Source organism: Solanum verrucosum, unplaced genomic scaffold (genome assembly GCF_900185275.1).
Source record: "Solanum verrucosum unplaced genomic scaffold, falcon-dt-bn FXZP01000163.1, whole genome shotgun sequence".
Classification (NCBI taxonomy): domain Eukaryota; kingdom Viridiplantae; phylum Streptophyta; class Magnoliopsida; order Solanales; family Solanaceae; genus Solanum; species Solanum verrucosum.
In genome coordinates, this window is record NW_026020379.1 from 3,291,462 (window position 1) to 3,363,550 (window position 72,089).

The 72,089-nt window shown below is 36.4% G+C and overlaps 4 protein-coding genes, 1 non-coding gene and 1 pseudogene across 8 annotated transcripts; 4 read left to right on the forward strand and 2 right to left on the reverse strand.

The window, feature by feature from the left end:
* Positions 1-5,379: 5,379 nt before the first annotated feature.
* LOC125839107 (small nucleolar RNA R71) lies at positions 5,380-5,484 on the forward strand. Its single transcript, XR_007443654.1, has one exon. It is a non-coding gene; the product is annotated as a small nucleolar RNA R71 (small nucleolar RNA).
* A 12,361-nt stretch (positions 5,485-17,845) lies between these two features.
* On the reverse strand, positions 17,846-27,482 carry LOC125838985 (cold-regulated protein 28-like). Its single transcript, XM_049517987.1, has 5 exons — positions 27,285-27,482; positions 20,326-20,502; positions 19,983-20,220; positions 18,326-18,423; positions 17,846-18,233 (listed from the first exon to the last, which is right to left on the reverse strand). The coding sequence occupies exons 1-5, from the start codon at positions 27,426-27,428 to the stop codon at positions 18,168-18,170; spliced, it is 723 nt and encodes a 240-aa protein (XP_049373944.1). The 5' UTR covers positions 27,429-27,482; the 3' UTR covers positions 17,846-18,167.
* Positions 27,483-35,428: 7,946 nt separating this feature from the next.
* LOC125838972 (ABSCISIC ACID-INSENSITIVE 5-like protein 4) lies at positions 35,429-37,679 on the forward strand. Its single transcript, XM_049517977.1, has 4 exons — positions 35,429-36,562; positions 37,038-37,109; positions 37,193-37,222; positions 37,569-37,679. The coding sequence occupies exons 1-4, from the start codon at positions 35,522-35,524 to the stop codon at positions 37,641-37,643; spliced, it is 1,218 nt and encodes a 405-aa protein (XP_049373934.1). The 5' UTR covers positions 35,429-35,521; the 3' UTR covers positions 37,644-37,679.
* Positions 37,680-38,300: 621 nt separating this feature from the next.
* LOC125839086 (protein DMP2-like) lies at positions 38,301-38,936 on the reverse strand. The gene has a single exon (XM_049518069.1). The coding sequence runs from the start codon at positions 38,934-38,936 to the stop codon at positions 38,301-38,303; it is 636 nt and encodes a 211-aa protein (XP_049374026.1).
* Positions 38,937-43,033: 4,097 nt separating this feature from the next.
* Positions 43,034-54,778, forward strand: LOC125838967 (uncharacterized). 4 transcript variants are annotated; one of them, XM_049517972.1, is made up of 4 exons: positions 45,763-45,926; positions 47,086-48,825; positions 53,855-53,940; positions 54,700-54,778. In XM_049517972.1, the coding sequence occupies exon 2, from the start codon at positions 47,119-47,121 to the stop codon at positions 48,682-48,684; it is 1,566 nt and encodes a 521-aa protein (XP_049373929.1). In that variant the 5' UTR covers positions 45,763-45,926; positions 47,086-47,118; the 3' UTR covers positions 48,685-48,825; positions 53,855-53,940; positions 54,700-54,778. The 4 variants fall into 4 exon arrangements, with proteins under 4 accessions (XP_049373927.1, XP_049373929.1, XP_049373928.1 ...); XM_049517970.1 differs by lacking the exons at positions 45,763-45,926; positions 53,855-53,940; positions 54,700-54,778 and adding exons at positions 43,034-43,173; positions 48,913-49,036; XM_049517971.1 differs by lacking the exons at positions 53,855-53,940; positions 54,700-54,778 and adding an exon at positions 48,913-49,036 and having other exon boundaries at positions 45,763-45,931.
* An 11,733-nt stretch (positions 54,779-66,511) lies between these two features.
* Positions 66,512-70,317, forward strand: LOC125839087 (uncharacterized; annotated as a pseudogene).
* Positions 70,318-72,089: the final 1,772 nt, after the last annotated feature.

A 72,089-nucleotide genomic window follows, 5' to 3' on the forward strand; every position in this document is an offset into this window, starting at 1 on the left:
ACAACGAGATTCAAAGAGTTCACATATTGTCTATGCGACTTCAATTGGTCTCGTCATAGTCGCGCATTCATTTTTGTTCAAGCAGAGCACTGTTTAAGTCATTAGTATTGATCAAACTGATACTCAAATTTGCACAAGAACAACCATATTCCACACAAACAAGGGGTGTTGTCAAAACGAGGAGGAGGTTCGCTAAGGACACTAAGCAATCTCCACACCCCCACTAAAAATAGTCAACATTGTCCCCAGTGTGGTTAGAGAGCAGGTATTTATCGCAAGTAAACTAAATATGAACAATAAATAAAAATTGACAAGAACTGAAAACAATCTAGTGAGTAAACAAGTAGAGCAGGGTCACGCGGAATCTTCACTAAATGCCCAGTTGGCGAGGGAGTGAACTGATCGCTGAGTGCTTCGACACTGCGCCTAACGTTCTTCAGATCGCCCTTAGTTCCAATAGCTTGCACTCCCAGAGAAGGTAAATCGGCGAAGATGTAATGGATCGCCAAATAACTCGGCGATCCGCATAATGAACTTAAAGAATTGCTGATAGATTCTTGAGGAGCGTTGTCCGCTTTGATTAGAAAGGGCGAGGAAAATTGGGTCGCCTAAACACATTGGCGATACGCCGACTGGTGAAGGTATCCCGTAGAATGTTCCAGAGTCTCAGTCTCAATTATTTAGGTTCATAAAGTGAACCAAGTCGTGCTCGTTGAAATAGTTTTGTGACTCACCCAGAAGACTTTTGTCTCACTCATGATCCCTACTACTGCAAAATCAACACACATTATTCAAACCACTAACACTTGGGTTGACTCCCAAGAAGCGCCTTATTTAACGTCGTGGCACAACGTGGAAATGCTCTCAAGCATCTTCCACGTACACCACCTTAATTAAAGAAATCTCCTGGCATTCTCCAAAGTAGAATTTTAACCGTTGCCCATTCACCTTAAATGTAGGTCCCTCTCTCTCAATTTCTATGGCACCATTGGTGAATACTCTTGTCACTAAATGGTCCTGACCATTTGGACTTGAGCTTTCCTGGAAAGAGTCTAAGTCGGGAATTGTATAGTAACACCCAGTCTCCTACTCTAAACTTCCTCCTACGAATTTTAGCATCATGTCATTTCTTGTTCTTTTCCTTGTAAAGGGCTGAACTTTCATAAGCTTTGAATCTGAATTCAGCCAATTCGTTAAACTGTTCCACTCTCCCCCTTGAGGTCTTTGTCCAGTCTAGATTTAAAGCTTCAATGCCCACAACGCTTTGTGTTCCAACTCAACGGGCAGATGGCAAGATTTACCAAAAACTAGTTGATACGGAGACATCCCAATAGGTGTTTTGTAACGGGTCCAATATGTCCATAGTGCATCGTCGAGCTTTCGAGACCAATCGATTTTGTTGGCATTCACTGTCTTGGCAAAGATGCTTTTGATCTCCCGGTTTGACAATTCAACCTAGCCACTTGTTTGGGGATAATATGGGGTCGCTACTTTGTGTTTCACCTCATACTTGCTTAATGCAGCGGAGAACCACTTGTTGCAAAAGTGGAATCCCCTATCACTAATAATCTCCCTAGGAGTGCCAAATCTCGCAAATATGTAGTGTTTCAGAAATTGGACGCCGTTTTTTCCTTAATTGTTTGGAAGTGCAACAGCCTCCACCCATTTGATAACATAATGTACAGCCACCAAGATATACTTATTTCCAAACGAGCTCACAAAGGGGCCCATGAAATTGATTCCCCAAACATCAAATAGTTCCACTTCTAAAATAAGAGTAAGGGGTAACTCGTGCCTTTTAGACACTCCACCTTGCTTCAGACACTGAGCGCATTTCTTTACAAATTCATGTGCATCATTGTAGAGGGATGGCCAGTAATATCCACTTTGGAGAACTTTAGCGGCTCTGTGCACACCGCTATGGTGGCCTCTAACTGGAGACGCATGACAAGCATGGAGAATTGCTACCGCCTCTTCTTCTGGAACACACTCTCGAAACAAGTATGGTTTATCCCATAAGTACTTTTTAACGTCGAACATGAACCTTTTTAGTTGGTAGACGTTAAGCTCATCCTGCATTAGTCCGCACACAATGTAATTTGTGAAATCTGCATACCATGGTTTTATTCAAGGGATATTGCAAACACTTGTCATCAAGGAAGGAATCGTCTATGTCAACCTCAACCTCATCATTCTCCTTGCCCTCCAACCTCGATAGGTGGTCAGCCACCTGATTTTCGCAACCTCTTCTATTTTGACCTCAAAGTCAAATTCTTATAATAGTAGCACCCACCTTATCAACCTTGGCTTTGCATCCTTCTTTGCCATCAAATAACGGACTGCAGCATGATTAGTGTGAACAATCACTTTAGTGCCTAACAAGTACGCCCAGAATTTCTCAAATGCATAAACTACCACAAGCAACTCTTGTTCAGTGACGGTATAGTTACGTTGAGCACTATTTAGAGTCTTGCTTGCATAATAAATTGGGTGAAAAAGCTTGTTACGTTTTTGCCCCAATACCACACCCAATGTCGTGCCACTAGCATCACACATCACTTCAAAAGTTTCGAATCAATCAGGGTTGATAATGACCGGGGTGGATACTAATTTTTCTTTCAAGCATCAAAACGCTGCCATACAATTGTCATCAAAATAAAACTTCATTTCATTCTCCAAGAGTTTGCACAGGGGGTGTGCAATCTTTGAGAAGTCCTTGATGAACCTCCAGTAGAAACTGGCATGTCCCAAGAAGTTGCGAACACCCTTTACTGAAATCGGTAAAGGTAGTTTCTCAATCACCTCAATTTTTGCCTTATCGACTTCCAGTCCTTTTTGTGACACCTTGTGCCTAAGAACTATGCCTTCCTTCATCATGAAGTGGCATTTCTCCCAATTCAGAACCAGGTTTGTTTCCACGCATCTTTGGAGTACTTGCCCCAAGTGTGCCAAGCATTCTTCAAATGTATCCCCTACGACTAAAAAGTCGTCCATGAATACCTCCATAGAGTCTTCTACCATGTCCGCAAAAATGGATAACATGCAGCGCTGAAATGTTGCCAGGGCATTACCTAGCCCACATGGCATTCTTTTAAACGCAAACGTTCCATAAGGGCAGGTGAAGGTGGTTTTATCTTGGTCTTCCGACACAATATATATTTGGTTGTAATCGGAGTACCCATCTAGAAAGCAGTACCAGCCCCTCTCTGATAGCCGGCCAAGCATTTGGTCCATAAAAGGCATTGGAAAGTAATCATTTTCAGTCCACGAATTTAGCTTTCGATAATCTATGCATACTCTCCACCTGGTCACCGGTCTAGTCAGAACAAGCTCCCCATTTGCGTGTGGGACTATGGTGATACCTCCCTTTTTCGGTACACATTGCACATGACTTACCCATTTGCTATCCGCAATAGGGTAGATCACACCTGCGTCCCACCACTTGATGATCTCCTTTTTTATCACTTTTTGCATTGGTGGGTTCAATATCTGCTGATGCTCAACACTAGGCTTACACTCATTATAAAGCTGAATTTTGTGAGTGAAAATACCGGGAAAAATGCCTACTATATCAGCGATGGTTCATCCTATAGCTTTTATATGTTTTCGCAACACTTCAAGGAGAAAATTCACCTGCCATTCAAGCAAGTCAACTGCAATGATCACTGGTAAAGTGTTATTTGCCCCCAAGAAAGCGTATTGGAGATGAGATGGAAGAGCTTTCAATTCCAGATTAGGTGGTTCTTCGGTTGATGGCTTTGTGAGAGGACTCTCTATTTTTAGGCCAATATCCAACTTGATTGGAGTCTTTGAATACCCTCCTAATCCGGACAATGCAGCTACAACTTCCTCATAGCCCTGAACTTTGGATTCATCATGATTAGCGAGTACAGCTTCAAGGGGTTCATTTATGCACATCAAATAGCTTACACTATCTACCGCCTCAGACACCACATGAATATCACTTGGGTGTTTCATGGATTTACAAATATTAAAGGTTACTTCATCTTCGTTCACCCGAAACTTCAATTTTCTACTTTCAACATCTACCAATGCTCTCCCGGTTGCCAAGAATGGCCTTCCCAAGATAATGGGAATTTCGTCATCTATCTCAATCTAAAACCACAAAATCAGCCGGAAAGATGAACAGATCGACCTTTACCAAGATGTCATGAAGTATCCCAACAGGATATTTGATTGAATGGTCTGCCATCAGAAGTCACATTGTGGTTGCTTTCGGTTCACCCAACCCAAGTTGTTTGTATATCGCATAGGAAATTAAGTTGATGATTGCTCCCAAATCGCATAAAGCTTTAGCAAATTAGAGCATGCCTATGGTGCAAGGAATAGTGAATGCCCCAGGATCTTCTCTCTTTTTGATCATCTCCTTAGTCATGATTGCACTATAACTATGGGAAACTTCAATTGTCTCAAAATTCAAACTTTTCTTTGTGACCAACTCTTTCATGAACTTGGTGTATCCCGGCATTTCTAATAAAGCTTCCACAAGAGGGAGGTTGATTGATAGTGTCTTGAACACTGACAAGAACTTTTTGAACTTCTCATCTTCATTTTTATTCTTTAATCGTTGGGGAAATGGTGGAGGTATTTTGGGTAAGGGTTGTATGACTTTGGAATTTGAATGTATTGGTCCACTTTCTTTTGTTATTCTTTGGCAATGTTTTGATGAATAAGAAACTCTTGTGGCCTTCACTTTCTTCATGCTTTTGAGCATCTTCATTTCCCATCACATTACCTATTGCCACTTTTCCTCTACGAGTAACTATAGCCAGCCCTCTATCATCATATTCCTTGTTATATTTGGTTTAAACTGAGCTGATAATAAACTCAGTTGTCCTTTGAGTGTCTTGATAGCGTCGGCATAAGAGTTCACTTTTTTGCTCAACCCAATCTTGATAGTATCTCTTTTGTTCTTCTCCGTTATGATAGTTCCAACCTTGATTTCCTCCTTGCTATAGATAGCGTGGGTGGAAACCCTCCTCGTACCTCTTGGAGTTCCAGCCTTGATTCTCCCCCGGCCTTGAGTAACCGGAAGAAGAACCGTCCTCAACTCTAAACACTCAACATGTCCCCTTTATGTGCTCTTATAGAACTTCCATTTGAGTTAACATCTTCTTGATGTTCTCATCCCTCTCTCTCTCTTTATCAAGTTGTTCTTGCGTTAATCGAAAATGAAATGGACAGACCTAATCCTCTTGGGTGTACCATGCTTAGTTTATCCTAGTCATTTCAACCAAAAGAAACGAAGCTACCTCAAATGGTTGTAACATTATTCCTCCTCGTACCAATTAATCAACTTTTCCTTTATTAACCGAATCTAGACTCTGGTAGAAATATTGAAGCAACAAATCATTTGGTAACCTATGAGTTGGGCTTAAGTATGAGCTTCTTGAATCTCACCCACGTTTCATGGATGGGTTCCCCCTCCTGTCGCTTGAAACTTTGAATTTCGTCTCTAAGTTTCATCATCCTTAAAACACATTTTTGAATGAAAAAGGGCTGCAACCTCAATAAAATTTCTCACATGCTCATACGGGTCTTCGTGATCTAGCCCTCCATATATTCCCTTCATTTGGAGAAGATGAAGAGTTGTGCTAGTGACTTCAAACATCGCACTCTCATCAATTTGTGGGATGCCAATTGCACCTATCCCACCCAATTGAGCTAGGTTGTAGACACTATTAATGTCGTCTATACCTTATCGATGACATGCTCGGTTGTCATTCATCTCTTCTTCACTCATGTTCACTTCTACGTAGCCCAACCACTACCTACACAAAGCAGCCGAAACTACTTCAACTATAGTCAATGAATTTTAGAGTATCGAATCTTCAATCAAAGAATTATAAGTAATGTTACTCCCCAGTAGCGGCACCATTTTGATTAACGTATCAAGTGGCATTTCATCTAATACTAAATGCCAACGATCGTTCTTTAGTATAATAACCCAACTACGTAAGTTGGGGTCGATCCCATAGGGAGTAGTGCTTCCTTCGAATTCAAAAATTAAAAGTACAATGACAATCTCTTCAATCAAACAATTCTTGCACAATTAATATTCAAATCTCAAATTCCAGGTTATAACTACTAATCTAAACTTACACTTCAACACAAGCAATCAAATATAAGAGTATAACTTGGGGAATTGATCAGCCAATTATTGAATTTCAACGAAATGGGTAAATGTTACTTTGTTGTGGGTAGGTCGAACTATATATAAAATAACTTTCTCTCGAACAATTACTTTTTCTGTGCTGAATTCTCTCGAACTTCAACACTGATCGAACGAAACCCAGCTCTTTACCCTCATCAAATCCACTATCTCGAGCTAGATACAAAGGAAGGGTTACTTGTTTCACTCTCTCGAGCTGAAACTAAGGAAACCCACTACTAAGGACGCTAAGATTGCCACTTTGGTTCCACACCTCTCTCTCGAGCAAGTGCACAACACTGAAATTGGCATACGAAGTAACGCAATTCAATCTCAAAACACAGTAACAACTTAGACCCACTTCAAATTTGCACCATACTTCGCAATTAACAAACACCCACTAACTAAATTCAACAATTGGCTTCATGATCAAAACCCCAAGTAAAGGGTTTTAGCCACTCATCTCAAAAATAAAAGGATCAAAATTAATTATCACTCCCATAATTGGGTACAAAATGAGAATTATAGATGAAATTCAATTGATAATCTTCTCTCTTACAAAATCTCTCTCAAAATCTTGCGAAAATCGCTCACTAAACCTTTTGGTAGTGTTTTTTCTCTAAATAATTCTTTCCTCACTTTCTGAATGAATCTCTCTCTCTAGCCAAAACTAATTTAAACAAGTCTGAAATGTCACTGCTCAAGACTACTCGGTGAAGTAAGTCGGATATCGCTGACGGATCGGCGATTCACCGATTGCTCTTCATATCGCCTTCATTTTTCAGTTTTTCTTGGTCTGGCTACTGTGACTTTAGGCGATCTAGGTCGGGATCACCGAATGACTCTATGATTCGCCCATTATACTTCCATCTCGCCCATAAGCACTTGCTTGTATCTTCTTTCGTACTTTTGGCGACCTGGTTGTCCTTCGCCGACTAGATCGGTGATACACCAAATATGGTTATTGCTCGCCAAATTTACCCCCATTTTAGCTCCAGCATTTTGTAACCTTAAGCGGTATCTTGGCGATTTGGCAATTCGCTGAATGATATTGGCGATTCGTCGAACGACATCGTCGATCATCAGGTCTTCTTTTCTTCATTCCTTAAGCTTTCTTTGTTCCTTTCTGCCTAATAGTGTCCATGCTTTGTCTCTAAATCCAAATACCTGAAACTCAAGGGTTTTCATCAGCTATTGAGACAAAATATGCATTTGAGGACACTAAATTTATCAAAATGAAACCCTAAATGAGTCCAAATTGTGGACTCATCAATACCTAATGTCATCACCCGAGCCTACACCTTGGACATGGACGACACTTGAGAACCATTGTTCGTCCCCAAGCGAACCCTCATCCTGACTGACTACGAGCGGAAGACTAATTCAAGCATACAAAAGCTTAAAACTGAATTAAATTTCAATGAACTCAAATACTCAACCTTTTAAAAATTTTGTACAACACTAAAAATAAAAGTACATACAGAAACTCCTCAACTTTGTCTATCTATGAAGCCTCTACTATTATAGAAGAATATCGGGGCAAGACCCACGACATCTCAAAACTACCAACTGAAAGATAAAGGTGAAATCCTCCAGAATATAAGAAGGCTCACCAAAGCTGACTGGAATATCACATGACCTCAATGAAACGTCTGTTGATTATCTTGAATATATATATCTGCATCATGAAATGATGCATGCCAAATGGTGTCAGTACATTGAATGTACGAGCATGTAAGGGGGAATTCTAAAGCATAAACATAAGCTTGAACTGACAAAAGGAAACATACTTACCTCGTCTCAACTCACTCAACTCAACTCAGGAATAAGATACTCAACTCAAATGATTAGATACTCAACTCAAATGAGACTTTTCTCAACTCAACTCAACTCAAGATACTCAAGGATAAAGCAACAATAAAAGATGCAATATATGGAAAACTTTTAAAACAATAGATATCAACTCAATTTTAAGTAAAAAAAATACAATAATAACTCATTTGTATGTAAAAAATACAGTAATAACTCTTATTTGAGAGATTCTCTAACCGACAACCATCACTATGAGTTATGTGATGATACAGTGTCTCGTCCACACTGCCAGAACTGTCATATACCCTGCCAGGGTATATAACTCCTCAACTAAGTGGATCCACTAAGCTATGCTTAAAAATCAATAAGAAATCATCTAAAAAGTATGACCATTTCTACCCACGTTGGCTACATGATTTATTAGGGTTGTGAGTTGTTAGAACTCTCCCCCATATCGGCGCTCAATACTACTCCCAATAATATAACTCATGCTCATATGTTTTAAAAAAACATTTCCTCATCCTCAAACTTTGAGATTACTACTAAAAAAATTCTTTTAAAAGAGATAATGCTCAAAACTCCTCATGAACTCATTTGGAAATCAAAGTTTCCTCTCATTTTAAATGTAAAAACATTTACTCTTGGGAATACTTAGTTCCCATATATTCATTTTGAAAAATGAAACTCAACTTTCCTCATCCGCATCTACATCCTCATTTACTCAAGTCTTAAAACAAATTAAAAATAATTGTAAAAGACTTCTCAAAATAGGGTTCATGCCGAATTATGGACGTGAACGACTCAATTCAAGGTTTTCAATAACCATATATAGAACTCAATACTCAAAACTCAACAACTCAGAACTCAAGGACTCAGTGATACTACTGATCTCAAGAATCCTCAACTCATAGGGTTCATGCGGAATTAAGGGTATGAACATCTCAACTTAAGTGCCTCCATGTATAACATATGGTAATCCGTAATTATGAAATATAGTTTCAAAAAGGGTTAGGAACTCAGTACTCAAGAACATAGAACTCAAAGAAACTACTCCTCTCAAAGATACTCAATTTTTGGAGTTCATGCGGAATTAGGGAAATGAACAACTCGACTCAAGGGTCTCAATGAAAAGATAGAACTCATGGTTACAACTCTTCGCAATCTCATACTTACTTCCTCAAAACTTATCTCAAATCGATAGTTGATCTCAAGAGATTCACAATTTAACTCAAAGAATTTCTTGAACTCTACTCTTAACTCTTTCTTGAATTTGAATTATGAATTCAAGAGTTATGATTCATGATATATAGGATCTCTTGATGATTATATGTGATTTAGAATAGTAAAATCATGAAGGGAGTGAAGGTACACTTTAAAGAACTCAGGCAGGACGAACAACGGAAAAAGGGACGGGGCAGGCGACCCTGGATGCGCTGAATGGTACGGGGCACCGACCCCTAAACTACAGAGCAAACTTTCTGACGCACTATTGGCACAATGCGCCAACCCCCTGCCCAGAAAACCCGACGAATTTCCCTTCTCGATTTTTTACCCTAATTCACCTAGAATCGAATGGTTTCTTCCAAACTTTCTTAGGTACGTTTACCCAACTTAAATACATAGAAATCTACTCGAAAACTCTCAAGAACAATCCTCATTAACAAGATCCTCACCTCAAGAACTCAACCAAACATTGTGATTCAAGGATGAAGAACAACACCTCAAGAATTTCATCAAAAACCTCAATATACTCAATCTCATAGATGAATTTAAAAGTGAAACTCGTGATTGGCATGTGGGTGAACGAACCCAAAACTATGAAAACTTACATACCTCTTAAGGATCAAATCCTTGGCGAAATCCCTCGAAGAATCGCACGAATCTTGAACACTTGAAGCTTTTCTCCATTTTTGTCATCTCAAAATCCTCTTAAAACCCTAAACGCGTTTAGGAATAACTAAAACCGATTCCAATCATTTTAGACCACTAAAAGGTAAACAAAAATGAGCTAGGCTAGTGGGGTAAGTAAAAGACCAAAATACCCCTCATTAATTCGGGTAACTTTCCTTAATAGGACAAGCTGAACTCAAACGGTCATATCTCTCTCATACAAACTTGAAATTAAGCAAACTCGATGGCGTTGAAAAGAGGACTCAGAGATCTTTCATTTGATATCTTATGGGTCTCCTAACTCATCATCTGCTAAAAGTTATGGTCGTTTGAAGTTGACCCAAAACTTAGAAGAACTTACGAATGACTTGAATGAATTCTCTTTAGTTATTTTTGGAACTCAAGGTGCTACATATATTGACCTTAACACTTAAGAAAATTTATATCCCTTGGTAAAATCTTACTCACAACGAAGAATGGTTTGAGTCTTAGCTCAAAAAATTTCTGGGGTGTTACATCATAGATGGACCATTACATTAGAAAATTTATGTTTAGTATACTTGTCAAAAGTTTTACTTAATGTTTCACATTTACCTTTCAAAAGGATACATCCATCGATATTGTACAGGTCCAGCAATCCTTACTTCATACAGAAGGAGCACAGGCAGATGTTTCATTGAGTCAAAGAATCCAGGAGGAACTATACGTTCTAACTTGCACAAGATTTGGGGGATGTCTCGTTCTAATCTCCCCATTCACACTCGTAGAGTGGTTGATGTAAGATCTTTAAAAAAATAAGTGCAATTCTATAAGTGTCGGCCACACATTACTAGAAAGTAGTTCACGAAAAGCAATAGGCATTAGTCATTGCATGAACACATGACAATCGTGAATTTTCATGCCAAATAATCTTTTCGTGTTTGTGTCTGGACATCTACCCAAAGTAGAAACATACCCATCTGGAAACTTTAAGCTTTTCACCCAATTGAACAAGATAGCTTTTTGTTCCTTGTCTATTGTATATATAGCTTTGGGGTATTTTCCACTAGTATCATTTGCCAATTGAGGTCGATCGCAATAACTTACCATATCAAGACGAGATTGTGGATTATCTTTTATTTTGTCGTCAATATTAAGAACTGTGTTCAACACATTATCAAAAATATTTTTCTCAATATGCATGACATCAAGGTTATGTCTAATCATGTTAGAACTCCAATAAGGCGAATCCCACAAGATGCTTTGCTTTTTCCATCCACATGACTTACATATTCTTTTATTAACTTCTTTTGCATCTAACTCAGTGACTTTTCTTATTTCCAAGTCACAAATTTGGTTCAGAATTTCCTCTCCTGTTCTATAGGGTGGTGGTGGTCTTTTGACAGTCTGGCCTTTAAGAAAAAATTTATGATCTCTCCTAAATGGATGATGTTGATCAAGGAACATTTTGTGACAGTCGAACCAAGATGTTTTCCTCTCATGTTGTAATCTAAAGGATTGTGTTTCCTCCATACAATAAGGACATGCCAACTTACATGCAGTACTTCATCCTGATAACATAGAATATGCTGGAAAATCACTGATTGTCCACGTCAAAGCTTCCCTTAGTATAAAGTTTTGTTTTTTTTGAGATGCCGAATTCTTCTACCCCTATCTCCCATAACAAAGTCAATTCCTTTATTAAAGGTTGCAGATAAACATCAATTTTCTGTTTCGGATTGTTTGGCCCTGGAATAATAACAGTTAAGAACATATAAGGCTCATTCATACACATACATGGAGGTAAATTGTATGGAGTGAGAATCACTGGCCACGAAAAGTATTTCCTCCCAGACTGACTGAATGGTTGGAAACCATTAGTACATAATCCCCAACCTTATATTTCTTGGTTCTGGAGAAAAAAAAAAGAGTTTCATAGAAGTTCTTCCAAGCCTCAGAGTCTGATGGATGTCACATTACACCATCCTCTTTTATGTGCTCATGATGCCATCTCATATCAGCGGCTGTAGCATGGGATGCATATAATCTCTTCAATCTAGGAATTACAGGAAAATAATACATTCTTTTGTAAGGGACCAATTTCCTCTTACGAGAGCCAACATGACGCTTATACCTTTGGCTACCAGAAAACTTACAAGATGTAAGGTGCTCAGCATCACCCCAATACAACATACATCCTGATTCACAACAATCAATTTTTTCTATCGGCAAACCTAAGTTGCGCGCTAGCTTTTTTGTCTGGTAATAGCTATCAAGAACCACGTTATCTTTAGGTAAAGCCCCTTTCAACAATTGTGTCATTTGGTTATAACCTCTTTGTGACATATTGTTCTCCATTTTAATATTCAACATACGAGGGACATCTCCAAGATGAGAAAGGGAAGAACTAGGATATAACTTTACATCAGCAGCATGTAGCAAATTATAAATTCTTTGAGACTCGGGATTAGGCTCCTCTTCCATTGAAGGATCACGATCCTCCTTCATTGAAGGTTCATAAGGATGGAAGGACTCAGAATCAATATTTCTATAGGATTGCCAACTCGAACCATGGTCAAAATCGGAACCAGCTATGTCCCAAACCATTTGTCGATATGGATTATTATATCCTGATTCAGATTGAGGACCACCATTCAAGTCATTACTAGAAGAAATCTTTGTGATCAACTCTTTTTTCCCCTTGATGTTTCCAAACAAAATAGTTCTCAACAAATCCAAAATGAAGAAGGTGATATCTAACGATTTCAACATCATGTATTTAATGTTGTGACTTTTTTACATGGACATCTAACGTTGTTACCACTCATGTGATTTTGTTGAGAACATGCAAACTGAATGAAGTTATTCACACCGGTGACAAAACTAGAGTTTATACCCCCTCGGCCATCCAGCCTTTCATACATCCAAACACGCTCTAGATTATTCATGTTGCTAATAATGTTGAAATAAACAAAAAAATTATAAATCCTCTTTTTGTAATTTATACAATCAGGATAACTTCTAAAGGAAATAATATATCATTCAACTTTTAGTTATATAAAATAAGATAAATTAAAAATAAGAGAAAATGATCAAAATTGTCCTTTATCTTTGAGTTAAGAGTCAAAGTAATCTTTGTCTTTAAACATGGAGCACTAATAGTTCTCCATGTTTCAAGAATTGGTGCACTTATGGTATCTCCTACACTAGGTTGTCTGACATAAGTTTGTTGTAGGTCGTTGCTTCTTATAAATAACTAATTTTTCTGTCAAACTATAAATTGACAGTTAATATTTTGCTGTGTTTTTTTGTCTAGAATCATGAGTGTTTGCACATTAATGTGCCATAGTTTGTGCTATAGGGGTTGTGATCTGGACTTTCAGTTTGTTATTAATTGTTAGAGAAAATGTTTTATAGTATCGCTATATGATTCTTTCCTTGTTCTGTATCCTTAAAAAATTGTTTGAATTGGATGTTGGGTGCTTGTTGTAGTATGTCCAACATATCTAAGGTCATGGAGCAACTTCAGATTACCTGGTACATGATCTTAGATAGGAGGGTGTGGAGGTTGCATATTAGGGTAGCAGGTTAGTAAGCAGTAGGCACTGGAACTGCACCAAAAAAGCAGTAGAAAAGCACCAAAACAACACCAAAGTTGCGCGAGAACAACACCAAAACATTCCCCGAAATTGTAGCAAAACATTTGCACCAGATTCTCATAAAACAGTACTAGATTTTCACAAAAACTACACCAAAAAAATACGAAATATAATAGCAAAATAGACAGTATGTTCTTTTGTTTTCATTGCTTGTTTACGTGACCCTTATAGAGTTATAGTCAACCAATCTTTAGAAAAATGGCAGTCTGTTCTTTTGTTTCCCTGAAATGCTAATTAAGCTGTAAAACCATGTTGCTAGTCGTAAAATAGGTACTACAATTAACTGATTCAATTTCAAAAACATCTACTACCCTCACCCTCTAGTACAGGATATCCTTTGGGCATCACTTGACAAGATCATTGAACCTATGTTTATGCATTGGCTTGGGAAAAAGTTAAGGGAAAAAAGCTCTCAACAATGTAATAATGGACCACATACATTATGAACAAGGTACTACTAACTCTACTAAATCTGAACAATTGGATATAGATAACTACTACTAACTCTGAACACTGAACACCAATCACCAATTATCTCGCACTACTAACTTTGAACTCTACTAACAAGGGAAAAGGCTCTCATCACTATGTTTCTAGTCCCTTATATGTAATCTAAATACTCGCTATATATTCATTGGCACCGTGAACAAGGTATTGAAACTTAACTTCCTTTGTTAATAAAGCTAGTCATGAATTGTAGCAAGCAAAATTCCCCCTACCAGAATCTCCAATGCAACAAGCAAAATTCCCTCAACTTCATTAAAAAAAACCAACCAGAACCTCCAGATGAATTAAAAAAAAATACATAGCAGTGTCCTAGGAGAACGAAAGCTATAAGCAACTAAAATTTACATAAGAACAAAAAAGGATGAAAAAATCCTAGAAGAAAGCAACTTTTTAGGCACATACCTGAATATAATAGATTCACGTACCTAAAACCTCATAAGAAAGCAACTATTTCTCTTTGTATAAGATGGATTAACGATTTTGGTACTATATGCTTCAATAGTGTAGATGGTCTCCAAGTCTCATGTCTCAAAATTGCAATTGTTTCAATAAGAAGAGGGGAAAAGTGATTTACATTAGGCGATGGAAGATGGAATCCTTGCTGAAGATGGTCTCTCACGTCGTTCTTTCGTTCAAGAACATGATTTCTCAAGTCTCTGCTTGGATTTTGGAAGAGAAAGAAACATATAATAAAATATATATATCCCTAATATTTATTTGATAGTGGCGACGAATTTAGTTACGGAATATATATATCCGTCGCTTTATATATATTTTTTGTTATTAAAGAATAAATAACTAACAACGATTTATTTTTGTTGCTAAGTCTTTAAAAATAATTTTTATGTTTAGCGACGAACATATCGTCGCTACATCCGTCGCTAGGTATCAACAAAACTTTCCCACTATCATACGTTGCTATTTTTGTAGGCAAATAAAGGTGCCAATTTTTAGCGCCCAATAAAGCAACAAATTTTGGTTTTCGTCGCTAATCCATCGCTAAATGTCATTAGTGTGGATACTAATATTATTTTTATTTATTTAGCAACATATGCATTATTTTGTTGCTAATTCGTTGTTAGACAGTGACAAAATTGTGGTCGTCGCTAGAGATCCGTCGCTAAACACTATTTTTTTGTAGTAAAAGACCTCGGCATAATAACACTCGCTGGTAAAGACCTCGACATAATAACACTCGCCAGCAAAGACCTCGGCATAGTAACACTCGCTGGCAAAGACCTCAGCATAATAACGCATCACATGTCTCATCACGACGTTCACAATCAATGCATACAAGCAATATCACACCACATGGAAGAGACACCAAATCATACAATTCAAGTCCAGAATCATACTTTCAAGCATTTCATCAATCAATCATCAAGGGTCACAATAAGGAAATTCACATTATCATGTTCATCATATAGCCTTTTTCATTTCAACCCCTTTTTATTCATTTAGATATAACAAGTGAACAATTTAAACCCTTCACATTATCCCCATTACTCCCAACACACAATCAACGAGGGAAGCATATGGATTCAACTAGAATACGAGGTTTAAGAAGTCACTTGCCTTAAATCAATCAACAATCACTCCAATAGTTGAGTCTTTCCCTTCCGAATCACTTCCAAAGACACACAATCTATAAACAAGCAAGTATTCACAATCACTTTCCGGAAATAACAACACCCACAACATTCTCTTGAAAGGTAGGTCAATCAACACAATGCCAATTTCAAAAATAAGGTTTGAATCTGAAATTTAATACTTGACAATATTACTCAAGGCTTTAGGAACTCATTAGGGAAAATCATTTCGAAAAAGGACTTCAAAATTAGTTCATAAACTCACTTTTACTTCAAAACTCAAGCTCATGAAGAACCCCCAATTTATCAACCCAAAATCTTGATTTAAACTCATAAATTCAATAATAATAATAATGGGTAATCGAAGATTTAGAGTTAAGAAACATTACCCAACAATTTTATCTTGAAACCCACTTGAAATCACCTCTACCGAGTTCTCCAAGCTCCAAAAATGAAAATGGCCCGAAATTTGGGTTTAAACACTGCCAAGGATCCTTCGTAAACACGGACCCCTGCCCCCGAACACAGCAGGTCTCCCACAAACGCGTGGTTCAGTGCATTGACCTCCCGCGAATGCGGGGTTCTCACCCCTCCTCTCCGCGAATGTAGAAGGTTGCACCATAACACAGAAAATCAGTCTACTCAAAAATCATTGAAAGGACCCTCGGGATTCCTTCGGAACCCCGTACACACAAACCATAAATGCAAATCAATTATACTTGACGTTCTGAACTCAATGAAACCGTCAAAACATGAATTTGAGGTCTCCTCGACCTGACATTCATGAAAACCACAAGAAACTAACTCAGGGCTAAAAAGGCTAAAACAAGCTGGGGATCTCTCAAAAATCAACCAAGACCTCACCTAGGCCTAAAAGCATCCCCGAATGTTGACCAAGTAAACCCAAAGGCTAAAATTTCACAATTTCACAAATTAGGACCTCAAATCCTCAATAAAGACTCAGAAACTAAAACCGACAATTCTCACAACTCACATTTCACATTGCGAGACTGATGGTAACGACAGAATTTCATTCTGACACTCAAAACTTCAAAAGACCCCAAAAACCACTTTTTGAACAACTTAGCCTTTAATCACAAACTTACCAAGTTCTCAACTTTGAACTCATAGTTCAAAACCAACTTTTCAAACTCAATCATAAACGACTCGTGGTCGATAACGGGAGGGAAAAATGGTAAATTCACGAAACTTTCCAAAAATGACTGACCGGATCATCACTGTGAGTGAGATTGTTTCATTCATATGCCCCAAAAATTGTGATAAATATTGATGTGGTTCAGGGCATCTCTCTTGAAAAGCGAGAGCACGTAAGTGATGTAAACTTGGTGATCTATTCTGCTTTTTTGCTTGATAATATGATTAAATTTTCCATGAATATGATGTTGTTGAGTCAGTTTTGGAGGCTACGCCGTTTTAATAAAAGTATCTTGTTTTGAATTGCTAATTTGCATAGAAGGTTAGAGGCTCGAAAGACCATGATCGTATTATCAACTTTGTGACTCAACAATCCCTTACATATTTTAATCATGCTTAGCAATGGTAAATAGATATGATAGAATTACGCAAGCACCACATCCGTAGACTAATAACTCTGTGAACAACTCTTATATTATATATATTCATCTACTTACTTGCTTTAGTTATAATTAGTAGTATATTAAACAACCAAATAACTCTCTTGAGTTGACAACACTTGTTCTCATAATTATAATACCAATTAAATCCTTGATTGTCAATCACTTCATTATTTGCAACCACGTAATAAAGGAGATTATTTACCGCTCTTGCATAAATGAGTTTATGTTTCCCTTCTGGTAGATTATTTTTTTGTGTTGTACACAGAGTCATCTACACTAATTGTGTGGGATAAGGCACAAGTACCCCTAGACTGTAACCGAAATCCCAGAGACACATTTTAACTAAACTAAGGTCCTATTACCAACCCGAACTAAATTTTTTTGTAATTTTGTACACCTTTTTGCCTTATGTGGCATCCAAACATCTCTCACGCATCTCAATTACGTGGAGTCACGGAGTGTGCCACATAAGCCAAAAGGTGTATAAAGTTACAAAAAAATGAGTTCAAAGGGTAATAGAACCTTAGTTTAGTGAAGGTGTGTCTCTGAAATTTCGATCATAGTCTAAGGGGTACTTGTGCCTTATCCCTCATTGTGCTGTAGTATAAATAACTTTGTATAACATAAAACACAAAAACCAAAATTCACAAACTTTATATCATAACATCTTTCTCTAAATGTCATTTACAAATTTAATGCAATGGAGAAAAACTCTATGCAGATGTGATTTAGCTTCTTTTCCTAGTCGCTACTGTATTAGCTAAAAACTGGCCCATTTTTCTACAGAAAAACAAAACTCATCTTTTGTAATTAGCACCTTCAAACTTGTCAAATGTCGTTTCATTAAACAGGCACCAGCTTGTGTTTGTAAAGCATTGTTTCTCCGGCATTGCACTACACCTTATCTGCCGTTCAAAAAATGACTTCACATCACCTTGGGGCATGGTTGTGGTTGATTTACTTATTCCTTTCTGTGGGAACATGGCGTTAGCAACTCCTGGACTCTAAATTTTCCGGTTGGAACAATCTAAAAGGTACATGTACATTGATCAGACATGGGACCTTAAAAAACAATATTTAAGATTTAAACATGATTAGAGGGTCAATGATGCACATTACTTGCTCATTGTCTGCAGTATCTGTCATGGCTGTCTTCAGCTTTTTGCTCCTCGAGTTTTCTTCGAAATCTTCATCCACAAAATTCTGACCTGAACCTTCTGTGAGTATATTTAAATTTCAGTATCAAAGAAACTTACAGAAGTATAATTCACATGAGCTATAAACATATCATTACCCTGGTTTTGCTGAAACCAGGAATCAACCATGAAGCAAATTCTTACATGTATGTATATATATAAGAGCAATGCCCCACACGGAAGAGAAAAACCTAAGAGAAGTATTTAAAGAAGATTACATCAGAAAAAGAGGAGGAGGAAACCATACAATCAACACTGGCTCCCAGACTACTGATATTTTCCAACTCAAGTTTTATCCAAATGGAGAAGGTAATATAACTGGGTATCTGCAGAAAGCCTAATGAAGAATTTGGACAGTAACTGCACAACTTGAACAAATGTTGCAACACATATATCCCATGTGACTATGAGGACTCAGCTATGCATTAGTAGCCCCTTTCTTTTCAAAGATTATACAACAATCCTCTTATCCTTCATTGAGCCATGTTTTTTTTTTTTTAATGACAAGGGAAACCCACAGCCGCTACCCTTTGGGTGCCCCCGCTCCTATGCAATAACTCGCAAACCACTTAGGAGAGGTAACCCGCACTAGACAAGCCCGATGCGATGAGCTCGACCCAGAAGGCAAACCCCTTCATTGAGCCATATTTCCAAATAAATTTCCTCATCATTTACTCATCAAATGCAATGTTTTTATATCTTTAAGCCCAATAATTTCACAAGAATGAGAGGAATGTGGGGCCACTATTACAAGGTTCAGTTTAAATCAACAATGTGCACATATTTGAACGCAAATAGGTTCTGTTTTAGTCCTTGGCATATGGATTTCAAGACCTGACCAAGTTTAAGCAAATAATGCTCCAGACATTGCAAGAAAAACAACATTAACATCAGCAACATCCACTAAAACATGGAGAAACTGTACTAACGAAGCCAAAGCATCTGTAATGTGTTCATCTTTCCACTCTGGCACTGTTCCTCCAACTCTCTTAAGTAAGACATAGCAATTGAAAAGTGTAAACATAAACGGAACTAGTTTAGTTTGTTATCCTAAAGGAAAATGTCCCCTGCCATAGAACTAGTTTAGTTTGTTATCCTAAAGGAAAATATCCCCTGCCATAGTCATCCCAACAAACTGCTTACCACACTGATAAATAACTCGCAAAACCAAAAACTGTTGATGCTGATTCAAGTACTCTACAATTTAAGTAGCAGGTCAATGAATGTTTGAACTCAACCATTCTTGACCACATGCAGACAATTTATATACTTATCAGAGGAACTGTGGCACATGACTAATGCAGTTACCTTATATGAGCATACAAGGAACCAGGTTTAGATGTTACTGATCACTAAATGAATGCAAAACCACCCTAAATTATGCCTGTTGAATGCTCATTTATGCTTCAATTCCAGAAAAAATCCCTGTGATACAGAACCAACAAAACTGAGAGAGAGGTACTACAAGAGAAATCTATTACCTCGTTTGGCAATTAGCATAAATGATAATACTAAAATAACTAAAACCTTTAACTCCTGAAGTAAGAAGAATATGCATATTATGATGAAGTATAGCTTACCAGCAATTCTGCTAACTGTTTTATGAAGTTCTGCAGGGATGGGAAGGGGCAGATTCGATCTTTCTTCGAGTCCATGAGATGAAGTACTCTTATCTCTTCTTTGCTTTTCCTCAGTAAAGAGTCTAGAACATAATTGGAGATCCGCAACGTGATGGTACTCATCACCCTGCCCGACCAATAGCTCAGGTTGGTCACTCTCAATATTGATCTTCCAACATCCATCTTGCCAAGTAGTGAACTGGAATAGAGAAAAGAAACTCTCAAACAAGATTTTCTTTTGGGAGAGTTGTGGAGTGGGTGGGAGGCAGAAAACAGAGAATTCAAGTATCAGTGATTTTCTGACCTGCTTATTAGCTATATCATTGTTGAACAGCTTTTTAGACAAATTTCTGGAACTCCTGTTCAGTTCCACACAGCCAGCACGCAAGACCATTGATCTGTGCAACTGCTTAACAAATGATGTTTCAAGACAATCAAGAAATGTGTTGTGCTTCTCATTTGTCCATCCCATGCACTCATCCTGAAGTCAAAATACGAAACATGCAAATCTATGAATTTTCTAACTTTTAACAAGTTAGTGAAGAGAATCACAAGGAGATTAAAGAATGTATCCTTGAACTTCCTGAAGATCCAAGTGTCAAGTATCTCCAGTTATCTACTAAATTAATCCAACAATGATAGCACTAGTTATTGACTTACCATAAGCTCTCTTTAACTTTTTAAGGCTGAACCCATAGCATTTAAATCCTGGATCCACCTCTGCTTACCATAAGCTCTCTCTTTGACTATTTAGTAAAAATGCAACTTTTTCTTTATTGTTTCCTTTTCTTTCTTGGATAGCATGTCTAGCTCATTCCTTTGACTTTTCAATTTTCAATTTCTAGAGACCCTCACATTCCATCTCATTTTTCATTTCTTTCTTTGATATTGTTTTGACTTAAGTTTCAAAATCCCCAGCAATATGAGTACTTCCTCTTTTTTTGGCAGTCTCTTAAAAATTATAAACATGTACTTCTTGACTAACCTATCCTTATCTCTTTACAATAAATGTGCACTCCATTTGTGTGCTTTATGCTATGTAATCAGTATTTACTTTCAAGAACAACTAATATTAAGGGCAAATTAGGAAAAAATATTTAATTTTATCTTCTCTTTCTAAATTGATAAGTATTTTAGACATATTTTTAGTAACCATGACAACTAACTGGAGGAAGTACCATTCACCTCATACACTCGCTTGAGAATCATCACGGATGAAGTTTATAGAAATATGTATTCAAGTGTTTGTTCAAAGAAAGAGAGCCTCAAAATTGAAAGGTTAATCTCCCAATAATTTTTATTTTTTTTTGCATTTTGTCAAGAAATGAAGTACCAGAACAGATTTTTTTTGCATTTTGAATGGTTGCTTAGTTTGCTATATAGAATGTAAGGTACTTAAAATAATGCTATTATCGATAGTTTTCAAAGTAAGGAAACTTTTCGAGGGCAATTGTAGAAAGGATGATGTTTTCTTGTGATAATTGTATTAATTATAATTTGCTCATCAATTTTTTGACATCATAAAATTTTATACATCAAATCGAACATTTATCTTTTTTTTGATAACCAAATTGTTGTAGTTGAGATTCAAACTCAGGTAGGGCATATGTGGAGAAGGGTCAAAAGGGCACGCTGGCCAACCAACCTAGTCTAACAGAGTGTTCTTAAAGTCGCGTGTATGCCCTAAAGCGAGGCTCAAAACTTGTTGAACGCTTCGCCTTGCTTAATGTGCGCTTTGGTGTTGTCATCAAGGTTCTAAGGCATATTTTTCCTTGACAATGAGCCTCTTCTAAAGAGCCGAAACTAAACAATTGATATTTCACTTTATCATAGAAAAAATTCAATTTCTTTATTCATATATTTGTCATTCATGCTTATATTTGTTAGTCTTGGATTAAATATATATATTTGTATGTTTTCTCCCTTAGCGCCTTTTGTTATTAATTAAAGCCCACACTTCATTTGCACTTAAAGCCCCAATGGACCTTAGAGCTTTTTGCTTTTGATAACAGTGGTCCAACATATAAAATCAAACATTTATCTTAAAGGTAGAGATTCACCCATCCTCTTAAAGTCCTAGATACGCCTCTGCCAAGAGCTATCTTTTGAGGTTGACTTAGGCCCAAGGTTTATTTCCTTTCCATGATATCAGAGCCAAACACTTCACTAAACTTGGTTTCTCCTATGTTTGGCTCTTATATTATGCTCTCATGCACCAGATAGCCAGGTCTGAGGACATTGATTGAAGGAATGAGTTGTATCCTTATATGTTCTCGACATTCTTGCGCAATTCCCATCTCATGAGCTACCTTTGGATGTTGAGTTAGGTCCATAATATAATATTTCAGCCAAATCTATTCCTATTTTTGGTTTACCTAATGTTCGGGTCCCAAATGTTATATAGTCATTCTACAGATGTCCAGCCACGGCATGCCAGGGAGAGGGAGGTATTAAGCGTCCTGCATTGCTCGAGGAAACGGGATGGTGTCTCCTTAAATGGTCATGGATAATCCTCACCTTATGAACTAACTTTTGAGGTTAAGGTCCATTTTTTGAACAATTTTCAACAAGTGGGTTGAACTCCAAGCTCTGGGATCATTATACTTTAATTCACTAACAAGAGCACCCTAGCTCTACATCGTAAGGGAATCCACGGCGTAGCACATGAGTAGACAAAATGAAGGAAAGAAAAAATTCAACAGACTGTCATTTGGCATTGTGTTTTCATCCCTTGAACAGACACATCAAAATTTAATCAGAACGAACGGGAAGCTGAAGGCATCACCCACTATGGGAGCACAGATGCACGAAATTTGTCTGAACAAGTGACCTAAGCATACTGAGCACTTTATTTTCTCACATTCATGATGCACTAAAGTGGTAGCACGGCAATACTTTTGATAAGTCCACTTTAACAGGCAAGTAAAATGCACAGAAACCAGGAGGAGTAAGCACTTTTAACAAGACTTTTTACTTTATGGGGGTAGGGATCTGTGAAATGCTTGATAAAATGTTTGAAATTTTTGAGATCCTCTAAGGCTAGAATGGTTCGATAGACAGGAATCTTTAACACTGGCATAACACTTAAAAGAACTCTAGTGCACTGAATTTTGTATCTACCCACCAACCCCTTCGTTGTACCTTTCAAGTTTTCAACTACCAATTCCGACAGACATTCTGATGCTGCTACAGGTTATTGCATTTGTGCTCTTTCATTTCCTGACAATCTAGGTAGTATGGAGAAAAACACATGAATATGGAATTTTCAATAGACAGCAATCTTTTAACACTGGTATAACACTTAAAGGAACTCTAGCTCATTACATTTTCTATCTACCACCAACCCCTTTGTTGTACCTTTCAAGTTTCAACTACCAATTCCGACAGTCATTCTGATAGTGGTTCAGGTTGTTGCCTTTGTACTCTTTCTTCTTTTCCTGACAATCTTGGTAGTATGGAGAAAAAAACTCGAATATGCAATTTTTAAAAAGAGGTGCACAATTTGTTACATCCTGAACTTATAAAAACAGAAGGTTTAGTCCTATGAAGGGCGAAAGAGATGAATACAGAGAATTCAAGTAAAATTTGATTAAATTTAAAGTAGCATAGGAAGACTAAAGTGGAATACAAAGCAAAATTGGAAGATATCATGGTCATGTCACTGTAGAAACCTCTGGGGAAAAAACTAGTGCTTGCCAGATATATAAATAAAAACACTAGTGCTTGGAGCAACAGGAGAATTTAATGAGCAATGAATTGGGGAAATTAAGAAGAAATGAAGTGACAGGAAATCTTAGGCTTGCTAGAAACATATTTCTATCGCAAATTCAACACTTGAACAGTTCCCAAACCACTCTCTCTAGAGATCCACAAAATATCTTCCTTCTCCCAGAAACATCATTCACTATCTACACTGCGTCCCATTTCCAAAAAGGTACTTCTACTTTGACCATCATAATAACATTAGGGCCAACAAGTTTCCCCTTCTCCTTCAGCAGACAATGTTTTCGCCTCAGTCTCTCATCACTGATATTGTTAGTCGTATTCCTTCTATTTATTGATATACGAGGGAAAATTGAGTGAGGGCTCTTCCCTCATGTACTCCCCAGAAGGAGGACCTAACTCTCTCTTGAAGTCAGAAAGATGTTTTTTGAAAAGAGTCCAATGTGACTCTAGTTGCCTCTGCAGCCTCGGTGCTTAATAATAGTTCTACTTTCTCTTTCTTATGGGTGGAATAGTGGTTCTCCTTTCTTTTCTCTATGATTCACTGTTAAAAAACATTTCACTTTCTTATACTTCTCTCCTTGTCTTTCTTTCCAATAGTGGTAATAGAAACATAGCTAACTACAGATAGTAATCTCCCAATCAACTTAGAAACTTTATTAGGTCAAATTTTGTCCTTGTACAGTGATTCTGTTGCATGATTGATTAGGTAGCACAAATATAATGTCAACTTCTAATGTAGCAACTGGAACCAAACAGTCATATGTTGAAAAACATAGGTACACTAGGTATTGTAGAATTACTGAAAGCAAAAAGTAGCACAATACTGATAGTTAAGGTACTGTTCAATTTTTAACAAGCTGAGTAGGTGTTCATATTTGTCAGTCCTTAAACAGAAAGCAGCATATATATCTGCAAGAAACTTCAAGAATAGAGTAGGTGGGTCTTTGCCAGATATGTCGAAAATAGGATACAATTATGTCACCTTCTTAATAACTTGTACACCAAATCTTAGTATAAAAAATGAAATTAACCAAAGGAGATAATACAACTAGATTTGCATGGAGAGACTAGGGAACCTAAGGTATTTGAGAACAAGAGCATTTTGTAGGAACACATTTTAATAGTGTAAGTCTAAGCTTCTGATTTTAAAGACTAGGAAAACTTTGAAGTACTTCCTCAGACTACAGTAACCTTACCAATGCATTGGGATTTCAGACGAAACATCTGTGTGACTGCAGCAAGTGATTGACTGCATCTCCAGGAGTATGCATGAATATCCAAGAAGTGCATACAAATTTCTTGACAGATTTGTTTTGGACAGCCAATAAGGATGGTATCATTGTGGAATCAAGCTATAACGTGCTGGCAGGCAAGAGAAGTGAAAGGCAATGGCCATGGAAGATGATATGGAAGGTAGAGGTTCCTCCTAATCTCCTATAGTGGCCAGGTTTGGTTGGATAACCATGCATGAACCTTGTATAACACAGGGAAACCTTCGAAAGAAGGAGACACACTCATGCAGCAGGCGTGCCCTGCAATTTTTGAAGGATTGCGGTCCAACTCTTCTGTAATTTTTTGAGACACCTTCTGGGAGCTATGATAGCAATAAACTTTTACTTTACTAATCAGAAAACTACTAGGCCATATTTAGTTAATATCGAGCAATGGTTGTCATAGCATTTAAGAACACTGGGTTCTAAAAGTGGCAACATAATAATGACATTCATTGACTAGGAATCAATGATAAACTACAACTACTTAAAACAAATGAATCAGCATAAATTACTGCTAATAAGAAAAGACCATTCTGCCAGACATACTAAGTCTATTCTTAAGATACATCAGCTATTTAAAGCTACTAATGAAGTAATCAACAGCCAGCCTTCAGTTAGTTTGTTCGAATATCTGAAAACCTAATAAAAAGGTGAAAGTGACTCATGTACAAGTAATGCACAATGGAAAATCCTCTTCTCTTTTTTTGAGAAGTAGCGGAAACGGTTAACCATGAAGGAAGACGTTAAAGTTCATCAATAATCCCCTACATGCTTTCTTTTCAATTTGCTAATTTTACAGAGTAAACATTCCTGGCCATATGATTAAACCCCCGCCTGTTTCATCTCAATACCAAGGAAAGAGAGGGATAAAAAAAGGAGAAGAATAACACACACAACTGTGCTGTTACACAGGATGGTTGATGTTTGTTACAACTCCACTGCGGCTTCACAGAGACAGAAGTTGTGTGAGCAAATATTGCAGTCTGTAGTATTTGCAAGCTGACAAATATTTAGACCATCCCCTACCACAGAGACTCTATTCTTACCTTACCAAACTCAATAATGAAGTGTGTCTTTTTTTTCCAATCATAAAACACTTCGCACCTTTTTTTTTTGGATAAGTAAACGCCATTTCATCATAAAAATAAACCAAACTTATCCCATGCAAGATGTTTTCTTAACGAGATAAAAAACAGAACTTAATTAAGCATAACACATCCACATATAAAATCTTCAATCTGATCTACAGTTAGTACACCGACCTTGATCCTACCTTAGGAGGTAGAGAGACTATTTTCGATAGACCCTCAACTCAAAAAAACATAGAGAGAGAGAGAGAGAGAGCATATCAAAGCATTCTGGAAAAAAAAACATAACTACAACAAAATAATACAATAATCGAAGAGCAATAAAATAACAGCCATCGAACGACAAGAACTTCCTGAGTAATACTACGACTACGAGGTGTAGAAAGATAAGTGAGACAACGCTCTATTACCTACTAACCTCCCACCCTAATTCGTCTCCTCCACAACCTCCTATCTAAAGTCGTGTCCTCGCTTAGCTAAACTGTGTCATGTCCTGTCTAATTACCTCTTCCCAATGCTTCTTCGGGCCTACCTCTACCTCTCCAGAACCATCCATAATCAACCTCTCACATCTCCGCATAGGAGCATCCGTGCATCTTTGCTTCACATGCCCCAACCATCTCAGTCTTGCTTAACGCATCTTCTCCTCCTCCGGGGCAGCTCCCACCTTGTCCCATATATCTTAATTACTAATCACTCCTAGTATAGACATACATCCAACACGACATTTTTTATATCCGCAACTTTCATCTTCTAAACATGAGATTTCTTAACTTGCCAACACTCCTCCCCATACTGCATAGAAGGTCCAACCACCACTACGTAGAACTTGCCCTTAAGTTTAGGCGGTCCCTTTTCATCAGTCATCACTCAAGACTCCATATGCAAGCATCCATCTCATCAACCCAACATCAACATGAAGTGTGACATCATGGTCAATCTTTCCGTCTCCTTGAATAATAAACTCAAGATACTTGAAAACAAATCATCATTAAAATTCTCAAATATAAGCAAATACCTTTCTGAAAACATAACGAAACACGAATATATAATCAACTAGGTGATTCTTTAGCAAATTGTGTTACCGCCGTTCACAGAATCTAACGTAAAAAAACTCCTATCTAAATATACAATAGATACAAGAAAAAAAAAAGGTGAAAAGAATATAAGATTACCGTGGTTACATTTCCAGTCTGAACCAAATCATGTTTGAAATTCTCAATTATCAGAGAAGAAGACTCCCCAGAGTTCGATCGAGTCAACACGTCTATGCAACTCTCCGACGACAGTGGCGAGTCACTCCGGCAGCTTTCCTCCATTTCCGATGTCCGTGAATGTAAGATCTCAAAGAACAATGAAGAAGAGAAAAAGAACCCTCTGGTCTCTCTCAAGTTGGGGGACTTTACGGTGATGGCCCCTACGAAATTCTTACGTGGCGACGCTTTTCCGCGTGGCAGTAACAGTGAACGTCGCCACGTTAGCAGTATTCATAATATCTTGGGCTAATGATAGCCAGATATTTTTTCAGGGACAGTTTTGGGTTTTTGAGGAACTTTCTAGAAACGTATGAAGGGTGAGAGTCCCTTTTGTACCTTTTTATTATTTTTATTAGTATATTTTGAAATGTCTCAATATGAAGGGAAAAAAAAAAGTTTCATTTGAATTAAATTACTAAAACTACTACATTCGATAAAATTAAACAAAAATAAAAATTATCAGTTTGGTTTGACTTTCTAATTTATAACTAGTTGATGAGAAATTGATAATAGAAAAACAATAGAGACAAGAAACAACCATTTCAAATGAATATAAGAGATCAACATTTCTAAATATTTAATTATTTTTCAGCATTGTGTCAAAGTTTTAATATATCACCGTACTAAAATTAAATAAAATATAATCAATTTTTAAAATATGAAATTAAATTAAATCAAATTAAAATATAAATTTTTTAAATTAATTTCATTTAATTTGCGATTTAGTTTGATTTTCCACGAAACCATCATGAACACATGTAATTTAAATTGGGATGAATGATTTTATTTGTTCTTTATAGTTTGGTTTTTATTGTTCTCCCTTCAAGTGAATTTTGTAAAATAAGTGCTTTCAAAGATTGGCAAAAAATATTTTTAAGAAGTTAAAAAAAAAGTATTATTATTTTTCAAAATTTTTTTTTTTTTAAAAAAATCACTTTAAGAAAAAGAAACACTTTTAAATGTTTGACCAAACATTAATTGTTGTTCAAAAGTAATTCTTTAAAATATATTGGTAAAATGTAAATTACTTTTTACCAAAAATACTTTTTTTGTTCATGTTAACAATTTAGCTAAATTAGCTATAAATTGAGAAGTACTATTCTTAAAAAGAATCCAAATGGAGAACAACAACAAAAATGAAACTCAAACAAACAGAGATTATAAGATGAATAAATATCTATGTGAGATATTTTAGTTGTCTCTTGTCAATTGTCACGTCTGATTGTCAAATAACAAATAATATAATGGGTAGGTATGAAGCCATTTTCTTATCTGGTTAGTCAAAGTGAATCTTGAATGCATGAAGATGAGTACCACGTTCTTATTTAGTTAAATAAAACTTTTGTCAGCTGGTAAGCCCCGAAATGTCGATCGAAGTTAAATCTTAGCTTAAGCTTCAAAGAAAAAAGTCTAACGACACAAACTCACACCAGAAGTCTCGAGGTCCAAACCAATCATGCCTCAGCCTAAAATGACTCTTCCAAAGCTAGTGAAACCGTTGAAATTGTGTTCTGAGACCGTCTTACTGAACTTTTGACTGAAGTCAGCCGTTCAAGTTTCAAAGACTTCAAAACACAGAAACTTACACAAAACCCAGACGAATGACCCAGCGACCAAAATATCAGTCCCAACAAGTCATAAATGGCTTGAGTTCGCTACAGGAAAACTCTAAACACAGAAAAGATCAGAAAAAGGAGAAAATGACCTGGAGAGCCATTACAACATTTGGCGAAATGGTTTGGTCGGTACTCTTGTACTTGTATGAGTTTGTATTGTGAATCTTTCTACTTATCCATTTGTCCCATGAACTCATCGAAACTCAATATTTTAGACACAATTTTTGACTTGGCATCCTATGTGGCAAGAGTCTTCACGGAGCGTGTGAAACACAAAACATGAGCGTGAGACCTTTTAAAAAGGCTATAACCATCATTTTTTGAGCTTTAAGGGCATCTCCAACCTACACTCTATTTTACTCCCCAAATATAGAATTCTCTATTTTTCAGACAATCAACTCCAACTTAATTCTCTATTTTACTCTCTAAAAAAGAATCTTTTTCTCTCTCCTCAATATTATATTATTATTTATATTTCTATTTCATTTTCTTATTTCATAATATAAATATGTTCTTTCTTTTTTTTCAAAATAATCGCTCTATATAATTTTCATGTAATATAAAATATTTATTTTTCAAATTCTTTATTTAATATAAAATTATATTTTATTCTAAAATTTTAAAGAACAACTACGAATAATTGAAAAAAATAAATCAACAAGCACAATCGCAATCACAAGCACAACAATTCTCTAGATCAAACACTATTTTTTTTTAATATTGTTAAATCTGAAACGACCTACATGATTACTAAATTACTGTTGTAATTTTTTTAAATTATTATGTTATGTATTGTATTGTTATCTTGTATTTAAATTATTATGTCATGTCTTATATTTTAAATTAAAATTCTCTTCTTATCATTTAAATTTTGTGCATTCTTCATAGTGAAAATCAATAATAATATCAAATTATCCCTTAAAGTGACGAAAACTGAAAAAAGAATATTTGAAATATTGTTAATTCGGAATGAAAGTAGTATATATTAAATAATATATTTTTTAAGATGTTGTATTACATTTTTAAAAAATTATGAATATTAGAAATGTTATTAATAGTCTTATATAATAAAATAATATGTTAGTTACAAATAATAGAAATAATATTAAATTAATAAAAAAGTGAAATACAGAGGATGAATAGTAGTTTTCCAAATTTGGAGAACTACTATTCACCTCTCTATAAACAGAGAATAAAGAGCTTTTTAGAGGGTGATTGGAGACCCAATTCTCTATTTTACTCTCCAAATATAGAGAATGGAGAGTAAAATAGAGTGGGGTTGGAGATAGTCTAAAGACCATTTTATTCCTTCTTTGCACTCGACACAATTGTTGGACAAAATTGAGCATTTTTTCTAACCTCTTTCTCGATCTTCTCTCTCCAATTTTCTTCTCCTTTATTTGTTTTTCCTTCGATCTACTCATCTCTTTTTTTCATGCAACTCCAGTTTGTTGTATTTTGTTGGTCTTCACCATGACAGCTCAATGTTGCTATTGTTGACTCTATGCTGAACTTAGGACGTCAAGGACACCAACTAATCCTGGAAGAATATTTTGGGGTTGTCAAAACTGGTAATGGCTGTGGATTCTTCGATGGGCTGATGCAAATAATTCAACCTGTCAAGAACAATACAATTTGAAGAACCCATCAACGAATTCAGAGCAAGGAAGACATAAAAGGTGAGGAAGACAAGAAAGACATGGAAGGCAAGAAAGATCAAGCATTAGTATTGATATCATTGTTATTGTGATTATTGTGTTGATATTTTAAGATGTATTGATTTGTATTATGAATGTGCAATGATAATGAAATTGCATAACAAAGACATTGGCTTCAATGTATAGTTGATTGCATTGGTTGCAACTTAACAAAGGCATTGACTTCATTCAAACACAAATTCATAAAATAAAATAAAAAGTCTCCAGAACAGCTCCTTAACACATTCAAACACAAATTCATATACAAAAACAAAGTCTTCAGAATAACAACTTAACAATAGTCGAAAATGAAGGCAAAACCAAAATTGTTGGGATCAAGTCATTAAGCTAAACAAAGAGGAATCTAATGTGTGTCTTGAGTGCTTGGTGAGGCATGAGCGTCTGTTGGCTTGAGTGCGTCTTTAACTCTCCTCTCGTAGCTTTCTTTGAGTAATTGCAACTCTTCTCGTCCACCTTAGTCCATTGGATTTGTAACCAAGATCAATATTGGTAGGAGTTGAACTTGTCAATGTAGGACTATGTAACATTGTACATAGATTAACTAATATCAGTTAAATGTCTCTAAATGATAGAATACATACCCTCGCAATTACACTGTCATTTGATCTACATAAGACACCATAACCAACTATTTTTGTATTTTTTTTGTCTTGGTTTCTTATATCTAAGAGTTATACCACCTCTTAAAGTTGTGTTACTCTTTCGCTTTTTACCAGCAGCACTAGAAGTTGATTGTTGAGTACCTAATAGATTTGTATCAGGTCTTACACCAGTTAATGTAGCACTAGTAGGCCTTTCCTTAGATGTTGAGGAAATTGTAGGCCTCACACCAGTTGATGTAGCACTGGTAGGCCTTTCTCCAAATGTTGAGGCAATTGCACGTCTCACACCAGTTGATGTTGCACTGGTAGGCCTTTCCACAGATGTTGAGGCAGCTATAGGCCTCACACCTGTGGTAGGTGTCACACTTGGACCTGCATTTACACTTGGTTGACTTTCAATTGTAGTATTGTAAAATCAGATGTAATAAATGCTCTATCACTTCTACAAGTTTCAGCAGTTCAAGTTCCAGCATTTTGCTACAAACATATCTTAAAGTCAAAAGTACAACTAAAAAGTGCCAATTTTAGTGAAAAATATTAATACTAAAACACAACTTACCAGAGTTGGACATCCTTTTTTGTTATGTCCAAGAGTTTCGCACACAGAATATTTCATTTTTCTTCCCTTCTTCGTAGGCTTTCCAAGCTTCTTCTTAATAAGTTCATCACTATTTTCTCTTATTTCTACCTAGTCTTTCTGGCATGGCGGTTATTTCAGGTGGTTTCATGCTTGGTCTTGTGTTTTTTGGCCACATCTTCATATTTGTCATAGGTTGAATAAACTTATTATATGCTTTCAAGTATGTTGTGCAGCCATATAATTAAGTTCTTTAGTAAGCTGTGAAATAGAGAGAAGGTTGCATTTTAAAGTCAAGAACAAACAACACATTCTCAATGATATGATCACCAATAACATTAGTATTACCAACATGTGAAACTCAAATAACATCTCCAGTAGGTAAATTAACCATTTCCTTCTAGATTTTGGCACTACTTTGATTCTATCTAAGAGTTCAAACTGAGAAGTCATGTGATTAGATGCTCCAATATCAACTATATACTCCTTATGGACATATTTTGACACTAAGGCAATCAAGAAACTACCTTCAGTTGCAGCTTTAGAGGAATGTTCTCCTCCCTTCTCACTTCCCATAGACATCATTTGTAAGATCAGATGATATTGGTCTTGTGTGAAAAAAATAGCATGAGTTAAGGGAATCGGGTTAGGAGCTTCAGTGTTATTTTGAGATGTACCTATAGCCAGACCTGCAGACTGAACAACATCAACACTATTAGCATAGGAACCAATGTCAACACACATTTTCTTGGACCTCCTGTCAACTGAATAACCTTAACTTTAACGTACTGAACCTTAGTGTGACCTTTGTACCTAAGTGTGACCTTTGTACCCACACATTTCACACATAAGGAGAGGCTTTTGAGGTTTATGTTGGTGATCACGATAACTTCTTCCAGAATGACCATCCCCTACTGATTGCATACCAAAGTAAGCACTACCATGATTAGGACTAGGAGCACACTTCCACTTTTCTGAGTGAATAAAGTTAACTCTTATGATCAATAAACAGAGAGATGGCTTCATTCAAGTTGGGAGTTGGAGATTGCATCACCTTTAGCTATTGAGTAGAACTCATTTAACCCCATAAGAAACTTCAGTAGCCTTTGATATTCAAGGTGCTCTGATATTCAAAGTGCTCATTAAACTTCACAGATTCAACACATGAACACCTGGACATGGCATAATGGATTCTAACTCATTCCACGGGCCTCTAAGAGTGGTGTAATAGTCTGTAACTGACATTGTACCCTGAGTGAGGCTATGAATTTCTCTGTGCAATTGGAAAATATGTGAATCATTGATTTTATCAAACCTTTCCTTTAGATCACACCACAGTTTGTGAGCATTACCACCATATAATACACAACTCAACAAACGATGTCTAACAACATTCATAATCGAGGACAAAATCATAACATTATATTTTTTTCAAATATTAAACAATTCAGGTGCAAACTGAGATCTAGGGAATTTACCATCAACAAAACCTAGCTTACTCTTACCTAGAAGTCCAATTCTCATGGATCTACTCCAGATTGCATAATTCTCAGAGGCAGTAAGCTATAAAGTGATTAAAGAGCCACCTGGAGTATCATTAGATTGTACATACAAAGAGTGATTATGGTTGATATTTGGAGCTATGTAGCAGGAGTTGGATGATTTGTATTTGAATTGACATTGCCAGCTTTCAATAATCCTGATTCAACTTCAGTTGTGATTGCTATTGATGAACAACTTTGGATCTTGATTGCTTGACAGAATGCTCACGATTCTACTGAAACAAAAGCTGAGAACCTAAGCACTACTCTGAAACTGAACAACAATTTATCTAGCCTCAATGCTAAGGCTTTGATACCATGGAGTTGCTAAGGCTTTGATACCATGGAACTCCATTAATGGAGCTTTGAGCTAAGTAGAAGAAGTAATTGAATGCAGAGATAATAAAACTCTGATCATCATGAAAAATTAGTTACAATTTTAGGTTTACATATTTTACGCTTAACACGTGTATAACTGATGTATTTATAGGCTACTGTAGGAAGCTTCTAGTTCCTAACTAACTCTTACTAACAACGCTGACTAGGCTAACCATGGTAGCTTGTTAACTTCATACTCTAGTTAACATAAACGCATAACATGTAGCAAGTCTACATAATCCTCAATTTAAATGGTGTATTTTTATTTCTGTTCTAAAAAAAAATACTTTACACGACATTCTCAGACAACACTATAAATGATAATATAGAACATACAAATTACGTTATAATTGGGTTAATAGATCACTATGATATTATGTATAATCTCATACACAATAGTAAAAGGAGAAAGCATCATTCCTTAATAACAGAGAAATTTTCAGCCCACTTTCCAAAGTTCAAAGAAAACTTATTTTTTCCGATGCAATTAGTTTTTGTTTGTAAATATCACACTCGTCTGTATTTTTTAAAAGGCGTGAATAGAAAAAAAATTGTAATTTTCTCAAAGAATCATGACTTATTCAATAAAACACAATAAACACTTATTCATATTACTCTTTGTTTTTTATAAATAATATTAAAGAATCGAATTTGATCAAACTCACCCCAACTACACCAAGTCCCCACAAGTTAGATGAGCGTACACTCAAACCCCACCTCTATGTGCCTACACTATCTCTCTCTCTCTCTGCCTTTTAGTAAAAAAAAACACAAATTAAAAACAAGAATTGAAGTACCTTGTCAGGCACCATTAACGAGCAAGAGAGACACTTGTCGATTTCACTAAGCCTTACACTTAACAAAGAAGAAAGGATCGACACGCTTGCTCTCTCTATACTCTTAAAAAGGTACAATTCTGTGACTACTCTCTTCATTTCCTCACTGTCTTCTTTTTGTCAATTTTCCCTTTTGATTAACCTTTCTTAGAAATGTTAATTTGCTATTATTATAAATTATTAATTTTCTTCAACTTCTTATTCTCTTTTCTTTGGATGAATGAATATTTAAAATAGGGTTTTTTTTTATGAAAAATTTGGTTGAGTGATTTTATATATAAGAGAAAAGGAGTTTTAAGTTGAGTGATTTTATTGATGCAAAACAAAGTTAAATGACCTTGCTACATAGTTTTTCATAGTTGAGTGACGTTTTGAGATATTTACTCGTTAAGATTGGATACACCCGCATTTGAAAAGTGCCCTGAAGTGAGTTGATGTCAAAAGCATGATCTGAACAAATATCAACTACTTTCTTAGCTGCTGATTTTCAGTTCTTTAAAGCTATAGTGAAGTAAGGTTGCATCTTACTACTGTTTGAATTGTGGCTAAGACCTTTCCTAAGATGTTGACGCTACACCAAAAATGATCTTTAGTGGCAATTAATTAATGATAATAGCTTAATTGCCTCTAAATATATATTTTTAGAGGTAATTGACACTTTTTGTAAGTGTTCTAAAGCCTATAGCGATATTGGATCCAATGACAATTAACTAATGCCGGTAAAGGCTTTAGCACTCTTTGTTAATGTATATATTTATTGTCGCTAAAAGCTGTTTTTGTTTGTAGTGGGAGGATATACAGTATCATACTAAGTCTAGTTTTCCCTGATGATGTCTTATTACTCAAACCTTTGATCAGATTTCAATTTCCCCTGAGAGTTCTTGTACAATGGGATCTTACTTGAACTTCAAGAACTTTACTGACACGCCACAGATGGAGAGCAACGGTGAGAAGTCGATGGGAAGTGGTAGTTTTCCTTTAGCTAGACAATCTTCCATGTACTCCTTGACATTTGAGGAGCTCCAGAGTACCTGTGGTCTCGGAAAGGATGTTGGTTCGATGAATTTGGAGGACCTCTTGAGGAATATTTGGACAGCTGAAGACTCTCAAGCCTTAGCATCTTCTGCTGGTGTTGGAGAGGGGAGAATGGCTGCGGGGAATTTGCAGAGACAAGGTTCTTTAACACTGCCACAGACACTTAATCAGCGGACTGTGGATGAAGTATGGAGAGATTTCCAGAATGAGACAACAGTTAGTTCCAATCTTGGACAGAAGCAATCCAATTTGGGTGAAATGACGTTAGAGGAGTTTTTGGTAAGAGCAGGAGTGGTGAGAGATGATAATCAGCCAAATGGAACCTCAAACGATGCTGGATTCGCCGGTGTTTTAGGTGAACCGAGTAGTAACAACAATGCTCAATGGCCCGGACTTTTGAGTAATCAATTTGCTGAGAGTAACATGTTGAATGTGGTTAGTGTCAAATCTTCTCAACAGCAGCCTCATCAGCAGCAACCTCTTATTCCCAAGCAAAGGAATGTTGACTTTGCATCTCCTATGCAATTAGGGAACAATTGCCAACTGGCTAGCCCAAGGGTGAGGGCTCTTGTTGTCAGCACATCCAGTCGTTCTGTAAATATCACTGTTGTTCAAGGCGGTGTTATGCAGAATGGAGTTACGGGCATGGCAGGATTGCGTAGTGGTGTTACATTTGCACCAGCAAAGGGAGGATCCCCTGGAAATCAATTGTCATCCGAAATGATTTCTAACGACAAACTGAACAGGCCATCTCCTTCCCCTTCACCTTATGCATTTAATGAAGGTGGAAGAGGGAGGAAATCATGCAGCTCTTTGGAAAAAGTTGTGGAAAGAAGGCATAAGAGGATGATTAAGAACAGAGAGTCCGCAGCAAGATCAAGGGCTCGGAAGCAGGTGAACTCATATGTCGATATTTACATATTGAAGTTATCTTGTGTTTATGCTGTTATACTCATGCAATTGAGAAAAATATAACTGAATTTACTGACAGCATTATCATAAACATCTGTACACCTCTCAAAGAGCATCTTCTCTAATTATATTAGATAGATGAAAATGCATTTGTAGTTGTTCAACATCGGTAAATCTGCATTAAACAAAGTTGATAATCATATCATTATCCCAGAAAAGGATAGATACATAAAGAACTTTGACATATCTATAACCTTATGAAGCAAATACATTCAACTCTGCAGGTTGACCTGTGGGAAGTGTATATGCTTTTCACTGAAGCTTTAGGATCTTGAATCTCAGTTATAACTTGGTGTAATTTTGAGACTGAGGGGGGCGGGGGGAGACATCGATAGTAACATGTTTACACTCTTACATTTTGTATGAATGACTTCATTATGGTATTTTGGTATGACAGGCCTATACTTTAGAGTTGGAAGCTGAAGTGGCGAAGCTTAAAGAAATTAATGAAGAGTTGCAGGAAAAACAGGTATATATGTTGAAATTGAAATTCACAGCATCACTACAAGAAAGTTATTGTAATAACTGTTTGCATTTGAATGCTTCACGCAGTCTGAATTTATCGACCCGCAGAAAAATCAGGTAATGGCCTCTTTTACAACTAACAAATACCTCTTTCTGTGAGTCAATAACTACCTACGTTTCCTGCTTAACTATGGACTAGATACAGAGATGGTATGTTGAGAGAATATGAGCTGTAGGGTAATTAGCTAGTGAATCAGAAGATAAATCAAGGTTTCAAGGAAACTAGCTATGCCTGAATGAACGGCCTAATCATACATTCTTGTGAAAATGGTATCACCTGCAAAGATACCTCAATTTCAAAAGTGAATGTGTTCTATGTGAGAGACCGAGACAAGTGCATGTGATTAGTTAAACTTGATTGCCTGCCCTGTTGTTTATTAACTTTTCGTTCCATTAAATGCAGTTATTGGAAAAAATGAATATGCCATTGGGGAGTAAGTTAAGATGCTTGAGAAGGACACTGACAGGACCTTGGTAGACCTCCAGCATACAGCTTTAGAGAATAGTTAAGAGTCTTGTTAAATGTGAATAGTAAGGGTAAGGCACTTGTTATATGTGAATAGTAAGGGTAAGGCACTAAGGCTGCTTACACACCACCCTCCCCGGACCTCACTGGTGGGATTACATTGGGTATGTTGTTGTTATCTGATTTTGATCTTTTTTCACCATATTATTGGTAGCTATGTATATAAATGAGAGTGGCATGTACTAGTGTTTGTATATCATTACTATTATGTAAATGAGTTTCTTGCACAGAGTTTCTGCTTATCTGCTTTTTGTTTGAATTACAGTAGTTTAGATTATCACATGAATCAGGTAATCAACGTCTGGATGTATATTTTTGATAAGCTATTTATGAACTGCTGGTTGTGTCATTTTGCTCATCAAAGAGAGAAAATGAAAAGGATTGAGTGTTGGCTTATAGTTCAATAAATAAAGTCATGTATCGAAATTGGCCTATGTCGATTCAAGAACACAACACAAGGGTGCCAAGAATATCATCTATCAAATTATAGCTCAAGAAAGAAAGTCTTAAAATATGACTTCTAACAACTTTTAAGATAAAAACACTTGGAATAGTTACATTTTCTCTGTTTTCATGTATAATGAAATGATTAGAACAACATTTACTGCATTATATATCACTTTGCAGCAAGAAAGGATACCCAATTCCTCTTCTCCCAGAAGGGAAAATCACAAAAAGAAGACTGATGACAAATCCAATCACCAATGGAACAGTATTGATGACCTTTCTTGGTACAACAAAATGATAACATTGCAGCACATCAGTGTGTGATGCTGCAAATGTAAGAAGAGCAATCAAAGAAAGTGATGCATGGAAGATATCAGACCATCTAAGTCTATAATCTCTTGGCACACAAGGCTTAATCCTCCTTCCATTAAAAGTCCAAATGCCACTGAAAGTTGCCACCCCGTAATGCAGTCTCCCAGTAGCTGATTTGAAGCTATCGGTGAAGGAGAAGAACACGCAAGAAGCAGCCGATAGGATCAAGAAAATCCCAGTCATACATTGCTCAAACTTGCTGCATTGGCCATCATTGGTTAGTATGGGTGCAAATATGGTGAAAGCAAGTATTGTAGCGGTGGGTAAGAGGACGTTGAGACGAGCAGTGCCACTTAAGATTGTGTTTATGATGTATATGAAGTTGGAATCATCCTCTTCTTGATTATCATAATCTGGGAGATAGAAGTCACTTTCATCAGGTTCATCATTTTCAGATAAGTGTTGGTATAAGAAGTTGTTGTCCATATTGATTTACTGTGATTGTTGAATTCTGAAGATAGTCTCAACATTATATCAAAAGCTTCCTTGCTGAGGTTTAGGGAGGAAGTCATTCCATTTCTTGTCAGGTTACTTCCTTTAGATCAAATTCCAAGAAAGGTATCTTTTTTTTTGGTTTCTCACTCGGTGTTCGGAGTTCATATTGGAGTCCTGACTAAATTCGGATCGCCCATTGCAGCTCCCATTCAGGAGTTGGCGCTTCCAACATGATTTTCTCCATATCTAGGGCTTGAATCCGAGACTTCTGATTAAGGGTGAAGCAATTTCAACACTGTACCACAACCCATGTTGGTCACAACCCATGTTGGTCACAACCCATGTTGGTAGGAAAGGTATCATTATTTGGTTAAGTCTTCTTTTGTTGTATGGTGGATGGTGGCATAGGGGAAGAGGGAATCACTTTTTTGCTCCCTTTCTTTTGGTTTCTTTGTGCTCTTTTCTTTTCCAAAAGGACCTCTAAAACAACAGGTAAAAATTTATCCGCATAGGGTGTTTATACCAAAGCAATACTATAATTTCTTATGATTAAGTAATTTAATAAAATAAATACACATGCCGAGTTAAAGAAGTCTATATTCGAAAGAATGACATATTGACTTGATGTAAATATTTGATGCTGAATTAGATTTTATCCAAAGAGCTTATGTAAGATGATGAGCAAGAAATTGGGTATTTTTCGAAGAACCTTACCCAAAAGGCTTGCCTATTAAGTAGCAAGGTTCATTCAGCCTATAAATTCATTACTCCTTCCGCTTTAATTTATTTGTATACTTCTTCTTTTTTAATATATTTGGAAAATATCTAGGATAACGATAATTCTTCCCTATCTGTAATTATGGAAATCAAACACGGTGAAATATTTAGAAAATGTCTAGGACACCTGATATTCAACAAAAAGTCCAAAACAAGCCGTTTTTAGTTTTTAATTTATTCTAGATAACCTATGGATAAAATTAACCGGATGAAATATAGTAAACTATTCAGGGTGGGCATAAATATCGAAAAATAAAAAAAGAGACTAAATCAAATTAATTTAGTTCTTCGAATAGATTTTTGGATTTTTTTTTCTGAAACTTTGATTCTTTGATTCTTTGATTTGATGTTTGGCGTAAGGATCGCGGTTCTTCAATACATTGATGCAAATGAGAAATAAAATTATTTTAAAAATACTGGACTAAATCAAATCAAAGTTGGAAAAAATTAAACTAAATCAAATATGTTTGATTTAGGGTTTGGCGCACACTTATTCCAAAATAAAAAATCAAACAATTGAATTGAAGTTTCATAAAATCAAAACGATATCCAGAATATACTAATACAAAAGAAATTCCATCTGGGGAACTACTATATATTATGTAGAATCGGATAAGAATACTTTGGATATAAATCACAGGGAGGCTTAGAAATAAATTTAAATTCCAACTATCCAAATTGCAAACAAACTGAATTTATACCATATATATTTTTAGATTGTCCATTTGTCCTACAGCTCAAAAATATTACTCCCTTCATCCATTTTTAATTGTCATGATTTTCTTTTTAGAGTCAATTACAAGAACTATGACTAACATTTTGTGATGTATTTTTTCATCATATTGATATGCAAATAATTGTATTTATAGTACTTTTCATATAGTTTTTGAATATTTAATTTTTTTTTGTATAAAATCTAATTTAACTTTCAAAATTAGCCAAATTAATTTTCGAAAAATGCAACATGACAATTAAAAGTGGACGGAGAGAGAGTACGAGAAACTAAACCTCTCTATTAAGATTAACAAATTAGCCTAAAAACTTATTCAAATTCGATTAAGGCAATCTGATAAATACAAAAAAATAAGTATTGATAAAAAAAAAAACATGGAAGAAACTTTTTCAATTCTATTTTTGAAATATTTGGTTAAACAAAAATCAAAATCACCCTCACATGAATAAAAAAAATGACGTCCCTCTAGACATTTCTCGCAAAAAAAAAAACACTTTAATAATTATACGTATCCAGAAATATAATAACTAATATTAATAAGGAAAAGTTACATAAATACACAACCTAAGATATCATAATCTCTAAAATTTCCTACCATTTAAAAAATTACAAAAATCCCCTCCCGTATACATCCTTATCCCCTCTCGGATACATGTCTCCCCTCTTAGATACATCCATATCCTCTCTTGTACACATCCCTTCTATTAAGTAATGTATCATTTGCAATGTATCGGATAATCAAAAAATGTATCCGAAAGCAATGAAGAATTTAAATTTTTTATAAAATTTAAGAAAACTTTCAAAATAAGATGCAATTAACTCCCAAATATATGAGATTTCGATAAGTTTCTCTAATGATAAACCCTCTGAAGATGAAAAAGTTATTTTTTCATAAGACAAATTTCGTTCTAAACATGGACGATTCTTTCAACTTCAACAAACATGGAATGACAGATTTCAATATCAAAATTACTACGAATACTGCATTAGGAGCATAAATCATATCAATCTTATTTGATTTACGATTTTCAATTAAAAATTTAAATCTTCGTTCTTGATAATTTATTCTGATTCTACTAACACAATTAAACATATTTTATGAATATCACACAATTAAATGTAATATATATATATATATATATATATATATATATATATATATATATATACTAAAAGATGGCAGAGAGTTCTTCCAACAGATGAGAAATCCTCAAATCAAGTGTTAATTAATACAATATAATAAGCATAAGGTGACCGAGAGATAATAAACAAGTAGATATTTTTTTTGAAGAATGGATAGTTGGTCTACAAAAAGTTAATTTTTGCTAAGTATATAAGAATCATATGTATATCAAATAGTTCTAATATCTCCACTGTACCAGCTATAGAAATTACAAGCAACTATGTTTGAGGTGTCATATGACATAGTTTTTGTCAGAAAAAAATTGTTAAATTTGTATCTATAATTAAAAGACAGCAAAAAAATAATATTATGTATAGATACAAAAGGGCAGTTTTTGTCAGAAAAAAATTGTTAAATTTGTATCTATAATTAAAAGACAGCAAAAAAATAATATTATGTATAGATACAAAAAGGCGCACAACTCACTTGGATAAGTATATGAATATCAATTGTCTGCTTGAAGGATGTGAGTTTGACTCTACACATCTTGCCTTTTAAATAATTTTAGAAGCTTTAAGTTGTTTAGTGATATAAAAACAGCCTCTATCAAAGTTAAAAATAATGAAGAAGTTGTTTATTGATATATCTTCTTTCTTTCTTATATTGTTTTTTCTTTTCTTTTTTTTGCCTTTTATTTTTTATATTTTATACAAAAAAAATATATTTAGCACTATTATTTCTAATAAGATTGTTTTAAAAATGAAATTTTATCCACAAAAAGTTAATTTTTCCATTTTATTAATTTTCAGTTTAAAAAAAATGTGCACCAAATATCAAATCAAAATATTTCAGTTCAGTTTGATTTTTTAAACTTTGGTTCGATTTAATTTGATGTTTTTAAAATAATTTTTCGAAACAAATAAAAAATAAAATGAGAATAAAATTATCAAAACATTTTACTAAACATAAAACTTGAAATAACCAATAAACATATTTAATAATACGTTTTCAATAAAGAACTAAACAAGTTTTTTTTTTTTGTTTCTGACTTTTTGTGTCCAACAAACACTCTTGGCTATTGACATTGCTTTCAAAAACGAATACCGACATACAAAATAGAAATTTTATAGAACCAAATCGAACGTCAACCCCTAGCTATCAACTATGATGTGTAACATGTGGGTAGTGAGTTTTCTTTTGTTTGTTTTAAGGCTGAGCTCTAAAATTTGAAATTGGGTGGGTAAAAATATTAAAATGTTTTGGATTAAAATTTAAAATATATAATTAATAAAATTTTAAAATATTATTTTAAATTTAGTTAATAACATTGCAATTTTTCGGTACACCATTTTTTTTTTTACTCTCACAACAAACCACCGAATCAAAATCGAAACCGAAAAATTGAATTAATTTGATTTGATTCGATTTTTCCGATATTTTTGCTCACCCCTTGCGAGGATACATTCACGTAGTATATCCTGTCTTTGGCAAATCTGAATGAGTGTAGAGATTTGTAGACTCTCGTCTGGTGTCGTCTCTTGGAGAATCACTTGAGAGATTGGTGGTTCTTTGCTCCGAAATTCAATCTTCTTGCGGTACTCCCCTTTTCTCCATCTCTTTTCCTATACTCGATTTGCTATTTTAAGTGTTAATCAATTAATATTGTCTTTCCACTTCAATCTCAACAATTCAAGAGTTTCCCCTTGTTTTTTCTGATGATGAATGCCCAACTACTGTTCGTTTTTGTTTTAATCACATCAGTTATTGGCGTTCTACTTAAATATTATAGTTTTACATTCCAAAACTTCTTCACGAACCAAATGGATATAGTTCATGTAGTACACCCTAATTAATTTGGGATGAGGATTTTACTGGGTTGTTCATTGAAATTGGGGGTGGCAAAATCAAACCCAATTGCCTAACCCGTTTAAGTAATAACCCCATTGAGTGGATATGTAAAACCAAATTGACTCATTAGAAATTTTGTCAAAATCTTTTTAATTTGATATGTTATATACAGTCATAATAAAGAAAAAACTAGTTTTATTAGGTACTAAAATATTTTAAAAAACAAATAAAATAATTAAACCTATTAAAAATTTGGTTGGGTTGGGTCTTGACCTGCTCTATGACCTGTTTTGATCCAACCCATTTTGACCCAAACAAATTTGGGTTGGGTCAAGTCTTGACCCATTATGACTCGTCCAAATTTGACCCAACCCGCCCAATTGTCACCCCTAATTGAAATTATTTCCTAACTAGTTTTTGGTTGAGTAGTTGATTGTTGGTGCAATATCCTTCACTTCTTATACTATGAAAAATGGTTGGATAGGATTCATACAGTCCATCCTAACAAGTTAGATTCATACACTGGCGATATGAATCCTTTATAAAAAAACTAAGCACCTCAATCCGAAACTTTTTTTTTTGAGATCTTTAGTTTTTATTCTCCAGGATTTTGACTAAGGGGACACTATCTAGGATTTCGACTAAGGGGTTTGAAAAATAAAAAATGTAGTGTTTGTGATTTGAACTTGGAATCTCAAGGTAAATTTTGAACCTCTCAACGACTAAGTTAACCTCTAATTTTATGTTAGGGAATACAAAATCTATAAATATACATAAAAAATATTTAAAAATACCTTATAATATAGTGTAATTTATTGCTGAGGGGTTAGGGTGAATTCCCTTGCTACACTCTAGATCCGCTCCTGCATAGAGCTGAACCTAACTACTGTGCGATTGAAATTTTTTCTGTTTTGTAGAACAGGAATGGTATAGAAGATTCACATAGTCAACCTAACTAGTTTGGGATTGTGGAATCATAGTTGCTTCTTGATCAAAGATTCTTCAACTTCTATGGAATGAAATGGATATAGAGGATTTATATAGCTAACTCTAACTACTTTGAGATTAAGATAGTGGATTGATTGAAAACTCTTCAGTTTTTCAAATTTTTATAGACTCAGTTACCATAATCAATTTTATTTTTCTTATAGACTCAAATGCGAACTTCATATAGCCGACCTTCACAAGTTTGGTTTTGAGGTGTAGCTGATCATGTATCTATTTAGTTTAAGATGAGGTGTTCTTCAGTTATTAGAGCATAATGAATAAATCATGTAGCTGATATTAACTAGCTTGGGGTTAAGGTTCAACTCTTATGGAGAAGTATGGATATAGAGGATTCTTATAACTGAACTAGTTTGGATCAAAGTGTACTTGTGTGTTGATTGAAAGTTTTTCAGTTTTTGTTGAGTGGGGAATATATATAAAGGGTTCATATAGCCAACCTTAACTAGTTTGGGATGGAAGAGTAGTGGATTGCTGATTGAAAATAGACTGTTTTTTATGAGTGAAATGGATACTGGGGATCGTAACTAGTTTGGGATTTGGGTGTACTTGATTGAACATTCTATTATTTTTACATACTGATAAAAAGACATTCCAGTACTTGGATAGAGGAGAATGGATATAGAGGGTTCATATAGCCGATCCTAACTAGTTTGAGATTGAGTAATAGTTGATTGTTCATTGAAAATTCTTTAGTATTTCATCCTTTCTTGACTTGCACATTATGATTTATCAATTCTTTTTCTCAACTGTAAATTTTTTTTTGGTTCAATGGGTTGGTACAAGGTGAAAAAAAATATAGGAAACAAAAGAGCCAGTCCATAAGCTGTTCTAAATTTTGCACGCAACAACAAACCCAGTGTAAACACACAATTGGGGTCTGGAAATTTGCACTCCTCAAATCTATATTTTATGTTTCTTTTGATCAAGTTTGCATGTTTACACACAATTGGGATCATTTATTGTGTTTGCATATTTACATTTTCCATTTCTAAAAAAAAAGTGTTTGCATGTTTACATTTTCCATTTCTCAAAAAGAGAAGAAGGAAGTGTTTGCATGTTTAAGAACTAGTTTAGACTTAGATAACGTTTATTGTTAGGAAACTAGTACATTCTGTCCTTAAAATTTATATCCCCACATTACAAAAGAAGCATGGTAGAACTCAATTAATATCGAAGCAGAATGCATATATTTTGGGGAATAACTGTTCTAAGAATTTCTATCTTTTTAAAGTTATGTTTTGTAATTCAAGAAGTTTTTGGTTTGCATTGATGTTATGTTGAATGTTCACTTGGTTACTCAGTCACCATGTGTAAACAAATTTTGAATGATCCGACCTGTTATTTGGAGGACTTTTCTGTTTTCTAATTATCACCATAATTCATTACCAAATATCTCTAGATCTGCGAAACCTATCCCATTATATGTATATAGATGTGGAACTATGCAATGCAAGAAGAGTGCTGAAGTGGGGCAGATGGGCTGAATGGTGATGTGAGGTTTTTTGCTTCTCAAGAATGATGGACTTCAAACTAGTATTAGTAGCATGTTCTGTTTATGCGCTGAGTGATTTGCTTTTGGATTCTTATTTTAAGGGTGAGTTTTCAGCTAATCACTATAGCACAAAGTGGTTGCTCAAAAATCTGTACGAACAGAGTGAATTTAGACTCTCTAAGCATTCAGAAAGTCCATAGTGTCTGATTGATATGTAATTTTCAAGTTACACCAAAACTTAAAGGGTTTAAGACATCTGATTTCAAGCATAACAAGCGTTTTTGCTTTTTTTTCCTTTCTTCAAAGCGTCTATGATTAGATGTGTACAGTTCTCTACCTGAACTGTCCAACAAATGCACATGGGTACTGCTTTCCACATTGTTTTAACCTGCTTTTTTGTCCTTTCCCTACTTAGTATAATCTTTTCGGTGTGTTTGGCATGGTTCATTGCAAAAAGATTATGAAATAAGACCTCATCTGCCAGTCCTTGTTGTAATGTACAAAGAGATGATTAGGGATCTCTGGAGCTTTTGGACACCTGTGGCATCTATTTTGGGAAAACCTCTCCTTGATAAATTACCTTGTGTTAAACAAGCCTCTCAGTGACTTATAAGAAGGAAATAAAATCCTCTTTAGTCACTTATTTTTTCTTTCTATGCATTGTTTAAACTTTGCCATGTATCTTACAACACGTTTATCATATGATACATGATTCACAAGACGGCCATCTTGATACATATCCCATACTCTGCCATGGTGCTGTCATGCATATCTCCTGTTTCTCTCATATTTACAGCCACAACGTTGCTTAAGTGAATGTTAAGCTTTTATTTTGAATAGTGGAGATCGTTTTCCACGGTGCTTCCAATCATAAAAAAGGCTACCTTGCCAAAGTGGTTGCAGGCATTACATCATGTAAAATTGACATTTTTATTCACGTAAAGTGAAAAATTATGAATTTGGTCTCCCTTATTAGCATCTAACTAATGTTGACAATTGTTTGGAGTTGATTGCTGTTGGGCTTGCATATATTGGTATTTATTGGAACTGTTTGAAAATATTCCTGCTTTCATGGGTTTCGTGTATTGATTCAGCTATCTATGGAAAAACTTGGAATAGGTTCTAGTTGTTTGTAACTAATTTTGTTGGCCATCTACAGGAAGCCAAGGACCATAGAAACTTTAATTGGATAATGACGGCACATCCTGCTACATCATCTTCTGGATTGTCCTCAGAATCGTCTGAACAAATTGAGAAGCCCAAGGATAGTAGAAATATGAAAGGAACACTATCCCTCTCCCCGCAAGTCCCAGATGCTACACAGGGACCTGTGGCAATTTTTTGGGATATTGAGAACTGTCCTGTTCCTAGTAATGTACGCCCTGAGGATGTGACTGTCAACATCAGAATGGCTCTGCGGGTCCATCCTGTAATCAAGGGACTGGTCACTATGTTTTCTGCCTATGGAGATTTTAATGCTTTCCCCAGGCGATTAAGAGAGGGCTGTCAGAGGACTGGTGTTAAACTCATAGATGTTCCTAATGGAAGGAAGGATGCAGCCGATAAGGCGATCTTGGTTGACATGTTTGTTTTTGCTCTTGACAATCCTCAACCATCATCCATTATGCTAATTTCAGGAGATGTTGATTTTTCTCCTGCCCTTCACATTCTTGGTCAACGAGGATACAATGTAATTCTTGTCATTCCTGCTAGAGTGAGTGTTTCATCTGCTTTATGTAATGCAGGGAGTTTTGTCTGGGATTGGCCAAGTGTGGCCCGAGGTGAAGGCCTTTTCCCCCCTGTGAAGGCCTTAATTCCTCCTCGTGGAGGTGTGGCAGACGTTTCTGGGATGCTAATGGGTTGCCAGATGTATGAGAATTCAGATAAACAGAATGAAGAAGAAGCTACAGTGTGTAGAGGCCTCTCTCGAAGCAATTACAATGCAAGGAATTTCTCAATGATATCAGAGTCTCTAGCTGAATATAATGGCATTTCAATGTCTTTGCCATGCCATCCTGGGGGTATGCCATCTCACAGCCTTCCATCTGGTTTAACTGAGGTTCCAGCTGTAGGTCCATCTTTATTTGGCCAGAGTGATGTCACACCGGTTCCTCCTGGGGATATAAATGGTTTGAAGGGACAGCTGGTGAAGTTGCTTGAATTATTTGGAGGTTGCTTGCCTCTTACACATATCCCCGTAGAGTACCAGAAATTTTATGGGAACCTGCTTTATACTTCAGAATATGGGGCTTGTAAATTTATGAATCTTCTGAAGAAGATGGCTGATGCTATATCTGTCGAGGGAAAAGGCCAAAGAAAGTTTGCTTACCTCCGTAACAGAAGAGCCAGACCAAGTACTCCTCCCTTGATTGTGGCAAAAAAGGATAGAAAAGGAAAAAGAATGCAAGTAGTGAATGCTGATAATGTGACTACACCCGAATCTTCAGATGAGTTCTCAGATGATGAAAGATTAGTTATAGAACATGGGGGGCGTAAGAAATCTGATACAGCTGCATTAGTTGAACAAAGCCTCCAAAGGTTCAAGCATGAGATTCAAGAGATTCTTGTGAGCTACTTTTGTCGGATTCTTCTTAGTAATTTTGAGGCAATATATAAACTGCGGTACAAGAGGCCTTTGGACTATGAGAGCTTTGGAGTGACAGAACTTGAGCAGCTGCTCGAAAAGGTGAAAGATGTAGTGGTTATGCAAGAGGAGCCAGTCAGCAAGAGAAGGTTTCTGGCTGCTGTTGGGGGGTAGAGGAGCTGCTCATTCTGTTTTGTTGACAATTTACCATGTAAAAGTGAAGTTTTCTGACTGCTGTTGGTGGCTAGAAGAGTTGATCCTTTACCATTACTTGACAACTTACTGTCTAAACTTGCCTAGAATTCTTCAATTGAGGTATGCATCGTTGCGACTCTATGCTTGTCCTGTTTCTTGTTTCTCCTGAGCAGGGGGGAGAAAGACTGATTTTTTTGTCATTCTCAGCTTATATGATAATGTCAGAAGTTCCGCCGTAATGTGAAGTGGCTTTACCTGATGAACCATAATGGGAATCTTCCTGTACATTTACGGCTTACCTGCAGTTACTGTTTGCATCTGAATACATGTTAGAATTATTCAACCAATAGTTTGTTTCCAGTGAATAACAGTCTGTAGTATGTCATTCTGACGCTTTCCGTTTCACCATTTCCTGTTCAAATTTGTCGAACATTTGAGCATTGACATAAATAGTTCTGTATTGGTGCTTTAATCAGTCAAACTTTCTGTTATGGATATTTACTTTGAAAAAGCTTGACCGTTGCTTGGCTCTATCTCATGGTTCTTACTCTTTTCTTTTTCTTGTTTTCTGGGCCAACGGAGTAGAGACTGTGTTAACAAAAGATAATTGATCTAGGCATCTGAGTTTGAAATAAACCATTTACATTCTCCCCTGTATTGTACATGAAATCACATATTTGTTAGTTATATGTAGATTTGCTTCGATGTAATAGATTAAAGTCCCTAGGGACAACTGCTCACTGTTATCTTTTATGGGTGAAACTCTGAAATCTACTTTCTTTAAAATACATTCTGGTGAAGGCATTTGAGTGTTGCATTCTTGCTTAAACTCTTGCCACAAACCATTGGAAAAGATCCATTCCAACTATATGTATTAACACATTTATAATCAGCTTCAAATTGAGGAATTATTTGATAAATTGTGGTTTTTATATTTGAACATAAGAAAAGCTTCTCATTGTCTTGATTAACAATAGATAAGAGGTGCCCATTGTATAGAAGTCTTAGGCTATGTATAGTATGGTTGGTAAACCCTTATGCTAATTAATTAGGTTAGTAAATATTCTATGATTAAAATATACTAAGGTATCACCCTTTGGGGTGGCGTAGTGGTTTGGGCTTGGGACTTCCATTGTTGGAGGTCTCAAGTTCGAAACCCCTTGCCAGCGAAAGCAAGGGGTTTGCCTTCTGGGTTGAGTTCGTCGCACCGGGTTTGCCTAGTGTAGGTTACTCTCCTGTGTGCATAGGAGCAGGGTTTTTACCCTGTGCGTACTCTAAGGATAGCGACTGCGGTTTCCCTCGTCATAGAAAAATAAAAAATACTAAGGTATCATATAGAATATTCTATATGATTTTACTTATTTTAGTACAATGAATATAGACACCTATTCACTTGATATTCTAACATGCCACTTCAAATTTGAAACGGGAAAACCAACTCAAGTTTGCTTTTTTTGAACAATAGAGAGTTGATGTCAAATTATATCTAGAATAGTGCAAAATCATCAAAAAGAAAAGCGGTGTTGGAATTCTTTCCTAAAGAAAATTGTTGGTGTGGACGACAAAAGAACTACATATGAAAAGAAATCTATTCTCAATCATTGAAAAAGATATGGTTTTGCAAATCTCCTGAACATTCTTGAATGACAGAGCAATGAAAAGAAATTATAGGTCTTGGAAGAGGGCACTGATCATATAAAAAGTAGATGTGTTGGTCACGAGAGAGAATGATGCTTGAAAAGTCCTAGAGGAGCGGTGCATGAACGATCCTCTAGGGATTAGGGGCACCTTTTGTTGAAGAAAAGAGCAACACCAAACATCAAAAGGAAGATCAGAAGAAGAAAATATTGGCTTGAACACAATGGCCGATATAGTTTGCCAATAGTGGAAGCTATTCGAGTCTTTACCAATATCACAGAGGTCATGTTGAAGTGTGTGATCATCTCATCTAAAACTGAAAGCAAAGCTATAAGAGGGAGCACATTCTTTTTACTTAATTATATATTCAACATGCCTTTTTACGTGCGGGCCTGGTTCTTTTTCATGAGCCAAAGACATGAAAATTTCTCTTGCTTTTGGGCTTATGTTGCTCCGACTCTTTACTTTTGGTGCTGCACTCATGTTGACACAATATTGGTGTGGGTTGGGATCCGTACACGATCTGGTCAGCCGATTTTGGGTATTGACCAAAAATCGATGAAGAAATTTCGGACAGTTTTTTCTTTTTTGTAATCAAAACAAAAGCTAAGTGAAATTGAAGACAATGGAATATCTTGTATAAAGAATTTTCCGTCACTCCTTTTTCCTTTAATCTCATTTGAGGATTCTTCGCTTGATCAATATTCTCCTCAATATCTCATAATTTAGGTTTTGTAACTCTATTTTTTAGATATTTGAATTATTTTTAGCTGAATCCCCGCACCCGTATCCATAGTTGGATCCGTATCTCCAAAATCTTAAAATTTAGATCATGAAGGATCTGACCTCTAGATCTGCACTCATATAGGACACCTGCACCTGTGTCTCAGCAACATAGCTTTTGGGTGGCGGAAGGGAGATAACATCAGAATCCCAAAAGATGGAATTGGTAAAACCTCATAAATGTTTTGGTGTGCGGGAGAGAAGGGTGCAAATTAAGGTTTGAATTTGGAAGAAGGTAACATTGACGGATATAAGGTACTGCTGGATGTCAAGTGAGATGCACTGATATTTGTTTTGCACACTTGGATAACCTAAGAATACACACTTAAGAGTACAGGGGCTAACTTGTCTTTGGTAAAGTTATGGACAAAGCCTCCCAAAGACATAAGGTGGGAGAGAAAAAGAAAGTTGAGTGAGGAAACAAACTAGGGTATGAGACTTGATTCTGAGTTGCAGAGGAAGGCATAAGATTAATAAAATAACAATATTTGCGAACTGCATTCCCCAAAATTGCAATGGAACATGTATAGGTAGGGTGTGAACAGTCTCAATGAGACTCCTATTGTTCCTCTCAGCTATCTTATTTTGTTGAGATACATAAGAACTTGTTTGATGAATGATCCCATGAGAGTTTTATGAATTGCCGAAATGGAGAAGATAAATAGTTTGGTGTATAATCACTATGAGAAGTGTGGCTATAGACACCATTCCAACATAGAAAATCTGAAAAATGTAAAACAACTAAGTTGTCTTTTCATCAAGAATATCCAAGTGGAGCTGGAATAATCATTAATGAACCTGTCAAATTAGCGGAATCTGAAAGTAGGACTGACCCAACTAGAAAGACAACATCTAAAGTGACTAAAAAGAAAAGAGACTCCTCTATTATCAGACTTGACGGAGGAGGAGCAAGTGTGGTTACTGAATTGACACAACTCACATTCTAAAGTAGACAAGTGAGACAAATAAGATACCATTTTCTGAAGCTTTGATGAACTAGGATGTACCAATCATCTATGTAATATACCCAGTGAAGCAATAACATGATTAGCTATGTATAAAGGACACACTTTGGACAATTTAGGAAGGCTGAGGTAATAAAATTCATGTCATTCATGCTTGGAACCTATGATTTGCCCCGTACTACCTTCATGTATCTTACAATAGTGTTGTTGTGGACAGTCACTGAGCAGTTAAATGTTTGGGATAAACGACTAATGAAATATGAGATTACATGAAGAACTAAATTTAAAGTTAAAGTAGGAGCTAGGCTAACTTTACCTATTTCGTTGCCATAATTTGAGATATATTGGTCAGTGTGACTATCAGAGGAGATGAGAGTGAAACATAGTAGGTAAAAGATACTTATTACTAAAAATGTGATTAGACCTTAGAAGCACGTGAATTAGTGACCCAAGGACTAAGAGTTGGAGATTGGGAGACACAAGCCATTCTATTACCTGTCATGACGATATGAGCTATCTCGGAAGAATATGTTTAAATGTTTTGTACGAAAGGAATCCAACATAATCAGGCAAGAGACCATCTGATCATTTGAAGTGTTGGATCTCATCTTCTTGACCCAAATCTTCTGAAGCCTCGTGAAACTACACCAAGTCTATCAGAAAACTGGACTGGAAAAAGGTGAATCGTATTGTACCTCAAAAAATGGGATTTACCTGGAAAGTGTTTGGACTTGTCCAAAAATGTCATAGGAATGTTTTGAGAATCAGATACCGAACTCTTAAGTTGTAGTCAACTTGATTAGTGCTGAATCTGTGGCAGAGTCGTAGAAATGAGTCTGTTCAATGAATATATGGTTGGAATATCTTGAATTAAGTCTGTTCCACATCGGAGAAGATCCCAATTGTCTTTGTTCCTTGTCGGAGAAGCATTTGGTCATCTAAACATGTTGAAACTTCCGGGATGGTTACGGGACAGGAGGACGTTCCCACAATCATAGATGTCTTGTAAAAAATGAATAGAGAAAACGACACATGTTGACGCGTGCAAGAACATGTGTTGGATAGTAGTGCCTCCGTTTTAATTTATTTGAACTTATTTAACGCTTGGACCTTGGTCCTCTCATCATGTTAAGTGGCACACTTGAATCTATTATTGATTCAAATCCCTTTCTCCCTTTGCAACAATTGACCAGAAAAATGAAAGAATAGGTGAGCCAAGAATAATGTGTTACCAGCTTGCCTTGATCGGGATCGTGTTCAGAATAGAATCAAACCCTTCTGCCAAGTTATAAGTACTAAGGGGAAGAGAAACAAGATCTTTTGACTAATTCTCTAGAAATTCCTGCTAAACTTTGTAACTACAGTATCGGCTCTCACTTGATGAAGCTATTCTTTACTGCAGTTGGATAATGTCTTGCCCTAACCTTGATAGACTAATGAGAAAGGGGAGAAGTCAAATTAATTAGCAATCTTGTCAGGGCATATCCAACCATTTTTCCATTTTACTGTTTTTCTCTTCATTTTACAGTTCAATATCTTAATTCCTGACTACTATGATAAGACTGTAGACATTTCACCTCTGAGCAAGGTAAGTTAGCCCTCAACGGGGAAAGCCGTTTCATGGTGGCCTAGTGTAGGCAGACCTGACATCCTCAAAGGATGAGCTCTATTTATTTTATTACTATGTGAAATACTTGGTAGTTTCTTCTAGCGGAAACTTCCTTTGTCTCATCTGATTATCTTTTCTATTATTGCTGTTCCAACTTCAGGCACAGGCTCTGGATTATAGATGTCTGTCCAGTTAATAACTCCTCAATGGAGTCAGCGATGGCAGGCCAGTTTTGTAATGGTAAAATCACTCATTGCTTTTTTCAATTTGATTATGGTTTGAATGCATATTGGAGACGAAGTAGGCGTGGCTACCATGCTTCTGCTGAAGGTGTAATGGGAATAATAGTCTATGTTACATGGACTCAGCTTTGGGTACATAACCATATGGATATGTACAGTTTTTGGCATGAAGTACCTATAGGCTATACCAATTTTGCTTACATTTGAAACCAGCACATCAAGGCAATGAGGACCATATAACATAGAACATAGCTAACTTTAGACCATCTAACCTTGTTTTATATACGAGGTTAGAGGGTCTATCTGTAATCCATATCTAATAGCTTTAGGAGATCTGAACTAACTTTAAGTGCATGTGCACCAGTTATGAAGTGGAAATATGGTTGTATGAATATCTACAACATTAGAAATGTGCAACCACCTTAGCGTGGGATTCCAACAAGCTTCGTGGTAGGATTACTTTTTCCAGTGTAAAATCACAGTCCATTTTTTATCCCGTAGTATCTGGCATATAGGCTAGACAGAATTGGGCTAGTCTTACCTGCTGTGCAGATATGTTCTGTAAAGAATGTGCAAGACAATAGTCTTCTAATTAGGCTTCAGAAAGGACTATTATTATTCAGGAGTATCTATCTAGTCCAGGCTGGAGCTCCCTTCTTGCTTCATATGAAACCTTTGCTCTCTTGCTCACCGATTATGGTGAATCTTTGCTTGCCAAGAATATGTTGCATCTCGCTCATGGACTATCACTTGTCAGGTGAATTTTCAGACGACCATTCATTGATGCGCTTGACTATCTTTCCTTGTACTTTTCTCTAACCCCTTTTCCTTGGCAGGTAAATGCGAGAATCTGTAACTTTGCTTGTTTACCCATGCATGGCACTTTGATGCTGCTTCATCAGACGGGTATTTACTTGGACGAGATTTGGTTTCCCACATTTGATATTTGCAGCACTCATTGGGAAGGTGCTCACGATGTAATGATGGTTTCCTCACCATCTCATTTAGAATATGAGAGATCAGTTATGAGGAGAGAGAGAGAGAGAGAGAAGACTGATCCAAAAGGATTTGTTGATTGTTGTATTCTTACTAGATCTTGAAATCTATCCTCGAGCATTATATCATGTCAGTTCCCAGAGTTGGACCGCTGTTAAAATGCTGTTTATGTGACGGAGGACTCGCGGAGGTGCTTCTTTGGTAATGTCAGCAATCTCTTTATTGCAAATACTGAAAATTGAAATTTATTATGTGTAGACTGGTGCAATTATTTGCTTCAACAATCAGGCTACAACATGATTTTTGAGGGGCTAGAATATCCAATCTTTCTGGTTTAATTCCTGGTTTTAATAGCAGATTAAGGATTTTTATTTTTAGTACTAAGACTCAAATTTGAAAGAATGTTCAATGTGAGAATGAAGAATAAAGGAACGCAAGTTGGTGTAATTTGATGTATCAGTTGTCCTTATTATATATTGTATCAATTGTTATTATAAAATAAAAGATTATGTATTAAATCTAAAGAACAAAGAACAATGAGAGAGCTAAAGCATAGTGAAGTAGTAGTTCATATTATTTTCTTCTTAACCATAGGCTATTTATAGGCCATATACGTGAAGCAGATTATGACATTCACAAGCCATACATGTTCTGCACAAGTCATCCACATTCCTACCATGACAATTCCACAAACAATCCACACTCCCATCTTTCTTAACAATATGCTTCATTAAAATCTAACTAGAGGGAAAAAAAACTCAGTGAAGAAAAAAGAGTACATATATCTTTAAATACGCATTTGCTTGTTGCCTCATTAAAAATATTGCTAGGAAAATTTAGTAGGACAAAATCTAGACTAAGGAAAAAAGAGTGCAACACGTATTTTACCCCCTCCCCCCCCCCCTCCCTCCCCCCGATAAAGACCACAATTCTTCACATTCCAATCTTGCGTACCATCTTCTCAAGAGTTGAGGCTGGTAAAGATTTGGTGAATAAATCTGTTGGATTATCACTTGAACGAATTTGTTGTACATCAATATCATCATTCTTTTATGGAGATCATGTGTGAAAGAATAATTTTGGTGAAATGTGCTCTGTTCTATCTCTTTTTATAAAGCCTCCTTTTAATTAGGTTATGCATGCAACGTTGTCTTCAAATAGGACTGTGGGTACCTTTATATCACACTTCAGGCCACACCTTTCTTTGATAAAATGTATCACTGATCTCAACCATATACATTCTCGACTAGCTTCATGAATAGCTATATTTTCAGCATGATTTGAAGAATTAGAAACTATGAATTGTTTCGTAGATCGACATGATATAGTAGTACGTCTATATGTGAACAAATAGTCTTTTTGAGATCGAGCTTTATCTGATTTAGATAAATAACCTACATCTACATGACCTACGAGATCTAAACTATGTTTGTTTGGTATAAAACATACTCATATCATTGGTCCCTTTAAATGTCACAATATATGTTTAACTCTGTTCCAATGTCTTTGTGTAGGGGAAGAACTATGTCTTGCTAATAGATTAAGAGAAAATGCAATGTCAGGTCTCGTAGCATTAACAAGATACATAAGTGCACCAATTGCACTAAAATATGATACTTTAGGACCAAAAGGTTCCTCATCTCTTATTGAGGTCGAGACGGATCTTTATTCACTTCAAGTGATCGAACAATCATTGGAGTACTTAATGGATGTGCCTTGTCCATGTAAAATCGTTTCAAATTTTTTTCATTATAGACAGATTAATGGATGAAGACCCCATTTGCTAAATATTTAATTTGCATACCAAGATAAAGTTGTCTTTCCAAGATTTTTCATCTCAATTTTTTTTAGATATTCAATTGCCTTCTGGACCTCTTTTGGAGTTCTAATGAGACTTACATCATCAATCTAAACAACAAGTATAATAGACTCTGACATTGTTTTCTTAATAAAAATACAAGGACAAATGATATTATTTATATAACCTTCTTTTATCAAGTACTCAATGAAGCGGTTATACCACATGCACCCTGATTGTTTTAAACCATATAATGATTTTTGTAATATGACTGGATACATTTTTCAAAATTTTGAACTATATGCTTTAGACATTTTAAATCCTTTTTGGATATTCATATAAATTTCATTATCAAGTGAACCGTAAAGATAAACTATAACCACGTCCATCAGATGTATTTCAAGATTTTCTTGTATAACTAAACTGATGAGATATCGAAAAGTTATCGCATTCATAACTGGTGAATATGTTTCTTCATGGTTGATACTCAGTATTTGAGAGAATCCTTGTACAATAAGGCGTGCCTTGTATCTTTAAATTTCATTTTTCTCGCACAAAGACCCATTTATAGCCAATTGATTTTACATCATCAGGTGTTTAGACTACTGGTCCAAAACTTCACGTTTAGCAAGTGAATTGAATTCTAATTGAATTTATTTTTGCCAATCACATCTTCGCCAACATTCTTCGACAGATAGATGTTCAAGATCCTCATTTTCTTACATAGTGTTAAGTTCAATGTTATATGAAAAAACACATTATCCATCATATTTTTTGATCAATTCAGTATTATCTCATTATCAGTAGAACTTATTGATAGTTCTTTATTCACCTGAGACTCAGGTTCATTGATAACTTTAGAAATATTATTGATTAATCAGATCATGATTCTCTTTGTGAGATCCTTTTATGGTGTAATTTTTCATGCTTTTTTTCCCTATGATTTTTATCCTTTGAACCTAACGGCCTACCACATTTCATGTGTGTATGAGATTCAGAACCTATGACACCAGTAGATGGTCCTGTTGGAACATCAATTCGTATAGATACATTATTTGTAGGAATATGTGACTTAGTTATCCTTTTCAAATCAGTAAATCCGTCTGACATTTGATTTGCTATTTTCTTCAAATGGATGATTTTCTGAATCTCATGTTCACACATAGGGGGAATGTGGATCAAAATGAGATAATGATGAAACTGTCCATGCAATTTCTCTTTTAAGTTCTTTTTTCTCTCGCCCTAATAGTGGAGAATTTGTTTCATCAAATCAAAAATCTGCAAATCGTGCAATGAATAAATATCTCGTCAATGATTCAAGGTAGCAAATAATAAGAGTGAATCAAACTTAACATATATTCCTAACCTTCTTTGGGGGCCATCTTTGTAACACCTCAAAATTTGGATAAGGAGAAAATGAATCTTTGGGTTGAAGGTTGTGTCTACAGTTCACATCTACAGATCGTAGAAGCTATTACGGGTTGTAGGTGGCAACCGTAGGAAGGGGGAAATCATTTTTTTCAAAACAAGTCCAGTATCCTTTTTACGGTTTACTAGGATAGCCCGTCATCTCATTACGAATCGTAGATAGGTCTCGTAGGTGACTCCTAGACTTAGTGAAATCTTAAAGCTGAAGGTTAGGTTATACGATTGATATCTATGGTCCGTAACACGACCTAAGAGTCGTAGATTGTGTCAGTCAAAAGTTGGCCAAATTAAGGGTCTCTGATCATTTCCACGGTTGACCAGGACAGTTCGTAGAAGGACCTACGGACCATAGGTCCAAACCATATGAATTAGTCGACAATTATTTTTAAGGGCTTTTAAGTCTTTTCCCTAGTTGATTAATGCCTAAACTAGGTTGTTTTGATCCTTATCCTAAGCCCAATATATGTCCCCTAAGCCTAAAAACTACCCACCTAAACCTTTCTTTTAAATTCCTTAATTTTCTCCAAGATCACCCCCAAATTTCCCCTCAAGAACAATGGAAGGAGAACACTAGGTTTGGCTTGAAGAACTCGAATTCACCATTGAATGTGGGCATTGGTAGCTAAGGTATGTTAGTGTTCACCTATAGAGTATTTTCCTTCATAGGGTTCCAAAAATCCCTAATTTTGTAAAGAAAGATTTTCAATTTAAGTTAGGGTTTAATTCAATCTTCCTGGGTGATAACGCTCAACTACACTTCATCAAATTCCAAATGTAGGTGGTCGCAATCAAGTATAAACCCAACGAAGAGTTGGGGTCGATCCCACATGGAGTGATACAATAGAGAAATCAATTACGAAGTGAAATGAGTGTTTTGATCATTTGTAGAAGTAGAAATTATCGAATCAATTAAAGTAAATTAGAGGAGTTTGACATCTAGTGTCAATTGGGGGGATTAAAGTGAACAAATAACAACTACAAAAATATGGGAGTAATCAAATAGAGAGGGCTCTTTGGGGACGTGATCGATTAAACGCCAATTTCGTTATATGGGTGATTATTATCTACTAAAAGACGTTGAATCTTACTGGGTAGGCTAGACTTTAAGTGTAACAACTATTTCTCAATCAATTATTATGAATCAAGCGAGTTCTCTCGAACCTCGACAAGCCTAACAAACTAAGCAGCCCAAAACCTTAATTAATCTACTCTTTTGTGCTAGATTGGTAGGATCGAATTCAGACCCATTTTTTCAAGATGAATCCGCAATAACCCAATCACTACAATCATCAATAGATAGTTTTAATTCTAAAACCTCTTTCTCAAGCAAGCTTAGAATGCTAAGTTAGAGCTGCATTTGCAACTACAATTCGTAAATTAAAACTCAACTATCAATTGAACCCACTTCAAATCAACAATTAAATTAGTAAATGCTAACACCCATAAGCTAATTGAAACATTTAATCACATAATCACACCCCAAGAATGGGGGTTTTAGCCAAACATTATAAAAAGCAAGAAAATATTACCAACTATGTTCTCCATCAGTTTGGGTAACAAATTGCAAGTCTTCACAAAGCTCAAAATTAGTTCCAAATCAAAACTCAACTCTAAATTCCTACTCAAAAGACTACAAAACAATGTTCAGACTGTTCTAGATCAAAAACCCAGAGTTAAAATGTGTGGGAACTTTGTGAACTCTTTTCAAAAATCCATTTATATGTTCACAAATTTTTGGCTTCGGGGCCATTCGACGGAGTAAGTCGAGCGTCGCCGATCAGATCAATGACGCGCCAAAAGCACCTTTTTATTGCATTCTTGGCTTGTGATATACCTTGAGTTTACGATATTTTTAATACATTTCACTTGAGAGTTGTGTGTGTCTAGGGCCTTTTTGTATTGGTTTTTATGTGTTTTTATCATGTTTTGTAGGAAAGATGTTTAGGCGCGGAAGTAAAGAGACAACTGAAAGAAATGCAGAACAAGGCATCTACGGACCGTAGGTCTATTGACGCTCTATAGAATGTGACCGTAGATCAGCAGGCAAAGCATGGAAGGAAAATCAGGGAAATCCGACCAAGTGTGGAGCCACAGTGGCCATTGACGGACCGTACTACTGATCCGTAGAATGATACTGCGAGGGTTCCAGTACCTGATGTTTGAAGATTCTACGTATGGAGCTATGGAGAGAGATTGACAAACCGTAGATTGATCTACGGTCCGTACTAGAGTTCTGTCGTTTGCTTCAGAGAAGCTGATTTTTGGAAGCTGAAATATTTTCTAAGTCCTGGCTGATGGAAGCGACTCACGGACCATAGATCCATTGACGGTCTGTGAGTCAGTCTCGTGGAATGAAGACGCGTGCCTGAACAAACTTTTCTTATTTTGTTTCCCTTTTAATTTAGGACTTGTTTTCTATAAATAGGGCATGTAAACCTCGATTTTGGGGGTTAGACTTTATAACTGTTATTCTAGTTCTTGACTTGGGAGATTAACTTGGAATTTTAGCAATTCTTAATTTCGTAAGTTCGTTTTGAAGATTTTGGTATTGCAATTCAAGTTGAATTTCTGGGTTTATTATTCTTCTTACTAAGTTCATAATTCTTTCATCTAAAACAATGAATTATGTTCATATGATTATGGGTAACTAAACTCCACAACTAGGGTTGTGGGAACCATGAGCGATTAACAAAGTATGAATAGTAAATAAACAATTCTTGAATAGTTTTTTGCATGCATCGATAATTCTTTCGTTTAGAAGTATTTTTAACGAGTGCACGCGTTAGAATTCGCCTTGTTGCTACTTGCCGGACCAAGGAGGTAATCAACAAGAAAAGAATTTTCAACATAGATTTAGTGTGATACTATCTAATAGTCTAGTGTCGATTGGTGTGAAGTAATAACTAAGCTAAACATCGATGTGATGTCTAATATGAGGTAAATGTAAGGATTAGTAAATTATACACACGTAGCCGGACCAAGGCGCGGGGTGAAATTCTCTAGATGCCGGACCAAGGATTTAGATATTCCTAACTTATCACTTTGCATGTAGTACACTAGGAGATGATTGCTATTACTAGGATTACTGCGTTATGAGCTTATGGGGAACACGTATACCTTAGTTAATTCTCTCATCTTGATAACAACCAAAATTGACTTTTTGTTTACTGATTACTTACTGAATTCTTACAATTTGTTTCACAAATCCCCCCCTTTCATTACTTGTTTCTGGAAGTAATTTGACTAAATGAATATAATTGTTGGTTAAAGTGAAGTCTAAACCCTTTTCCTCGTGGGATCTACCCCAACCTACAAGTTGGGTTCTTTACTTGATAACGATCGCTTATGCTTCTTTAGGGAGGTGTAATTTGAGCGTATCAAATTTTGGCGCCGCTGCCGTGGAAATTGGCTTTTAGATTTATTTTAACTACATTATTGAATTTTAGTCAAATATTTCCTAATTTTACTTTTTCTTTTTGTTTTTGTCTCTCTCTGGTTCCGACTCTAGTGTATGCCAAGTTTGAGAAGGCCCAAAATAGTCCCTCATCTTTTGGTTAAGACTTAAAGTCATCCTTAAGTTTTCACATGGAGCACTAATAGTCCCTCATGTTTGCAATATTGGTGCACTTTTGGTTCTCCCCTAAACTTTTGCCTATTTTTTAACGTTAATTTTGTTCAAAATTTTATGTAAGGAATGTCCCATCATCTTTTTATATATTTAGTAGAAATAATAGCTCTATGTGAGAGAAGGTTAGAAGAGAACACTTTGCTCTGTTCAGTATAAATATTACTACAGCTAAACTAAGAACATTTTAACATATGACATTCCAAGAAAAGAAAAAAATGTATTATTGCACGTGAAATCGTCGTGATGAACCTCTCGACTTTACATGCAATATGATTTCTACTAAACAAAGCAAGGTGTTTTTCTTCTCACAATCTCTCACATGGAGTTATTATTTCTACTAAATATATAAAATGACGATTAAAAATTCCATACATAAATTATGAATAAAAACAATGTTAAAAAATAGGCAAAATTTTGAAGGAGGACCAATAGTGTACCAATATTGAAAATATAAGGGACTATTAATGCTCCATGCGAAAACTCAAGGATGAATTTGAGTCTTAAGTTAAAGATGAGGGACTATATTGGGCCTTTGCTCTATGCCAAGTACACGGAGCCAGGGTGAACCACTTACTCCTTACGATCCAGAGTTGAGCCGATCTTTGCAAAAAATGAACAATCAAGGAGTTCAAGTTAATCCTATCAGAGGCAATCTAGGTGATGAAGTTGAGTTGCAAACTCCGAGGGTAGTTGGTGGAGACAACTAGGTTCTAGCTGAAAATCAATTGGGAGATGCAGTGAGGGTGCATAGTCCACCAGGCCCACAACTGCATGACAACCCCGGAAATTCTATGACTTAAGTTAGAGCCTCACCTTATGAACAATGACTTAAAAATAGTTAAAATGATGTTTATAAACCTAAACTAACGTAATTGACTTGGTTTGGAAGAGTAAAAGTCTAAACGTCCAGAAACGACCATGACGTCCGGAAACTAGAGAAGAATGTGTTCTAGTGTGTCCTTAGGTTTTGGGAGTCCCGTATGATGGTATGATCTGGTGAAAAGGTTTAAAATAGGTAAATATATGTTCCTAGGGTCAAAACGTTCGAATACGACTCCCCGGGGCCACCCTAAGGGGCCCCGAGGAGGACCCTAACCTTGGCCAAGCAAGCTGCCATGGCAGCTTGCAAGTTGTGCATAGAGGGAATGAGGGCGCGTCGCGCACTTGCTCCCACAAGGAGAAAAAATTCAGTTCGCGACGCGGTTGTGTCGCGGACTCTACTGTCTTTAAATTTAATTCCAAATATCTTTAGGGAACAACTCAAGTTCGCGACGAAAATGCAGAAATTCAGAAATCTATTTTTACTTCATTAAAGAGTCCATTTAAGTGAGGGGTATTTAGGGTACTTTAGGGGACGTGTATACAATCACTTTTATCACTCAAACACAAAACCCCAAAGATCTAAACCTAAAGTTCCTTCTTCTCTCTACTCTCTCTCTCTTCTCAAGAACTCCATTGAAGAAGATTGGAACTTCAAGAAGAAGACCAACTTTCTGAGGTTTCAACTCGGATTTTCGTGGTTAATTCGTCAATAAGGTATGGTTGCTTATCACTCTAGGGATTCCTTTCCCCAAGGGGCCCCTTCAAGATGAATTTCAAAATCTCCAATTTATAGGTTTCAATCCAAAAATGTGGGTCTTCTTTCTAAAGTGAAATTGATGTTATAAACAGACTTTGATTGATGTTATATGAACAATTATGGATGAATTTATGTCATATTGGTGGTTTCTTGAAGAATTCCCCATGAGACCCATGTTTCTCCTTATTTTCCTAATTCTAACCCTAGTTTGTGTTGGATATTGATTGAAGGCTATGAATTGAATGTGATGTTGTGTAATTCATGTTTGTATGATGATTCTACCCTGGGTTATTTAAAATTTCTATGAAATTAGGGTTGAGTCTTTGAATGATGCCTTGATGGCTATGAAGGGAATATGACAATTGCTTATATTGATGTTAATTATGTTATTACTTCATGAATTACCTTGTATTATGTATTGGTTATGAATTCCTTGGTAATTGAAGTATGGATGTTCCACGAAAGGCAAGAAGGTATGAAGGTTGGTTCTTCTTTGAACTCAAGTATGAAAGGTAAATTACTTAGATTGTAATGATGATATACCTAATGTGTTATTGTGGTGTTGATGACCTAGTTTCCTCATCCTTAACCCTCTACACGTGAATTAGCTATGAAGTATGTATGTATATTATGGTATGATTGCTATATGATTGAAAGGTAGTTCTCATGATTGTAGTGTAATGTAAACTGAAAGGTTTACTCACTTGCTAAGTGTCTCTAAAGTGAAAGGATTGTTACTCACTTATGAACACATATGAGCTATTACGGTAAGATGTCTACATAAGGGTCTATTAAAAGCTAATGTGAACTTATGTGAAGACTAAAGATGATTACAAAAGGGAATCAGATGGTTAGCACCAAAAGGGCATGTAAGTGAGATGGGGGTCTCACGTTTAGTAAGTCCGGCTCCATACATGGGTTTCCTCACGTTTAGCAAGTCCGGATTACCTACGGTATGTGTTGTCTCCTGAGATGAAAACCCCCACGTTTAGTAAGTTAGGGTTTCTAGAAGCAATCTCCTTGACCCTTAACTATGTGCCAACATAGGACTCTAGCTTAGTGGATCCACATAGATAGCTATGTATGAATGGTTACACCTTAGGCAAGTGTTAACCCTCTCTTTTCGGTGTGGGAGTAGAACACCGGATTCCATGTAGCTCTCATGGTCTATGTCGGTTATTGCAATATTTCCCTAATGTAAAAGTAAATGAAGGTATGAAAGGTGTGAACTCTTACTAGGGCTTTCTTAAGGGTTTCTACATAGTGTAAGGGAGGGTATGAGACTTCTCTTGTACATTGCACTTGTGGGATCCTAATAAATGGTTGTTGTAGTGTTCTCTTATGATTATGATTATTATGACTTATGTATGTTGAAGCTATGTTATGTATGATAATTATGAATATGGTAAGTTATGATGAAATATGATCTTATGAATGTATGCATGAAGTATGTTGCTTAATGTGATACTTGGCTTTGAATAGGGTTATGGGGTTTTGTTCTTTGCATTGCACTAGTATTGCTTGGGTTGTCTACATGTTGGGATGATATTATGTTGGTTTGGATTATGATACTTAATTTGTGTTCATATTGGATTTACTTGGCAAGAAGCATGTTTTGAATAAAATGTCCTTTTATGCATGTTTCAATGGTTTTTATGCATAGTAGCCATACTTAGTACGTGTGTTGTACTAACCCATATTTTCTCCCTTTTTTTCCCAAACATTTAGGTTTGGGCCGTTGAGGATTCAAGCTTACATCTCATGACACTTGGAGTTGCTTCCCGAAGTTGGTGAGTCCTCAAGTCCGAGGACAGGACCCTATGGTCTAGCTTCTATGTTTAGTTCTTCGCTTATGTTGAAAGACATTGTTGTACTTTCTTATTTCAAGACTTCTTATTGATGTAAGGGCTAAGTTCCATATTCGATACTTCTATGTCTAGATGGTGCATTGTGACGAAGTTAGATTCTATTTTCATATATGAAGTGTAGTTGAACTTCCAAAGTAAAAGTTTTAAATTTTCCATGATTTTATTCTATGATACATGTTATGACGAATGCTAAGGGCTTGTATAAGACCTCTTCGAGGTCGAATACGCCGGTAACGACTAGGGGGTGCTCTCGGGTCGTTACAAATTTGGTATCAGAGCATAAGGTTGAGAATAATGTAGGATTCATGTCACAAGATACCACGTCGAGTAAAGTCTTGTTCATGGGTGTGAAGTGCGCCACACTTATGAATGAGAGGCTACGAGATGCTTAGAAACTTTCACTATTTTGTTATTCCATAGTCGTGCCTAAGGGTCTTAACTCTAATTTGTCCTTTTGTTCTAATCCTTCTCTTGTGCTTATATGCAATGATTACAAGAAGGGACAACGCAAGGAGGGCCGGTGAGGAGAATGTGAATGAGGCGGTTCCCCCTCAAGCTCCTCAAAACCCTCAAGTTCCTATTGAAGAAGGAGCGATGTCTAATGTTGAGATAAGGTCGGCTATTCATAATTTGACTCAAGTGTTGGCCAGTCAAGTTGCAAGGAATGCTAGGGTGCAAGTGAACTCCAATGCTAGCACTACCGCTTCTAGGATAAGGGATTTCACAAGGATGAATCCCCCTACTTTCTTTGGCTCCAAAGTGGAAGAAGATCCACAAGGGTTCATTGATGAAGTGTTTAAGGTTCTAGAGGCTATGGGTGTGTCTTCTCAAGAAAAGGCGGAGTTAGCCACCTATCAACTCAAAGATGTGGCACAAGTGCGGTATGAACAATGGAAGGAAAGGAGACCTATTAGAGATGGTCCGATAAGTTGGGCTACATTCAAGATGGCTTTTCTTGATAGGTTTTTCCCCTTGGAACTAAGGGAGAGGAAATTGCAAGAATTCATCAACCTCTGTCAAGGGGGTATGAGTGTGAAGGAGTATGGCCTCAAGTTCACTCAATTGTCCAAGCATGCTCCTACTTTGGTGTCGGACTCTAGAGCTACAATTAACAAATTTGTTATGGGTGTATCCGATCTTGTGGTGAATGAATGTAGGTCGGCTATGCTAATCCCAAGCATGGACATTTCTCACCTTATAGTTCATGCCGAGTAAATTGAGGAGCAAAAGCTTAAGCAAGTTGGTAAGAATTGAAGAGGTCAAGGGCCGATGATGGAAATTATTCTAAGGTTAGGTTTTGAAATCCAAGATAAGCCAAAGTTCAAAAAGAGGTTTTCCAACCAAGGTCCTCCTAACACTCCAAGGGTCAACAAAGGTAAAACGTCTACCCCCAAGCCTCAAGAAGCAAGAGGTGGTGGTCCTTATATTGAGAAGCCTATTTGTACAAAGTGTGGTCGAAAACATGAAGGCAAGTGCCTAGTTGGCACGGGTAATTGCTATGGTTGTGGAAAGAGCAGCCACATGAGAAGGGACTGCCCTATGCTAAAGGCTCAAGGAAGGGAAAATGCTCAAGCACAAGCAAGTGGCCCAAATCCTGATGCTCCTAAGAAGAATCACGTCTATGCTCTCCAATCTCGAGGTGATCAAAAGAGCTCTCTGGATGTTGTGATCGGTATGTTGCAAGTATTTTCAATAAATGTTTATGTATTGTTGGATACCGGTGCCGATTTGTCTTTTGTAACCCCTTTAGTGGCTATAAAGTTTGATATGCTTCCCGATGTCTTAGATAAACCCTTTTCGGTTTCTACCCCGGTGGGTGATTCCATAGTTGCTAAAAGAGTTTGTAGGAGTTGTTCCATATCATTGCCCAATAGAGTCACTTTGGTTGATTTGGTGGAACTTGATATGTTAGACTTTGATGTTATATTGGGGATGGATTGGCTTCATACTTGTTTTGCGTCCATAGATTGTAGGACCCGAATTGTGAAGTTTCAAATTCCTAATAAACCCATTTTAGAATGGAAGGGAGGAAATTCCGTTCCTAGGGGAAGGATCATTTCATGTCTAAAAGCTTGTAAGTTGATTTCTAAGGGCTGTCTCTATCATATTGTGAGGGTCAAGGATCTTGAGTCCGAGATTCCTCCTTTGGAGTCGGTCCCCGTAGTGAAGGATTTTCCGAAAGTCTTTCCCGATGACTTACCCGAGATTCCTCCCAAATGTGAAATAGATTTTGGTATAGATTTATTGTCGAATACACAACCCATTTCAATCCCTCCTTACCGGATGGCCCCGACGGAGTTGAAGGAATTAAAAGCTCAACTCAAAGATTTTTTGGATAAGGGTTTCATCCAATCTAGTATATCTCCTTGGGGTGCACCAGTGTTATTTGTGAAGAAGAAGGATGGATCTCTTCGTATGTGTATTGATTACCGACAGTTAAATAAGGTGACCATTAAGAACAAGTATCCACTCCCTAGGATTGATGACTTAATTGATCAACTTCAAGGAGTGAGTTACTTTTCAAAACTTTATTTGAGGTATGGTTATCACCAACTTAGGGTGAGAGGTGTTGATGTTTCTAAATCAGCCTTTCGAACAAGATATGGTCATTTTGAGTTCTTAGTGATGTCCTTTGGTCTTACAAATGCCCCGACGGCTTTCATGGACCTTATGAATCGTGTGTTTAGAAATTTTTTAGACTTATTTGTTATTGTCTTTATTGATGACATCTTGATATAATCTAAAAGTGAGGATGATCACATGAATCATTTGAGGATAGTATTGCAAGCCTTCAAACATCACCAACTCTATGCTAAGTTTAGCAAGTGCGAGTTTTGGCTAAGAACGGTTGCTTTCCTTGGTCACATTGTTTCTAGTGAGGGTATAGAACTTGATCCAAAGAAAACCGATGAGGTCAAAAGTAGGCCTAGACCTTTGAATCCTTCCGACATCCGAAGCTTTTTGGGTTTGGCCGGTTACTACCGGAGGTTTGTTGAGGGATTTTCATCTATTGCATCTCCATTAACGGCCTTAACTTTAAAGAAGTCCAAGTTTGAATGGTCGGAATCTTGTGAGAAGAGCTTCCAATTGTTGAAGGATAAGCTCACCTTCGCTTCGGTTTTGACCTTACCGGAGGGCACCGAAGGGTTTGTAGTATATTGTGATGCTTCCCGAGTGGGTTTGGGTTGTGTCCTTATGCAGCATGGTAAGGCTATAGCTTATGCTTTGAGACAACTCAAGGTGCATGAGAAGAATTATCCAGCTCATGACCTTGAGCTAGTGGCCGTAGTCTTTGCTTTAAAGATTTGGAGACACTATCTCTATGGGGTACATGTGGATGTGTTTACCGACCACAAGAGTCTTCAATATGTTTTTAGTCAAAAAGAATTGAATCTCCGACAAAGGAGGTGGTTGGAACTCTTAAAAGATTATGGTACGAGTGCCCTTTACCACCCCAGAAAAGCAAATGTGGTTGCGGATGCTTTGAGTCGTATATCTATGGGTAGTGTGTCACAGGTGGAAGAAGAGAAAAAGGAGTTAGCCCGTGATGTACATAGGCTAGCCCGGTTGGGTGTCCGACTTGAAGATTCCCCAAAAGGAGGTGTCATGGTCTGTCATAATTTCGAGTCATCGGTTGTTGTTGGCGTGAAGTCTAAGCAACATCTTGACCCTATTTTGATGGAACTAAAAGAGTCGGTTCTCAACAAAGCAATAGAAACTTTCTCTCAAGGAGAAGATGGGGTGCTTAGGCACCAAGGAAGATTATGTGTGCCGGATGTGGATGGCCTAAGAGAGACAATCTTAGAGGAGGCCCATAGGTCCCGATACTCCATCCACCCGGGAGTCACCAAAATGTATCGCGACTTACGTGAGATTTATTGGTGGAACAGAATTAAAAGAGACATAGCAGATTTTGTGGCTAGGTGCTCAAATTGCCAACAAGTCAAAATCGAGCACCAAGGACCGGGAGGTCTAACTTAAGATATTGATACCCCCACTTGGAAGTGGGAAGAGATCAATATGGACTTCGTGGTAGGTTTGCCTCGAACCCGTAGGCAACATGATTCCATTTGGGTCATTGTGGATAGATTGACTAAATCAGCCCATTTCCTTCCCGTCAAGGTTTCTTATTCGGCGGAAAATTATTCTAAGTTGTACATTAAGGAGATTGTGAAATTGCATGGGGCCCCGTTGTCGATTATTTCAGATAGAGGTGCCCAATTTACTTCCCATTTTTGGAGGTCTTTACAAAGTGGGCTTGATAATCAAGTGAAACTGAGTACCGCATTTTACCCTCAAATGGATGGTCAAGTGGAACGCACCATCCAAACCCTAGAGGACATGTTGAGAGCGTGTGTCATTGACTTCAAAGGTAATTGGGATAACCACCTACCTTTAATAGAATTTTCCTACAACAATAACTACCACTCAAGTATTGCTATGGCACCCTTTGAAGCACTTTATGGTAGAAAGTGTTGATCTCCGGTTGGGTGGTTTGACGTAGGTGAATTTACTCTTCTTGGTCCCGAGGTAATCTATGAGGCTACGGAAAAAGTTCAACTTATAAAGGATAGGTTGAAAACGGCTCATAGTCGGCAAAAGTCTTATGCCGATAATAGAAAGAGAGATCTTGAATTTGAAGTAGGTGATTGGGTCTACTTGAAGATCTCACCCATGAAAGGGGTGATGAGGTTTGGTAAGAAGGGGAAACTTAGTCCCCGGTATGTTGAGCCTTATGAGATCTTGAAGCGTGTCGAAAGGTCGCTTATGAGTTTAAATTACCCATCAAATTTGTCCCCGTTCACCCGGTGTTCCATATTTCTGTGTTAAAGAAGTGTATAGGTTACCCGGTGTCCACTCTCCCTCTAGAAGGTTTAGGGGTGAATGAGAACCTTTCTTATGAAGAGGTTCTGGTCGAAATCCTAGATCGTCAAGTCAAGAAGTTGAGGAATAAAGAGGTTGCCTCCATAAAAGTCCTATGGAGAAACCACCTAGTTGATGGTGCAACATGGGAGGCTGAGGCCGACATGAAGTCCCGCTACCCTCATCTTTTTCCTCCTACTCCTAGCCATAGTTGAGATCAGTAGTCTCTCTTAATTTGGTATAAATTGAAAATCATGTGTGTTGATGATTATGACATGATTTCCTTATATGTGCATATTTTTGTGAAAATTCATGCTTAAGTTGTATTTTGATTTTTCATGAATTTTGTTTCTCATGGTTGATATTACGCCCATAGATGTTGTGTGATGTTGTCTTCATGAGAGTTGTAATAAGCATGCTTGATGTTGTCTTGTTAAAGAAAGGTCCTGTTGATTGCTTAATATATATGTTTATACTCATTGAATATGGAGAAGGTAGTTCCTCCTATACTTATGTGAAGTAAAGAGTTTTGAGCATAGTGATGTTGTGGATTAAATTCCTATATGATATGAAGATATGATGATATGATGTTGTTGATGTGACTGGTTGTTGTGCTGCTAGTTTGAGTCATTGTCTCTATAAAAAGAAGTCCAAGTGACATTCGGGGACGAATGTTCCTAAGGGGGGATATTGTAACACCCCAGAAATTCTATGACTTAAGTTAGAGCCTCACCTTATGAATAATGACTTAAAAATAGTTAAAATGATGTTTATAAACCTAAACTAATGTAATTGTTCCTAAGGGGGGATATTGTAACACCCCATAAATTCTATGACTTAAGTTAGAGCCTCACCTTATGAATAATGACTTAAAAATAGTTAAAATGATGTTTATAAACCTAAACTAATGTAATTGACTTGGTTTGGAAGAGTAAAAGTCTAAACGTCAAAAAATGACCACGACGTTCGGAAACTAGAGAAGAATGTTTTCTAGTGTGTCCTTAGATTTTGGGCAGGTTTAGGAGTGTCATATGATGGTATGATCTGGTGAAAAGGTTTAAAATAGGTAAATATATGTTCCTAGGGTCAAAACGTTCGAATATGACTCCCCGGGGCCACCTTAAGGGGCCCCGAGGAGGACCCCAACCTTGGCTAAGCAAGCTACCAAGGCAGTTTGCAAGTTGTGCATAGAGGGAATGAGGGCGCGTCGCGCACTTGCTCCCCCAAGGAGAAAAGTTTCAGTTCGCGACGCGGTCGTATCGCGGACTCTACTGTCTCTAAATTTAATTCCAAATATCTTCAGGGAACAGCTCCGCATCGCGGACTCGTTCCGCGACGAAAATGCAGAAATTCAGAAATCTATTTTTACTTCATTAAAGAGTCCATTTAAGTGAGGGGTATTTAGGGTACTTTAGGGGACGTGTATATAATGATTTTTAAGTCAATTTACCTCACTTTTATCACTCAAACACAAAACCCCAAAGATCTAAACCTAAAGTTCCTCCTTCTCTCTACTCTCTCTCTCTTCTCAAGAACTCCATTGAAGAAGATTGGAACTTCAAGAAGAAGACCAACTCTCCAAGGTTTCAACTCAGATTTTCATCGTTAATTCGTCAATAAGGTATGGTTGCTTATCACTCTTGGGATTCCTTTCCCCAAGAGGCCCCTTCAAGATGACTTTCAAAATCTGTAATTTATAAGTTTCAATCCAAAAACGTGGGTCTTCTTTCTAAAGTGAAATTGATGTTATAAACTGACTTTGATTGATGTTATATGAACAATTATGGATGAATTTATGTTTTATTGGTGGTTTCTTGAAGAATTCCCCATGAGACCAATGTTTCGCCTTATTTTCCTAATTCTAACCCTAGTTTGTGTTGGATATTGATTGAAGGCTATGAATTGAATGTGATGTTATGTAATTATGATGATTCTACCCTAGGTTATGTATAATTTCTATGAAATTAGGGTTGAGTCTTTGAATGAA

Bases quoted from the DNA above. Each gene is read 5' to 3' on its own strand.
- LOC125838967 (XM_049517970.1), top strand. From the start codon at position 47,119: ATGACGGCACATCCTGCTACATCATCTTCTGGATTGTCCTCAGAATCG.
- LOC125838972 (XM_049517977.1), top strand. From the start codon at position 35,522: ATGGGATCTTACTTGAACTTCAAGAACTTTACTGACACGCCACAGATG. The intron at 36,563-37,037 runs GTGAACTCATAT...TTGGTATGACAG, and splicing joins GATCAAGGGCTCGGAAGCAG to GCCTATACTTTAGAGTTGGA. The intron at 37,223-37,568 runs GTAATGGCCTCT...CATTAAATGCAG, and splicing joins TCGACCCGCAGAAAAATCAG to TTATTGGAAAAAATGAATAT.
- LOC125839086 (XM_049518069.1), bottom strand. From the start codon at position 38,936: ATGGACAACAACTTCTTATACCAACACTTATCTGAAAATGATGAACCT.
- LOC125838985 (XM_049517987.1), bottom strand. From the start codon at position 27,428: ATGGAGGAAAGCTGCCGGAGTGACTCGCCACTGTCGTCGGAGAGTTGC. The intron at 20,503-27,284 runs GTAATCTTATAT...TTTTGACTTCAG, and splicing joins AGACTGGAAATGTAACCACG to GATGAGTGCATGGGATGGAC. The intron at 18,234-18,325 runs GTAATGTGCATC...TGTACCTTTTAG, and splicing joins ATACTGCAGACAATGAGCAA to ATTGTTCCAACCGGAAAATT.